Source organism: Panthera tigris, chromosome B2 (assembly GCF_018350195.1).
Source record: "Panthera tigris isolate Pti1 chromosome B2, P.tigris_Pti1_mat1.1, whole genome shotgun sequence".
In the NCBI taxonomy this organism is placed as follows: domain Eukaryota; kingdom Metazoa; phylum Chordata; class Mammalia; order Carnivora; family Felidae; genus Panthera; species Panthera tigris.
In genome coordinates, this window is record NC_056664.1 from 70,081,866 (window position 1) to 70,153,954 (window position 72,089).

The 72,089-nt window shown below is 36.0% G+C and overlaps 1 pseudogene; it reads left to right on the plus strand.

Moving 5' to 3' along the window:
* Positions 1–6,471: 6,471 nt before the first annotated feature.
* On the plus strand, positions 6,472–41,684 carry LOC107180365 (annotated as a pseudogene).
* Positions 41,685–72,089: the final 30,405 nt, after the last annotated feature.

Sequence of the window (72,089 nt, forward strand, 5' to 3'; positions counted from 1 at the left end):
CCTTTCAAATCACTATCTTTATATCCTTTGGATAAATACCTAGTAGTGCAATTGCTGGGTCATAGGGTAGTTCTATTATTAACTGTTTGAAGAATCTCTATACTATTTTTCAGAGTGGCTACATCACTTTGCATTCCCACCAACAGAGTAAGAGGGTTCCCCTTTCTCTGCATCCTCATCAACATCTGTTGTTTCCTGGGTTGTTAATTTTAGCCATTCTGACCTGTGTGACGTGGTATCTCATTGTGATTTTGATTTGCATTTTCCTATGATGAGTGATGTTGAGCATCTTTTAATGTATCTGCTTTCCATCTGGATGTCTTCCTTGGAAAAGTGTCTATTCATGTCTTTTTCCCATTTCTTAACTGATTTTTTTTTTTTTTTTTGGGTGGTGGGTTTGATAAGTTCTTTATAGATTTTGGATACCAGCCCTTTACCCAATATGTCATTTGCAAATATCTTCTTCCATTCTGTCGGTTGCCATTTAGTTTTGTTGATTGTTTCCTTTGCTGTGCAGAAGCTTTTTATCTTGATGAAATCCCAATAATTCATTTTTGCTTTTGTTTCTCTTGCCTCCAAAGGCATACCTAGTAAGAGGTTGCTGCAGCAGAGATCAAAAAGGTTGCTGCCTATGTTCTCTTCCAGGATTTTGATGGATTCCTGTCTCACATTCAGGTCTTTCATCAATTTTGAATTTATATTGTATATAGTGTAAGAAGGTGGTCCAGTTTCATTATTCCACATGTTGCTGTCCAATTTTCCCAGCACTATTTGTTGAAGGGACTGTCTTTTTTCTGTTGGATACTCTTTCCTGCTTTGTTGAAGATGAGTTGACCACATAGTTGTGGATCCACTTCTGGGTTTTCTATTCTTTTCCACTGTCCCATCTATGTGTCTATTTTTGTGCCAGTACCATACTGTCTTGATGACTACAGCTTCTAATACAGCTTAATACAGCTTAAAGTCTGGAATTGTGATGCATCCAGCTTTGGTTTTCTTTTTCAACATTACTTTGTCTATATGGAGTCTTTTCTGTTTCCATAAAAATTTTAGAATTGTTTTTTCTAGCTCTGTGAAAAATGTTCATGCTATTTTGATAGGGATTGCATTGAACGTGTAGACTGCTTTGGGTAGTAGAGACATTGCAACAGTATTTGTTCTTCCAATGGGATATTTGTTATTCCATGGAATATTTTTCCATTTCTCTGTGTCTTCCTCAATTTCTTTCATAAGTGTTCTACAGTTTTCAGAGTACAAATCTTTTACCTCTTTGGTAGGTTTATTCCTAGTTATCTTATGGTTTTTGGTGTAATTGTAAATGGGATCGGTTCCTTGATTTCTCTTTCTGCTGCTTCATTATTGGTGTATAAGAATGCATCCAATTTCTGTGCATTGATTTTATCTCCTGCGACCTTGCTAAATTCATGTATCACCTCTAGCAGTTTTTTGGTAGAGTCTTTTGGGTTTCCCACATAAAGTATCATGTCGTCTGCAAAGAGTTTGACTTCTTCCTTGCCACGTTGGATGCCTTTTATTTCTTTTTGTTGTCTGATTACTCAGGCTAGGACTTCCAGTGCTATGTTGAACAACAATGGTAAGAGTGGACATCTCTATCATATTCCCCACCTTAGGGGAATTCATATTCCCCACCTTAGTTTTTCCCAGTTGAGGATAATATTAGCTGTGGGTCTTTTATATATGACCTTTATGATGTTGAAGTATGTTCCATCTATCCCTACTTCTTTGAGGGTTTTTATTCAAGAATGAATGCTGTATTTTGTCAAATGCTTTTTTTTTTTGCATTTATTGAGAGGATCATATGGTTCTTATCCTTTCTTGTACTAACATGGTATGTCATGTTATTTATTTGCAGATATTGAACCACCTCTGCAGCCCAGGAGTAAATCCCACTTGGTCACAGTGAAGAGAAAGTTTTCTCAAAGAAGTATATTAGAAGCTATTTCCATTTCAATAGCATACCTACCCTTCACATGTCATGAAATCCCACTGCTTTTTGAACACAGACCCACACCTCTACTTAGCCGCTAAGGCCAGGACCCTGTCGTTGACTCTGCAGGTGTGTGGCTATGTGTCCCTGGGAGTCTTACTATTCACGCATCTATACAGAGACTTCATATTCTCAAGGACATTGGCCCATTTGCTCTTAGTCCATAAATAATTATCTCCTATCATCCCACCATCACTTTCCCTCACTGTAACGCTCCTATCCTCTCATTTTTCTCCTACGAGCATCAATACCTTGTCACTTGTAACTCAGTTCAAATTTTCTCTCATTACATTCTCACCTAATTTTCTCCATAATTTTTCCCCCTTTCACCCTTACTAACAGCCTCCATCCTCAGAGAATCAGTATCCCTTCATCTCTTTTGGTAAATGGTTCTTTTTTCTAAAGAGTTTTTACTTCTCTTTATTTCTTTAAGTGCACTGAACTTAAAACCTAATGATGGATCGCTCCATAGCCCTCTCCCCAGATGATTACTTCTTCCATTGTCCCCGTTCAGTAAGCCAATATTACCACTATAGACCATTTAATCTATTGTCTGCTATTCTCCTAAATTTCTGGTCATCACTTTATATATGTATTGTCCTGAAGACCCATTTGCACCTTCTCAGCTCATGAGCATCTCTGAAGAATGCTCTGCCATCAACACAGTGATTTCAACAGCTGTATCAGTAATTCCCAAGACTCTTTCACTCTCTTAGACATCATATCTTCTAGATATCAGAGATACCTACATAAGTTGGCAGTTACTTCTGCTATTCTTATATTTAAATATATTTTGGCCAAGCTGGGAAGTTTCAGTTGTGCATTTGTTTTCTGTTGCTGCTGTGACAAATGACCACAAACTTAATGGCTTAAACAACTGGAACTTATTCTCTTGCAGTTCTGGAGGCCATAAGTCTAAAATGGCCTCATGAGTCTAAAACCAAGGTATCAATCAATACCTTGATTCCTTTCAGATCACTTAGCTAGGGCTACATAACACCACTTGCTGCTTCTGTCACCACATTGCCTTCTCTTCTTCTATCACCAAAACTAGTTTTGCCTGTGTTTTATAAGGACACTTGTGGGTGGCTCAGTCAGTTAAGTGTCTGACTTTGGCTCAGGTTGTGATCTCACAGTTCGTGAGTTTGCGCCCCATATCAGGCTCTGAGCTAACAGCCCAGAGCCTGGAGCCTACTTCAGATTCTGTTTCTCCCTCTCTCTTTCTCTGTACTTCCCCCACTTGTGCTCTGTCTCTCTCTCAAAAATAAGTAAACATTAAAAAAAAGGACACTTGTGATTATAGGAATGGCCCACCCAGATAATCCAATATAATCTCCCTTTCTCAAAGTGCTTAACATAATCACATCTACAAAATCAATCTTGCCATACAAAGTAACCATTCATATGTTCTGAGGATTAAGATGTGGATATTTTGGGGAGTCAATTATTCAGCCTGCCACAGGCTAAATGCCCCCAAGCACAACATGGTATTCATAGGAATCATCAGGAAACATCTTCTGTGTCAATGGCAGTAAAACAGCACAGCTAGGAAGGCAGTTTCCAAATGATGTTGGCATAGTAGGACATTGTGAGGTACTAAAGGGACAAAAAGGGGGGGGGGCCCTGGGTGGTTCAGTCTGTTAAACGTCCAACTTTGGCTCAGGTCATGATCTCATGCTTTGTGATTTCAAGCCCCACATCTGGCTCTCTGCTGTCAGCACAGAGCCTGCTTCGGGTCCTCTGCCCTCCTCTCTCCGTCCCTCCTGCACTCACTCTCTCTCTCTCTCTCTCAAAAATAAATAAACATTAAAAAAATAAAAAATAAAGGGACAAAAAGTAGCCAATGTCAGTGGCAGGAATATTTAGCAATGTGTCTGTCCATCCATATCATGATTATTCTGTATGATCTGGGTGTCCTGGTAAACATAGGATTAACAACTTTATTTTCACCCATTCTTTTTGTCCTGATGTACCATTATGGTCAATTTCTCATACTGTCTTTCCTGTATTTCCTGTATTTCTTTTCTTTACCTGAAATATCTTCCTTTTTGATCTTCTACCTATTCCAGTACTATCCAAATTCTTGACACTTCCTTGAATCTTTCTCTACTGTTTCACTCACGTGATCTGATTTCTTTCTTCTCTAAATTTCTTAGCCTCTGGAATCACAACCACATAGTTTAACATTTCTTACCAGTTTTGATTCTTGATTATATATATATAATCATATAGATCATATATCATATAACTATATTATATATATCTCAGTTGGGTATTTCTTTATTTCTACAGAACCAAGTAGAATGTTGTACAGAGAAGAGGGACACTCAATAAATACTGCATCATTCATTGATAGATTCAAATTGCTCATGAGATTAATCGGAGAAGTATACAAACATATAAAATTCCAAATCCATTACACTATTGTGGTTAATTAGGCCAATTGTACATAATAATAAGGTAAGATAATATTATGTGGGCTATAAATAATAATAATAGCAATAATGAGAATATAAATGTTTTTTAAAAAGATTTCTGGTTTTAATGAAGGAGTTCAATAAAGAGGCATTTTAGAAATGCTGTTGTTAATATCCATCTTTTCACATAGCAGCTATAACCATCAGAAATGTTTCTTATAGGTTTGGGACTCAAAAAACTGCTTTATGAAAAGAAGTTCATTACAGAGGTGAGACAACAATGCCATGTGACACCCTAAGCCATATGGTTCAGGAAGATTTCCTCCCCATAGCACTGACTAAATGCTTAGTATTGCTCTTATAAAAGCAGTTCTCTTTCTAGACCATGCAGAGATTAGGTTCTATACTGAACCATGAAATTTGATTTTTTTTATTCTAATATGTATAAAGATAAACTTTAGGCTCTTCTGGGTATGGGTTTCATTTGTTCAGGATTATAATTTCTCCATGATATGGCATCATGTATATATACGGCCCTATAGAAACATAACTTGAAAATAACTTCAAAAGATGATTAATGAAAAAACATTATTCAACTTTTTAAAAATGCAGAGGAAAAATTTGTTTCAATAACAACCAAATGGTAGTGAATTCCAAATATGAATTTTGTAATACATCAAATCGACTTTCATTATTTCTTCTAAGTACATAAAAGCCATTCCACAGAGAGCTTTGTTCTTGTATTATGTATTACAGCAAATAAAAAAAGAATTATTGTCATCTATGTCTCTTACCTACAAATAATCACTTATACTTAACTTTACCATTTATCTTAGACATGTGAATAATAATCTTTTCTAAACTTAGTAGAACTAATCTGTGATCCTTTCTAAAAAAATAACTATAAAAGCTTGCATGAGTGTTTCCACCTGATATGTTTGTCTCAAATTCAATTTTTGTTTAACTATTTAAATTTTTTTCATCATATAGATTTTGAGAAAGGAAATTTGGAATTTTAGCTATTACTGAAGGACCCTTTGCATCTTTGATTCTAAAATGAGGTAATTCTTTAAATGAAATATATAAATTATAAACTGATGGAAAATACACAGATAGCAATACAGAGGTGTCAATAAATACAAAGAAATAGCAAAGACTGTAAAAGTGAACCAAAGAAAAATATTTTGAAATCAAATAGCTATAAAATACAGGCATGGAATATAGAAACATAATTTGGATACTTATCTTAGTTCTCCACTCCATTGTGTCTCACAAATTTAGGGCAGGAAAACTCTCAAACCTAAGAAAATAAAAAGAAGTCCTAAAAATTGCATTCACAATCTTTTAAAATATAAGTAGAAGAAATTGTACACAGTATAATGCATTTCAAAATAGAAATTATGATACAGATAGCTAAAAGTGCTAAACAGAGGAAAAGAGAACTTCTTAAAATCAAAAGCTAATTCCTCAGTATCTAAGTTTATGTGCAGTAATGTAGCTTGCTAGGATTTTTCAAGTTAATTAAAAAGACATTTTTAGGTGTTTTCACTTAAATTAGCTAATAATTTTAGTGAATTGACAAACAATTTGGCAAATTAGCTAATAATTTATGTATTTTTATGTTAACCCCCAAACAACATCTTGTTGGAATATATCCAATTGTAACTCAGTCCTGGTATAATTGCCATCTTGCCTAACCAGTTACTTGTAAACTACCAAAGCCAATCCTGACAATTGAACATATATCAGAATATTTCCAGTTATAAAAGCAGATGGATTTTAACAATTTAAACTTCCTTCTAATATGAATTCTAAAAAGTAAACAAATGTAGCCTATTGACTTCCAGATAAAGGTTCCTGAATAAAAACATGCATTATTTTTATTTCCTCCTAAAACTTGATTAAAACTTCAGTGAAAGTCTCTTAAGCTGTTTGAGGAATATGGTGGCAGATCCAGCAGAGCTCTGGGCACCCTGCTCCTATTTCTGACTCCCTGCTGTTTGCTTCTGCTGAGGAGCAAGTTGGTTAGGAAGCCATGCTGCAGCCATGGCTTTTAAAGACACTGGGAAGGCACCCACGGAACCAAAGGTGGCGATTCACCAAATTAGAATTACTCTAACTAGCCACAGTGTAAACCTTTTGGAGAAGGTACGTGCTGACTTGATCAGAGATGCAAGGGAAAAGAATCCCAAAGTGAAAGGACCTGTGATTCTGAGAATCACTGCAAGAAAAACTGCTTGTGGTGAAGGTTCTAAGACTTGGGATCATTTTCACTGATTTGCAGTCCTTCTGACATTATTAAACAGATTACTTCCATCACTATTGAGCCAGGAGTTGAGGTTGAAGTCACCATTGCAGATGCAGAAAACATCCTTTTTAATAAATTGATTATCAGTTGTTAAAAAAATGTAATGAAAGTCTAAGATATAAACCCATTAAAGCAGAATGAGAGAAGAAAACAGCAACTATTTTAAAAGGTGGAAGGTAAGCAGAAAAATGGTAACTAAGAGCACATTGAGAAAGGTTAATCTTAAACCTATAGTATAAAAAGTTCAAGGTAGCCTGGGTAGCTCAGACTGTTAAGTGTCCAACTTCAGTTCAGGTCATGATCTTGCAGTTTGTGAGTTCAAGCCATGTATCGGGCACTGTGCTGACAGCTCAGAGCCTGGAACCTGCTTCAGATTCTGTGTCTCTGTCTCTCTCTACTCCTCCCCCATTCATGGTCTGTCTTTCTCTCTATCTCTCTCAAAAATAAATAAACATTAAAAAGAACAGTTGAAAATGCAATCTCTTGAACTCTTGATTTAAAATAAATACCTAAATACCTGAAGAATTGGCAGAATAATATTTTTGGAAATGGATTCAATGAGCACTAAAAGCATGAGAATTTGTTGAAAATTTACTCATACATTAAGACTTAGATCTCCCTCTTTGTTCCAAAGTCTGTAGGTTTCTGTTTCTCTCTTACATTAGCAGAGAATTACAAGTATATTTTTGACAGCTTTATTGAGATATAATTCACATATCATAAAATGTAATTCAATGATTTGTAATATATTCATAGAGCTGTGCAATTGTCATCACAATTGACTTTTAATTACCCCAAAAAGAAACTCCATACCCATTAGCTATCACCCTCCAGTCCCCTTCTTTCCAGCTCTAAGAAATTATTAATAAAATTAAATTTTAAATTAATTAAGATTAATCAGAATTTTATCACACACTCCATAACTTGCTCTAATTTTATATATGAGCTTTCAACCAAAGATTACCATTTTAAGAAGGCTAATAAAATCAAAGAAAAACCAACCCAATAGAAAAGTAGCAATTTGGATTAAAAGAAAAAATAACTACATAAGGAGAAAAAAACTTAAAAAAATAATAAACCTTAACTATCATTAATGTCCTGAGAGAAATAAGTTACTGCATCCAAGAGCCATCATAGGATGATATAAAAAATAAAGAAAAAAACACTCAGAAGACAAAAAGTAAAAGCTCTCAGGTTTTCAAAAAGAAGAGTAGACATGAAAAACTCAGTGGGCAGTTTGGAAGAAGGAATTGAAAAAATTTCGTACACAGTATGCCAAAAAGACAAGAAAATGGAAAATAGGAGAGTAAAGTAAAAAATATAGTAGAAGGCCTTCATTATACTCAATATCCAATTAAAGACGTTCCAGAAAGAAATAAAAGAAAAAAATAGAGTGAAAAAAAATCAAATAAATTATTTAAGAGATTTTCAAAGTACTTAAAGACCTGAGTGCCCACTTTGAGAGAGTCAAGAAAGTACCCGGTGAAAGTATAAAAATAGACTCAAAGGCATGCCATCATGAAATTTAATAATGCTGGAAACAAAGACATCCTTCAAGATTAAAAAAATTAAAAAAGAGCAAGGACAGGCTTCTAGAGGCAATATGAAGGCAGTGAAAAGAGACTTAGTAAATTTTTTATAATCTCCTCAAATCCCCTCACACAGAAAATGCTAAAAGTACAATTAAGGCACTTGAAGAAAATTAAAATGGCCAATGATATCTTCAATAAAACTAGGTAATAAGGAACGCTCCTGAGTATTCAGGTGAAGCCAAAATACCAGTAATAACATAGGTCTTCCAACTCCAACAGCTAGCTATACAGTGTTAGTGGTAAAAAGAAAATAAGTGGAAGGATGTGTAAGTAGTCACCAATAAATACTTAACCCCAAAAGGAGAGGACCACAGACTGAATGTAACCCTATGTGAGTAAATTTGAGGACAACTAATAAATTTTAAAGAAGTCCCTCTAGGCTTCAAATAAGAGGTTAGTGCACAAAGACTCCAGGACACCAACTAATGGAGAAACAAGAAATTCAAATAATGTAGAAGAGACCAAATCACTAGTGGAATACAAAAATGTCTAATAAACCTTCCCTTGTAGAAGGAAAGGTCCACTCTGAAGTAAAACTACAGAAACAGAAATCACATTGGGAAGGGGGAGAACACTGGGGATCCCAGGGAGAGATAAAGCTCAGATACTCTGTGGCAGAAGAAATCAGTAGTGCATAGAGTACTGTAATAGCAAAGAAGAATGTTAACGATGAGATCACCACAAAAAGCAAGGCTAGTAGAGCTCTAGACAGTACAGAAGTAGAGGCAGAAAACCTACCTGAATCATATTGGGCCAGCCCTGAAAGATGTGTAAGTGGCTAAAACATGTAGACAGATGATAGGCAGACAGATGATAGATAGATAGATAGATAGATAGATAGATAGATAGATAGAAAATAGATAGATAGATAGATAGATGATAGATAGATAGATAGATAGATAGATAGATAGATAGATAGATGATAGATATAGAGATTAGATAGATAGCAAAGCTCTTGAGCTTTGGGGCAAGAGCTACCATAGCCCAGCCATACTCCCATATAGAAACGTCCTACTAATAATCCAGGAAATGCTATTGCATTCAAACATATGAAACAAGATTATAATCAAATAAGATTATCAAAGCTCTGAAAGAAGAGTGTAAGTCAAAATTAGAACATCTCAGATTAAATGACTAGACAAATATATATATTTTTTAAAAGGTTAACAGAAGTCATGGATAAATAAAAAGAAAGTGAAAAAAATTAAAGACAAAATGTGAAGAAATACAAGAATATATAAATTCAAAGCAAAGTAGGAAAAATAGAGGAAAGAAGAGGGAAAAAGGGACTATAATGAAACAGAAATAAAGATACAAAGGATTTTCAAGTGAAAGATATAAAAGACATTCAAAGAAAACTTAGGTGTAGTTGAAATACCTAAAGAAGGAAAACATAACAATTGAAAAAAATAAAAATTTAAAGCACAATACAAAGCATTTTTTCTTCTGAAAAACAACAACAACCACATTGTTTCTACATATTGAATTGGGTACACTAAGTACTTGGAAAGTAAACCCAAGAGTAGTCAACAATCATATCTAGTAAAGTTACTTTGTACTTTAAAGATATGGAGTAAAACATTCACACAGAAACATTAAGTGACCAATAAGGGGAAAATATGTTAGATTGGTCCCATATTTTTCAACAACATTTTATAACCTCAGAAAATAGAGCATATCTACAAATTGTACTCAATCTCACACTTTCCCTCTCCTCAAATACTTCCCTTATGCCCAGAGTTCAAGATAGGTGATCAGCAAAATCTTCACTATCATTAACTTTCTGAAAGTTCCCTCTACCTTTATGCTCCAGTGGAAATCTGACTAGTCTCTGATACTACTGTTTTTCTTTAGTCCCTCTTAAGGGGAGCCTATTTTCTCTCCTTGTCCTTTATGATATAGAAATGGGTGTCCTCCTTTGCCTCATTGATACTTCCAGACCATTAAATTTCTTTCCTACTAAACCTCCAGGCTCCTTTGAAGCTCATTCCATCAGTCTATACCATCATATAGTGGGCTAAATACTGGTCCCCCAAAATATCCAGGTCTTAATTCCTAGAACCTGTGAATGTTATCTTATATGGCAAAGATTTGATTAAGTTAAGGGTCTTGATATGGGGAGAGTATCCTGGATTATCCAGGTCAAGTACATCCTAAATATAATAAATGGCCTTATAAGAGGAAGGCAAAGAGAGATTTGACAAAAGAAGAGGAGAGGGTTGGTAGGACCATAGAAGCAGAGAGTTGAGTGATGTGCTTTAAAGATGGAAAAGGAAACAAGCCAAGGAATGAAGGAAGCCACAGAAAGCCTAAAAGACTAGAAAATAGATCTTTTTGTTCAAAGCCTCCAAAAGGAACCAGCCTTGTTGACACCTTGACATTAGCCCAGTGTAAGTGATTTTAGAATTCTGACTTCCAGAACTGCAATTTTGTGCTAATTCTTTACAGAAGGATTATGAAACTAATATACCCCATTTAGATGCAGATATCTACAGATGTCTAGGCCATTCAATCTCACCTCATTCCTCGAAGATTACAGTACCTGCTTACCCCTTACACTAATATCTTACCCCCTAAACTATTTTAGCAAATAACTCATCATTCCCTGTCATTATCAGGAACAGGACCTCTCACCATCTAATCTCAATATCTAGGACTTTATTGACCAACCACTACCTTCTGTCTTTCCATCTCATTCCTTGCACCCTCCTCAACAATCCTTTGATCGCCATAACTTTCAATTAATTTACTTTATCATTTTTTCACTTCTCTTGCTTGTCTCATGTTTTCTATTTCTCCTGAGGTTTCAAGATCATTGATCATAATCACATACACTCTCAATTCCCTTGCCATATTCTCTCTCTACCATTCCTCTTGGTGAAATTCCTAACCCAGTTAAGTCAATCTCTGACCAGTCTACAGTCTGGCATATGAGCAGCTGGAGAATGAATGAATGAATGAATGAATGAATGAATGAATAAATCTGGAGAATAGATGCTTTGCTGACTGTTCTCAATTAAATGTATGCCCACTATCCTCAAGTGGGCCTTTAAGGTTGGTTGGAATTCTACTTACATTTTACTTTAATCACTCATTTTCCTACAGGTATATTTCAACACACTAAAATGAGAATCCTCTCAGGACAGAAGATTTGTCTATTTTTCTTACCAATGTATGCACAGAAATTAAAATAGTGCCTGGTACAAAATAGGCATACTTATAAGTTGTTGAATTAATAAATTAATTTTATATCTCTTTTCTTTATACTTAAATTCCAACAGTTATTCTACCTTCCTAATTTTCAGGTTGTGATTTTGCTTATTTTACCAAGAAAATCAAAGCACTCAGAAAAGAAGACCAACACCAATATAATTATATTAATTTTTACAAATCATTTTTTTACAAAATTGCAAGGACAATGTAATAGGGAAAGGAATCTCTTAAATACATGGTGCTGGAAAAATTGAACATGTATATGGAAAGAAAAGGGGGAGAAGGAGAAAGAAAGAAAGAAAGAAAGAAAGAAAGAAAGAAAGAAAGAAAGAAAGAAAGAAAGAAAGAAAAGGAAAAAAGAAATTCTACTTATACCTCACACCTAAAGAAATTAACACAAAATAAATCATATATCTAATGAAAACATGAGACAAAACACTTACAGAAGAAAATATAGGAGAAAAGTATTTTGATATTGGACTAGGCAAAGATTTCTTAGGTATAGCACCAAAAAAAATCCATGAAGAAAAATGAATGAATAAATTGGACTTTATCAAAATTTAAAACCTTTGCTTTGTGAAAATTCTGTTAGAAGAAGGAAAAGACAAGCCACAGACTAGAGGAAATATTTTCAAATCATGAAATATTTGATTTTGATTTGAATCTAAAATATATAAAGAAATGTTTAAAACTCAACAATAAGAAGACATTTTTTAAATGAGCAAAAAAAGTTAAACAGACGCTTCACCAGAGAAGACATACAGATGGCAACTAAACATTTTAAATATGTTTATCATCATCAAATATTATCAAAATACAAATTAAAACACAATGAGAAATCCCTGCATACCTTTTAGAATGACTAAATTTTGGACAATATTGAGTGCTGTGAGGATATGGAGTAGCTGAATTGCTCTTACATTTTGATTTTACCTTGGAAAACAATTTGGCAGTTTCTTTCTTCCTTCCTTCCTTCCTTCCTTCCTTCCTTCCTTCCTTCCTTCCTTCCTTCCTTCCTTTCTTTTTTAAGAGATAGAAATTTATTGAATACACTGCAAGGGAAAGGTGGGTAGGACAGCAAAGGAGAGACTATCTGCCATGAGGTGGTGATGAGGGGCCATACTCACTGGGCAGAGTGAAGGAGTATGGGGAGGTATGGAATTTTCCTTTTTTTTTTTTTTTTTTTTGAGAGAAAGAGTGAAAGAGAGAGAGAGCAAGCATGTGCATATGGGGAAGGGGTAGAGGAAGAGGGGGAAAAGAACCTTAAGCAGGCTCCATGCTTAACACAGAGCCTGATTTGGGGCTCAATCCCATGACCCTGAAATCACGACCTGGGCTGAAATCAAAAGTCAGACATAACCAACTGAGCAACTCAGATACCCAGGTGAACCTGGCAGTTTCTTAATAAATTAAATATACACCTAGCAGAAGGCTCAGTAATCCCATGCCTAGATATTTATCCAAAAGAAATGAAAACTTGTGAACACACAAAAATCTGCATATAGCTGTTTATAGCAACTTTGTTTACAACAATCTAGATATACTTCAGCCAGTGAAAGAATAAACAAACAGTAGTACATTGGCATAATGAAACACTAGTCAGCAATGAAAAGCAACAATATATTGATAACATGGTACAGCATGGATGAATCTCCCATGCATTTTTCTAAGTGTAAAGAGTTGGACCAAAAAAACTACAAACCAGGATTCCATTTTTATGACATCTTGGAAAAGACAATACTATAGGAATGGAGAACAGACCAGTGGCAACCAGGGATCATAGGGGGGCTGAAGAGGTAACTAGAAAGGAGTGGTACAACAGAATTTTTGAGTGCATCAGGATGGTCATGACAGATGTAAAACCTATTCATTTGTTAAAGACTTAGAACTGTGCATCAGAGGAGTGAACTTTAGTGTATGTGAATTTAAAAATAATACGAAAAAACTATTACTTCACATCTCCATCACCGAATCCAATTACTTATCCACACTTATATCCATATTAATACTCTTCCTTGTCTGATACTAAAATGGATAATCCCTTTTTTCCTGTTTTACTTGTTGAGTAGAGACAACTCATCCCAACTTCTCTTGCCCTTAGGCTGAGATATATAGCATTGGCTCCCCTGGTTCTCAGAACTTCAGACTTGAACTGAATTATACCACTGGCTTTCCTGGTTCTCTAGCTTATAGACACAAGATTGTGGGATTTCTCAGTCTCTGTGATGACAGTAAAAAATGACTAAATTTTAGAAAATAGGGTGCAAAGGAGAGACATCAAAAACATGCCCAAACAGGCATCCCAAACTTATATGCCACTCAATTATAACAACAATTTGGCATTCATCCATGGACAAAAGTGTCTTTGTGGGAGCTGTGGGATCCAGCACCATATACCAAGGGACTCAGGAAGAGTCTAACTAACCCAGACATTGGGTAATAAGCAAACAGATCTCATTCCAGGCTGTGGACCCTGCAGAAACCAGTAAACAAGCTCTGTCCCCTACCAGCCATGATCTGAGAGCCCCTGGAGAACACTGTCTTAGACAAACACCCATCAATGAGAGAGTCTTTGTGAAAATTTAAGAACCAGGGAAGAAGTTCCAGCACACATTATGTGTGTGTGCGTGTGTGTGTGTGTGTGTGTGTGTGTGTGTGTGCTCATATATATATGAGTTTGGTGATACATTGGAGAGGATAAGAGGAACAGTTTGGTTTTACTGACATCACCCCTCCCCCAAGGCAGAAGAGCTCAGTGCCAAGAGAGACCTTCTTGGTTTCTGATTTCACCTGCAGGGTAAAGTGAAAATATGCAAATGAGTATCTGGCTTCCTGAGCTGTGAAGGATGCTGCCAAGGAGGCCCATTTTCTCTCACTGGATCCAGAGTACTAAGTCGTGAGCTGGACAATTAAGGGGCAGGTAGAGGCTGGGAGAGTGACAGATAGGACTCTCAGAGGGCATTAAAGGGAACCAGATCCTACCAACTATATCTATGGACTCCATTAAGAAGCTTGCCCACAAGTCACTGGGGATGCCTTACCCACAGATCCCAACTGGCCAATGGGCACTCCCAGCATTCTACATGCCTCACCAACACACCCTTCCACCCTGTGGCTGGCTCCCTGTGCATGCTCCCAATGTGACAAGCGTGAGCATTGGCTAGTGCACAAGAAAAAAAGCTGGCCTAAATCTGTAGGCTAGGGAGAGTACACACTTGAGCTTTGATACCACGCTTGGGAAAGCCAAAGGAAGGCTGTTAGCATTCAGTCTGGTGCGTTGCATGACTGAGAGAAGGCAAACAAACTCAAGAATTCTTTTACAGCAGTACTGTTTTCAGAACTTGTCTTATCCAACCTATGAGCACTATTTCACACAGTTTATCACTATCCCTTCAAATACTCTCTTTAATTTGCTTCTAGGACAAATGGCTCTCTTTTCCTACGAGTTACTTATTCCCAGTTACTTCCTGGTTATTTAATCCCTTGTTACTTATTCCTAGTTTACTGGCTTGTCCATTTATTCATTATTCAACAAATATCTGTGTACCTTCCCTGAATACCAGACACCATTCTAGATGCTGAAAATACAACAATAAACAAAACAAACAAAAATAAATGATTTTAGGGAGCTTACATTCTAATGACATAACTGACAGGGAAAGAATTCAAAATGATTTCATGCTAAACCAAGTAGATAGTTTAAGGACTTCATCCATGGTTTGATTCCTTACTTCCTCAGTATCTGCTCAAATATCTCTTGATCACATCATCACAGAAGGCATCTCTGATATGGGTATTTGACATTGCACAATGGTGTCCCACCTCATTCCCCCCTTCCCAATTAATTTTTCTCTCAAAGGGCTTATCATTATCTGATAAACAATACATTTTATTTATTTATATCCTATCTCTTCTCATTGGAATATAAGCATGAGGAGGCCAAGACCCTTATCTCTTATTCATTCCTCTCCCCAGAATACAGCACAGAGTAGAAGGACATAAATTATCCAGTGAATTCGTAATCCCGAGGGACAGCCAATATCATATCATTTTATCGATGAGAAAACCTGAGGCTCTGGGAATTTATACAACTGATCAAAGTCACACAGTATGCATTGGCAAAACCCAGAAGCCTAGTAAAGAAAGTTTCCTCCCTTTTTCCAATTTGGCTTGGGCCAGTTCTGCAAAATTGTCATTGCTAAACAGAAGAGAAAATATCATGTGAATAACTGCCTTTATGTTTCTTTTTTAATATAAAAAAAATCAGAAGATATTGAAAGAGCTGAAAATATTTTCAAATATTAACAGCCTTTGACCCATTCAGTGTTTATGTTGAGTGTCTAAAATGAAATTCATACAAAGGAAGAGCTGTGCATGCCAACTTGTCTCATTTTTTTCCCTTCCCTTTCTCCGCAGGCCTTGTAGCTTGAGTCACTTCATTGGAAGAGTACAAATATTTCACCAACCTGTTTGGTATGGATAATGAATAAGCAACCCATGTGAGATATTCAGAAGTTGAAATTGGGAGGAAATTACTTTGGAAGGGAGATGAGTCCAAGGACTACATCAGCAAACTGTGAGAATGCATAGAGATGGGAGTAATGTTGAAAATACAAGCCAACATTCATGCCTGAAAACTGCCCTGGAAATAAGTGCTATTATTATCCCACTGAGATGCTGTGCTGAAAAACACAGACCAATACTTAGAGCTAAAATTGTAAAAATGTCTAGATTGTATCAATAAGACCACTTTCATAGTTTTGATTCTATGCCATTAGAGATTTTTGTTAAAAGTTTAGGTCTCAAATTTATCCAAAAGTACTTTTAATTCCCCAATATTTGCTCCTTCATTTCAGTTTAACTATGGGGACTGATGGGACCGTCCCAGCCCTCTCACTGTGCCAGCCCACACTGGCCTGTCTCAGCTGGATAAATCCCCTTGGATAGTGAAGGGCTAGAGAAATAATAGGAACATGTTAGATATCGTTTAGTCCTACTATAGCATAGGCTCTGAATCGTTCCCACACAAAAAAAATGTTTATACACCTGAAGAAAATAACTAGTGAACTCTAAGACTAAGCCATCAAGCTAGAGAAAGAATAGAAGAAATAAATATAGCCTCATTAGTGGCTGAAGTATAAGCTCTGTGACTGATCTAACTTCCAGAGAGCTCTGGATAACCAGCCTGGTCCTATTCTGCCACTTTTAGGTTTAGGAGCTTACCTGGACCAGGATTACTCAGCTTGGGGAGGACAAGGGTGATAAATGAGAGATGTGTTCATGCGTGAGTGTTCTGCTTTCTGTTTTACTCAGCAGTCACCTTGTATGATCCTGAGGTCTGTGAGATAAAAATACTTAGCTCAGATGAGGTGGTCCTCTCAACACACAGCCAGACTACATTAGGCATAGTCTACAGACATGCCCCTGCTTCATATGTATATGTATAATGCTAACTTGGGGAGTGGGTTCCGCAGTTGTGCTTCCTGAGGTTCCAACAGGTTCCTGCTGACTCAGACATTGACATCCACAAATGTCTACCCTGCTATTTATGGAAGCTAACACCTCCATAAATGTCCTGAGGACTCTTGCTGACTTCACCAGCTTCCCTCTGTATTATTGGGAAAAGGAAATCTAATTTGATTCACCCAACTGGTGTGTTTGTCTTTCTGCCAGTGCAAATCTGCTGTGGCAACCAACAGTTGTCAATACAAAGTTTGTGGTTGGATTTCAGCATTTTGCATTGGGGCTTCAGCTCACAGGAAAAGAAAAGCCCTGGGGCGCCTGGGTGGCTCAGTTGGTTAAGCGTTTGAATTCGGCTCACATCCTGATCTCGCAGCTTGTGATTTCAAGCCCCACGTCAGGCTCTGTGCTGACAGCTCGGAGCCTGGAGCCTGCTTCAGATTCTGTGTCTCCCTCTCTCTCTCTGCCCCTCCCCCGCTCACACACACTCTCTCTCTCTCTCTCTCTCAAAAAATAAATAAACATTAAAAAAAATTTTTTTAAAGAAGAAAAGCCCTGTTTTAATATCTTCTACACAAACACACATATTCAATAAAAGATAACTTTATACACACATACATGTATGTATATATGAAATACATACATATTTTATATGCACATATGTAATCATATACCATAATACATTCAAAGAGGTTTCTAATTGCTTTTTGAGTGGGAATGGAATTATAGAAGGAAAGAATTATAGGCTTGAGTAGTTTATCAAAGATTTTTCCTATGTAAATATATATGGTTTGAAGGAATTCAACCTTTATAATAAAAATATTTTGCCAAACATTTTAGTTCTAGGTTTTCATATGTTTACACTAATCTAGGAAGGCAATAAACAGCAAATGTGCCACTGAAGGCAGCAGGTTGGGTGATGCCCTAACACTGTCTCTTAGAAATTTTACGTGAAATTGAGGCAAGAGCTGACTCCTCAAACCACTAATTTCAGATGTAAGCTTTCTTTACTCCACATCTCACAAAATATTCAAGCTAGTTTTGCCAGAAAAAAAACAGAAATCTAAACATGTGTATGAAAAAAAGAAAGATAAAATTCTTAGAAAACATATTGTAGTCTCACACTAAGCCCTAAGATGCACAAAGCTATTTAAGATAATTGACTTCAAGAATTAATCAACAAATGGGAGTTTGAGTGATAAAAGATGATTGTTTGCAATGAAAGGAATTCTCTTATCCATGAATGCAGTCAAACAACACCGATCTTTGTCATTCATCCAGCTCTAGGTCATAGATGTGTCCCAGGATAAAACTCCCTCAGCATAGGTGCAGCCTACAAACCATGGTGAAAGAGAAATGAAATCACCAATCCTGCACAGTAAGCCTGAAAAGAAAAGCCAGTTTCTCCCTGTTTTGTTCCCAGGAAGCATGGGACACCACAGGAACAGAAAGAAAGACAGGACAACTGTCAAGTTTATACAGGCACATTTGTGGCACCTTATGGCCACTGTTCCAACCAGAACAGCCACTTACACTACATACCTTATGTATAAGGCATTCCTTCAGGCTCTACACTCCATACTTTGCTTTGCATTTCTACTTTCTGAAGGTGTCTCCCCTTTCTACCCAGTGCCTTCAATCTGGAATCATCTCATCTGCATGACCACATCACAAGAAATGTCTGATGGAGACTTTGGATGGTCTCAGTTCCTTCTTTAGGAGAGACTCCCTCCACATCACTACCATGATTCCCTGCACTGCAGCCTGAAAGGAAGTGATACATCATTACACATCCAATCAACTTCCCCAAGTCCCATCTGAGAAGTGGGATCTGATGAGTTATTGCGTTTGAAGATCTCCACTTTAATTTTCCTTTAAATACAATGTTTTTCTCAAGAAAAAAAGATTATGAGAAGAGTAGGTGGTATTTAAGAAAGCTTAATATTCTAACAGTATATTTCAAACATCAATGCTTGTTCTTACTACCCACTATTTGCATCTTTGTGTTCATCTTTGTCTTTCACAGTGTGTGTGTGGCTGTATGGGTGCATACACACTCTTGTTATTTCCTATATTTTCATTCTCCTTGTCCCTTTCTCTTTTACCCATGACCTGCTGAGCACTGTAGTCAGCTAATTCCAGGGTTAATGGATTCATTTTCCACACTCACAAAGACTACGCTTCCTGACATCTGGTAACACACCACTTCCTAGGGATGAGATAAGAAATCCAATACTCCTGAATTGAATGAATCTTACATAGGCCAGCATCTTTATTAAAGGAATCATCCTCTTCATCTGGGGGGTCTTACAGAAAAGTATTTAAAAATTTAGAAGCAAATTAGAATCTTAGAAATAAAATTATTCTCAAACATCCATTAAATTATCAAAGAAGAAACTAGTCATCTTGCCAGATATATCAAGTAATATTTTTAGTCACTAACGGAACTAAAGATTATTTGTTGAAAGAATTATGATTTATAAATGTCATTATTATATTATACTAGTTTAAAAGTCAACTAATTACTCCAAAAGGATGGCAAAGTCTAGATAGTATAGCAGCAGCATGTTCTCTCTTTTTTTTTAGCAGCATGTTTTCTTAAATAAAACAAAGACTATTAGTTTTGACACTCTTTCTGCTAGAGTACTAGTTAATGCAGCATTTGTATAACAGTGAAGATACACTACCAAAAATATACATATATGTATGGTGTGTGTGTGTGTGTCTGTATGTGTGTGTGTGTAGTTATTGTTGACTGTTTGAATTTTACTAATAAAAACACTACTGGAAATAGCCTGCTTTTGGCTTGACTTATATTAGAAAAAGTGATATACAAGAATCCCCTGTCCTTCTTTCTATGTAAATGTATACATATACAAATATACATTTTTATGTTGGTTTTTTTTCCCTCTTAAATCTTTATAAAGCCTTTCCTTCTATGTGCCAGGTACTTGCATATACAATAATCCCAATGAAATCCTATGAAGCAGGCTTTATTATTCCTATTTTAATTGATGAGAATGATGAAACTTGGAATATGTAGAAAACTTGCCAAAGGTCTCACATCAGGTGAGTGGTAGAATAGGGCCCCAAATTCATGTCTTCTGAATCCAAATCCTTATTTTTTTCCACCATGTATGTTATCTAATCATATACATGTAGGTATTTTATTTTGTGAAATGAAAAAGGAAGAGAAAATGGTCTCTGGAAAATCCAAACATAGGGGTCTTTCCTTTCTTCTTCTGTGTCCCTAACTCCCCTTTTCTGGCCATATCATCTTGGCACTGCAGGATATTAACAATGTCCAGGAAAATTCAGGGAAGAAGAAGGTGAGAAATGAGGATTCTCCTATATTATTAAATACATTCACGATTACTCCATTTGACTGGCAGATACAAAGAGGCTTCTCTGTGACATCCATCACACTGCCTATGACTGCCCCATGCTTGGTCTCAATGACAAATGCTTGAAGTTAGTCATCTGTTTGCCTCTCCCTTTCCTTTGAAGACATTGATCAAGCTGTGTTGGCAGAGCCATGATGAAATATCAGGCTCTGGGAAATGCTGACCTGGCTTTGAATCTACCATTATTTGAGCATAAGTCTTGAGGGACATCTGTCATTTTTCTCTGGCATTAACTGTCTTCTTCAGTTTGAGGCCATATGTGTTTTAGTCAGAGTGGTAGATTCTATGAATGTGTATCATGAAGTTCATGACTGGCATTGTGCTATTATTGTTGTATGCTAACAATAATATCATTTAAATAACCAAAGGTCACAGAACCATAACATTGTAGGACTTTGGAGATAGAAGTTTATTCATGCTCTGTTACCTAAACAATGAAACAGAACTCTTTTAAACTTCTCAATATGTTATAACATCTTCCACTAAATAGAAAGAATCACAAAGATTATTCCACATATAATAGTTTGAGTTTCAAATACTTTTTAAAGTAATATTTTTCTAAACTCTTAATAGTTGTTGGTATACTAAATAGTTGTTAATAAAATAACTATTTTCTCTCTTTTATAGGAGCAAGTACATGGAGAACTGAGTCCCACGCCATTAAGCCAAAACATTTAGAATGTAGAAAAATTTACAGTGGACTCATAAAAAAGAGAGAGCTTTAATAAATTATATACACTAAAAAGAAAAATGCCAGAAGTCACCTGGATGCTAGATCTGTGTAGACTCTCCTCAACTCTCAAATGTTCAACTCTAATTTGTTTCAAGTAAAATCTTAAAATGTGAAAATCCTATTAGAAATACTACTTAGGAAATAAAAATATTGCTTAGGGTCAAAGAGTAGATTGAAAAAGGCAGTTACCCATAAAACGGCAGAGTTATTATACTTACATACTCAGGAGAGTCCCAGATGCTAGAACTTTAGGGCAGTTAGGAAGAAAGGAAAGAAAATGTCCTTGCTTTTATATTTGGGGTACAGAGCCATTCTTAGTAAAGTAATAAAATAATAATAATAATGTTAAATTAATTAATCAAAAAACGTAGCCAGTAAGTAGTATTTCTCCCAGTGACCTTCTTCATGTATCTCTCTAACCACTTTCCTGTTGTTCAGTGCCATCATGTTCCTCTCACACAAGTCAGCTCCCAAACTATTTAATGATGACAACTTAAGTAATAATCTGGCTCTAAATATACATTAAATTTTGTGAATAAAGAACTTGTGGCTGCTTGTCAATCCAGCAAAATGTAACTTATTCTAACCACTACTTTGACTGAGGCTATATTTCTCCTAAGTGCAATGAGAAGACTCATTCATTATACAATAGCTAAAAGTTCAGATACTGTCATCTTCTCTAAATATGTATTTAACATTTCTATGACTTAGGTTTAGAGGAATAGATGAAATAAAATGTTGACATGTGTCTTACCACTTAATCATTCTGGGGCACCTGGGTGGCTCAGTCAGTTAAGCATCTGACTCTTGATTTCAGCTCAGGTCATAATCTCACAGTTCCTGGGATGGAGCCCCACAACAGGCTCTAAACTGACAGTGTGGAGCCTACTTGGTATTCTCTCTCCCTCTCTCTCTTCCCCCTCCCCTGCTCATGCTCTCTCTCTCAAAATAAAAAAATAAACATTAAAAATAGTTCTAAAATTATTTCCTATCATAATTATAATGAACTTTATTTTTTTATTTTTTAATTTTATTCTTGAGAGAGAGAGAGAGAAAGCATGAGTGGGGAGGGGCAGAGCAAGAGAGGGATACAGAATTTGAAGCAGAAGCAGTGTCCAGACTCTGAGCTGCGAGCACAGAGCCTGATGCGGGGCTCAAACTCACGAGCCATGAGATCATGACCTGAGCCGAAGTCAGACGCTTAACCAACTGAGCCCCCCGGACACCCCATTATAATGAACTCTAAAGGACATTACTGAAGAGTCTTAAGTCAAGTAGTGACAACATCCAGTGATATTTTTTTAAAAAACTGTATAAAGAATTAAACAATGGTCAAATAACAATGTGCTATTAAATTTCATTTAGAAGAAAACAATATGCTAGCATATTCAAGAAAAGAATAAGAAAGAGAACAACAATGAGATGATATTTGTCTTATATGGCATTAAAATTATTCTAAAATTTTAAAATGGATAACATACTCAAATGCATATTCTCTACTTTTTGTTCTGAAACAAATTATACTTGTTTATGTATAATTACATTTCAATATATAACTACCTCACTCTTTTGCATAGTATATAATTCAATTAATTACCTTTTACAATAAATTTCACTTAAAAATATTAAAAAGTAGTAAGCATACAGGGGCGCCTGGGTGGCTTAGTTGGTTGAGCAACCGACTTCGGCTCAGGTCATGATCTCATGGTTTATGAGATTGAGCCCCGCATCGGGCTCTGTGCTGACAGCTCAGAGCCTGGAGCCTGCTTTGGATCCCGTGTCTCCTTCTCTCTCTGCCCCTCCCCTATTCATGCTCTGTCTCTCTCTGTCTCAGAAATAAATAAACATTAAAAAAAATTTAAAAAAATTAAAAAGTAGTAAGCATACAATAGTTATTATACTATTGTGCTAGATATAAAAACTAAAGAACAGAATTTTGTGTCTGGTATGGTAACATGACTCCTGTCCAAATCAACCCTCTGGTTCACACTAAAAATTGTAAACTCTGGGCAAACTCTAAAAAAAACAACTACTTAAGGGTTTCAAAAAATAAACAAAAGCAGGCATACAATGGAAGGTAGTAGAATTGAGAAATAACCAGAATCTCCCTCCTCGGTGTCTTTGTGGCTTTTCCCTGAAGGTAGAAGGGACAGTGCAGGCAATTAAATAAGGGGAAGAATAGTGACATATTTGTCGATTGGGAAAACAAAATAAAGACATTCTCAGAAAAAACGAAAGAAGAAGGAAGATTTGTCTCCAGCAGACCTGCACAAGAAATGCACTACTGTCGACCAAAATTCCAACATAGGAGGCTCCTGAATTTCTCTCGTCACATAGATGCACTGAATATACTGCTTTACATGGAGCGATTCCCTCTGAAAGAAATCCAGAAACTAGTCGAGTGACTCCTATATATCAGATGACTCAGAAAATACCCATGTCAAAACTGGTAGAAAAGGCTGGGAAACACTCTCCATTAAAAACCTCACCCTTGGTATGGCACCAAACAATCGGGAGAGAGCCCCCAACTACCACCTTCTTCCTAAGGAGCAAAGGGTTTACACCACACCTGTAGTGCTCCAACTTTTAACACTACCACTGTCAAGATGAATTACCAAATTGCCCAGTTCTGAAAACCAATAGGGCTTGTGTTCATGAGTTGCACAAGGCTATAGCAAACAAGGAAGTAATATTAAACAGGTGATTGAAGACTTGAGCTGAATATATATACCCCCAGGCTCAGCACAGAGACAGAAAGCAAAAATATCTATCTTAAGTCCTTCCCTGGAAAGAGTTTGACTGTATATTTCACAAGCTACTGCCTGATATGACTTCTATTGAGCATACATCTTGGTGCTGACTGGAAGCATACCCAGAGTCTTAAAGAGCCAACGGACATTTCTTCTACCCCTGGCTTGCTCCAACAACAAAAACAAGTCATCAACATCTCCCTGGAAGGAATTTGTCCACACCCTAGCACCTCAGCTTTCATGGTTGTCTTCCTGGGAATGGGCCCCCAAATCACCTGGCTCTGATACATAATGGGACTTGAATTTATGAGTCCCACAGAACTATAAAAGAAAAAAAAACAGTTTTTAAATGGGCAAAAGAGCACCCCTCATCAGTTATAAATGTAGGCTCAGTGCAGAGGAATAAGGCAAAAATGCCCATCTTCCATACTTTCTCAGCTATTGCTTGAGGGTCTGGCTTCCAATAAGTCTGTATCTAGGTGCTGACTATAATCCCCTCTTTGCACACTGATGGGTATTGGCATAACTTCAAGTACTGGGAGCCACTAAAAACAAAGTGGCTTGGACAATCACAAAGGTTTGAGAAGTAACAAGGATCTTGGGTTAGGCTGATAGACAAGGTTTATCTCCTACAAGAGACCAGTCTCTAAAGACAGGGATAAATGGTTGTTTTACCCAATGCACAGAAACCAATACAGAGAGTCAGTGGAAATGAAGAAAAAGTGAATAGGTTCCAAACAAAAGAATAAAGTAAATCTCCAAGTATCTATCTTAATAAAAATGTAAATAAGTTATTTATCCAATAGAGAGTTCAAAATAAGTCATAAAGATGCTTACCAAGCATCAGTTAAGACCTCACAAAACAAATTAGCAAATATTTTTAATCGAATAATAGTGAAAATATAGTATGTCAATTTGTGGGATGAAGCTAAAGAAGTATATAAAATGCTTGTTTAAAAAAAGCGTCTAAGACAATGTCCAATGGTTTTACTTTCAGAATCTATGAGTAAAATATATCCAAAGTAAGTAGAAGAAAGGGAACAATAAAGATTTAAAAAATAAATTACTAAAATAGAAAACAGACAATACAGAAAATTGACAAAACCTAAATCTATATTTTTGCAAATATCAACAAATTGATCAACCATTAGCTTGACTGCTAAAGAGAGAGAACTTTTTGTTTAAAAAAATTAGAGAACACTGCCCAACTCATTTTGTATGGACAAACTGTAACACCAAACCTAATGAAGACTTCAATAGACCAATATCTCTTCTGAACACAGATGCAAATATCCTTCAGTAAATATTAACAAACCCAATCCATCAATATGTACAAATACATACAACAAAACCATGTAAGGTTTATGTCACAAATGCAAAGTTGTCTTAACATTCAAAAATTAATCAGCATAGTCCACCATATTAACAGACTAAGATAAATAATATAATCATTTCAATGGATGAAATTTGACAAATTCAATACCTAATCATAATAAAACTCTCAAAAAAAAAAAAAACTAAGAATAGCAGGAAACGTCCTCATTTTGATAGATAGCATATAAAACATCTAAAACTAACATAATATGGTCAAAGATAAACTTTGCCTCTTGTGTTAATGTCCTGGAAATTTTAACAAAGAAGAAAGCAAAGCAAAGAATAGAAAAGGAAAGGAAAGGAAAAGAAAAGGCACAAGGAACAGAAAAGAAAAAAAAAATAGTGTCCCTAAGTCCCTATGATTGCATATGTACACAAAATACAAAAACTATGCAAAAAATAATTACTAAAATTAATAAGTTAGATTTGGAAGGGTGCAAGATAATGTTAATATACAAAAAATCAATTGTAAAAATCAGCAGTAAAAAAATCAACAGTAAAAAAATGGCAATCAACTTCATTTGCAATAACATCTAAATCATGAAATACCTAGAAATAAACCTAACCAAAGGAGGCCAAAACTCCTATGGTGAAAACTTTAAAACATTATTGAGAAAAATTAAAGATTTAAATAAATGAAGAGATACACCATGTTCATGGATTAAAAGACTCAGTATATGTCAATTCTTCTCAAATTAATTTATAGATTTGATGTATTCCCAATAAAATATTTCAGCAGCATTTTGTAGAAATTAACAATCTGAGTTTTAAAATTTGTATGTAAATGAATAATTCTTAGCCAATTAATCTTTCAAAAGAAGGAAAAGTTGGAACTCTTGGCCTACATGATTTCAAGCCACAGATATCAAGATAGTTTGGTATTAGTGAGTGAGTAGACATAAAGATCAATGGAATATAATATAGAATTGAGAAATAAGGTCAAATGATTTTCTACAAAGGTAACAAGATAATTCAATGGTAAAAGGAAATGCTATTTGTTTTCCTCCAATATCTACTGATCCTTGGTTGGTGGTACATACTTATGAATGAAGGAGCATGTTGATTGGCATGAGTAACTTGTCTCCTGCACTTGTAATATTCTAGCTCTCCAACAGACCTCCCTCTAAATGAGGAGATGAATGCTGTCTCTGTGTTATCTAAGTTGAGCATGCTTATACAAGAACATGGGGGAAGCAGACAGGCAAGCTATAGACCAATATCTATGAGTCCTAAAACAAAGAGAACTTCACTCGGGGTGGGCATGGAGAGCAATTTTAACTGTTTCCCTGATGACAAGATGTCCTTTCACTTCTACCTCTCTGTCTGACCAAAGCATTCACTCTAAATGTTCTCTTCAGACACATTAATTCATTTAGGGAGAACTCCAAGGGATAGGAGTGCAGACACACAAGCAATCTTTTAAGTTGATAATTCAACCATACACAACATTTGCCTTTGTGTGTGTTGACTCTTAGCTTGTAATATCCCTGGACTTGTTTCTCCGCAACAGTTTTCCCATTTGTTTTGGGCTATGTGTGGGTTCGGCTTTTGGTTTTGTCCAGCAAAGCCAGGACAGCAGAAAGGATTGCCCAAGACTTTACAAGTCAAGAGAGGTGAGAGGGAGGCTAAGGGAAATCTCTCCGAGTTGCTCTCAAGCGTCCATATTTATTAGGCATACATTATAGGGAAAACATTGTGCAATATGTCAGTGACTATGTGCCAGAAAGAACTTACAGAAAGTATAGAAAGCTTGCAAAAAAAACCAAGACTACAAAAGAGCAGATGCCAAAGCAGGGTAGAGAACAGGATAAGATATTCCACAGATAACATGGTCTAAGGAATTCATGAGCACAGGCAGGACCAAATGCCTAAATACACATTAGCTAGATACTGGTCAGCTATTTTCAGCATGGTGAGAAAGCGATGTAATGCATTCCCTATAATCTCCTTAACCAGGACATAGCTATTTGATTTCCCACACTTTTTCTCTTCTCTTGTTTCTCTGAGATCCCAATGCCATCTGCTTTCTTATTTTCAGTAATTCCTACAAATATCTTGATTTTATTTTTTCTTTTACACCAGACTGTGATAGGTTATTTTTTTAAAATAAATTTTCTGTAAGTTTAAAGATTTTAGGTTAGGAGGGATGCACACATATCAGCTCAGACTACCATTATCACTTGATACAATAATTTAATGAGTAATTTTCAAGGTTTATAAGATGTAGTGGAATGTGTACTTTCCTAACATTATTAGGCATAAAAACAAATGAATGTATATTTTGTACAAATTGTCACAAAAAAACAAATGAGACATACTGAGCATGGAATTTTATAACACATATAAATACATTTTAAACATTCACGCTCTTTAAATATAAGTATTAATATACACTTTAAATATTCCTTCATTGGAATCTATGCAAAAAGGAAAAAAAAACAGACCCTGAGCAAGGCTATTTATTCAAGCATTTTTATGAATGCAAAAAAAAAGAAAAAACAACAACACATACATCCAAGGTATCTAGCATAAGAACAATAATTAAATAATGTGTGGCACATCTACACGTTAAAATAGTAGACAGAAATAAAAATTTAAAAATTAGAAATAGTTATGTGAGAATCTTCATAATATAACTGACAAAAATATGAAATGTTACACAGTACGTGTCAGTTTTTTCATATATTTAATTATGTATACAAACTCTTAAAGGACCTGAAGGAAATACATTAAAATGTAACTGGTGCCTAGTTGTTGAATTACTTTAACTTAATGACTGGATATTATTGTCTTCTATAAAACTTAAAAAAATTATTTTCCAAGTTTCTAACATTAGCACATATTATTATAATCAGAAAAAAAAAAAGCATGAAAAAATCCCCCTTTAAAAGGTGAGTTTATTTTTAAAAGATTTTTAATAATTGGCCAAACAAATCCATTCTCCAAGCTTCCAGTTAATCAAAGTCTGTGCTCTATTTATTGTTTTAGTTATAATGAAAGCCATTCAGTCCCTCATGGCCAAAATTTTATTTTCAAAGTAATTTCTGGTTCATTCTATTTTGCCATGATGATGCTTATTATTACCTCTGCATAGGGACTCCTTCAAAATTTTTTTCATGCTATTGCAAAGGATGAATACAAAGAAACTCCACAAATGGAGATTAACAATAACTGAGACCTCTGCATAAAATAATTTTACACCCTAGTTTTTACTAATGAGCTTTTGAACACTTAAAACGGAAGGCCTTAGAATTGCAGTCCTTTGTGGCTTCTCCTGTCTGTCATGAATGATTAAGTGCCTTATTAAGACAATTAAATTTGAACCTCTAACTAATCATTTTTTCTGTGACACAATATCTTATTAGACATCCCCCAAACCCTGTGGGGCTTTTTTTCTTCAAAGTTTCAACTAAACTATAATAATGAAAATCAAGAAGCCATGGTAATTAATTATCAGGCACCAGCTCATTTGAAGCACCATCTCTTTCCTTCTTCCTCCCACCCTCTCTCTCTCTCTCTCTAATGTCAGAATCTGAATGTAGACAAAGAGCTGTAGTAAGAACTTAATTTTCTCTGCTTTTAAGATGATTAAATTAAACTTGATATTATTTCTGGATAAAGAAAATCCCTCCTCATCCATGTCTTGTCTCTGGCTAACTTCCTGTCTAAGGGACCTCAGAGTAAATGTCATTCCCAGGAGAAGTTTTCATAAGCTCCAATTTGTTATCACAATCACACTGACATAGTCATTTTTTTATGTGAAAAATGATGGTCTTCCTCAAACTGTTGGTTCTATGAAACAAGGAACCCTACTTACTTTGCATCCCATTGAACTTCTAGTACCTAGCTCAGTGTCTGACACATGGCAAGTGCATAATAAAAATGCTATGAATGGGTTAATCATAATTCATCATTTTCATCTTATCACAGTTTAGTCAAATATGGGGAAACTTATTTTAAAAATTTTATTCAATCTTTAGCTTTTGGAGTTTTTAAAAAATTTATTTAATTCTATATGCAAGACAGAGTAACATAATTGGAAAAGCACTGGATTAGTGTTTAGAGGCATATCTGCATGTGCTTGTTGTCACTTCTTAGTCACATGATTTTGGCTAGTCATTTAAACTTTCTGAGCCAAAATTTCCTAAGCTACAAATTGAAAATAATACTTCCCTGCATGTTTCACACAGTTATTGAAAGGATCAAGAGAGAATTAATTTGAAATTACCAGCTCTAAAATACTAAGACTGTCCTTCTAATAGTTATTATATATGGAGTCTCTTTATTTTTATTCATTATCTCTCAACATATGTACAAAAAAATTCTTTCAGGTGAAAATTAAAACCATTATAGTAGCCTATTATAGCCCACTTCATTATTACATCACTGAATAAACCACTAATCTATAATCTAGATAAAAGAATTGATTACAACAAAACCATAATATGACATAGAGTTTAGACTAAATTTTGAGCAATGCTTCCCAAGCCAGAACAAGAAGTTCCATTGTGCTTTTATATGGAGAAGTTTCGAAGGATAGCAAAACTGAGCCTTACTATAAAAAAAGTGTTCTCTCTCTTTCTTTTCTCCTAACCTCTTACCCCTCTCTCTTATCTCAGAGATTTCAGAATTAAACTTATAGTGGTAAAATCATCAAGTATGAGTTCTGGCCATCATAGAGATAACCTACAACTAACATCATACTCATAATGAAATGTTCTTCTAAGATCAGGAACAATAAAAGGGTGCCCACTCTAAGCACTCCTATTCAGCATAGTACTGGAAGTAATAGCCAGAACAATCAAGCAAAAAAAAAAAAAAAAACAAATAAAAGTCTCCCAAATCAAAAAGGAAGGAGTAAAACTGTCTTTCTATGCAGATTATATGATCTTCTACAGAGAAACCGTTAAAGACTCCATCAGAAAACTGTTAGAACTAATAAACAAATTCAGTAAAGTTGCAGGACACAAAATCAACATACAAATATCAGTTGCATATCCATACACTAAAAATGAACTATCTGAAAAATAAATCAGGAAAACATTCCCATTTACAATAGCATCAAACAGAATAAAATAGGAATAAATTTAATGAAAAAGATGAAAGATCTATACACTGCAAACTATAAGATACTGATGAAAGCAACTGAAAAAGACATAAATAAAGGGAAAGATATCTTTTGTTCATTGATCAGAGATATTAGTATTATTTAAATGACCATACTGCTGAAAGCCATTTATAGGTTCAATAAAGTCCCTATCACAATTCCAAGCAGTTTTTACAGAATAACAAAAAAAATCCCAAAATTTGTATGGAACCACAAAAGACCTTGAATAGCCAAAATAATCTTGAGAAAGGAAAAAGAAAACTGGAGTCATCATATATCCTGATTTCAAATTATACTACAAAGCTACATTAATCAAAACAGTATGGGTATTGGCATAAAAACATAGACCAATAAAATAGAATTAAGAGTCTAGAAACAAATCCACACATATATGGTCAACTAATTTTTGATCAGGGTACCAAGAGCATTTAATGGGGAAAAGATAAGCTCTTCAAAAAATGATGTTGGGGAGGAGGAGCCAAGATGGCAGAACAGCATGGAAGTTTTTTTGTGTCTCACATCCATGAAATACAGCCAGATCAACACTAAACCATCCTACAAACCTAGAAAACTGATTTGAGGATTAATGCAACAATCTGCACAACCTGAACCACAGAACTCAGTAGGAATTCACCCCAAAAGAAATAGCAGGAAAAAAACAACAGCCAGGGATTTAACCAACACAGATACAAGCAAGATGTCCAAACCAGAATTTAGAATCATGATAATAAGAATACTAGCTGGAGTCAAAAATAGATTAGAACCCCTTTCTGCAGAGATAAAAGAAGTAAAAGCTAGTCAGGATGAAACAAAAACTGTTGGAACTGAGCTGCAATCTTGAATGGATGCCACAACAGCAAGAATGGATGAGGCAGAGCAGAGAATCAGCGATATAGAGAACAAATTTACGGAGAATAATGAAGCAGGAAAAAAGAGGGAGACTAAGGCAAAAGAGCATGATTTAAGAATTAGAGAAATCACTGACTCATTAAAAAGGAACAACATCAGAATCACAGGGGTCCCAGAAGATGAAGAGAGAGAAAAAGGAGTAGAGGGTTATATGAACAAATCATAGTGGAAAACATTCCTAACCTGGGAAAAGACACAGACATCAAAATCCAGGAAGCACAGAGGATTCCCATTAGATTCAACAGAAACTGACCATCAACAAAGCATATCATAGTCAAATTCACAAATACTCAGGCAAGGAATCATGAAAGCAGCAAGGGGAAAAACTCCTTAACCTACAAGGGAAGACAGATCAGGTTTGTAGCAGACCTATCCACAGAAACTTGGCAGGCCAGTAATGAGTGGCAGGATACATTCAATGTGCTTAATCAGACAAATATGCAGCTAAGAATTCTTTACACAGCAAGGCTGTCGTTCAAAATAGAAGGAGAGATAAAAAATTTCCCAGACAAATAAAACTTAAAGGAGTTTGTGACCACTAAACAAGCCCTGAAAGAAATTTTAAGGGGGACTCTCTGAGGGGAGAAAAGATGAAAATATACATACATACATACATACATACCAAAAGCAACAAAGATTAGAAAGGACCAGAGAACACCACCAGAAACTCCAACTCTACAAGCAACATAATGGCAATAAATTAATATCTTTCAGTCCTCACTGTAAATGTCAATGGACTAAATGCTCCAATCAAAAGACATAGGGTAACAGATAAGAAAACAAGATGCATCTATATATAGTTTAAAGAGACCTACTTTGGACCTAAAGACACCTTCAGATTGAAAGTAAGGGGATGGAGAACTATCCATCATGCTAATGGTCAACAAAAGAAAGCCAGAGTAGCCATACTTATATAAGACGATCTAGATTATAAAATAAAGACTGTAACAAGAGATGAAGAAGGGCATTATATCATAATTAAGGGGTATATCCACCAAGAAGACCTAACAATTGTAAACATTTATGCTCCAAATGTGAGAGCACCCAAACATATAAATTAATTAATCACAAACATAAAAAACTCACTGATAATAATGACATTAGAGTAGCAGACTTCAACACCCCACTTAAAACAATGGACACATCGTCTAATCAGAAAATCAACAAGGAAACAATGGCTTTGAATGACACACTGGAGATGGACTTAACATATATTCAGAACATTTCATCCTAAAGCAGCAGAATACACATTCTTCTCCAGTGAACATGGAATGTTCTCCAGAATAGACCACATACTGGGACACAAATCAGCCCTCAACAAGTACAAAAGGATCAAGATCATACCACACATATTTCAAACCACAACACTATGAAACTCGAAATAAATCACAAGAAAAAACTTGGAAAGGTAGCAAACACTTGGAGACTAAAGAACATCCTACTAAAGAATGAATGCGCTAACAAGGAAGTTAAAGAGGAAATTAAAAAGTACATGGAAGCCAATTAAAATGATAACACCACAGCCCAAAACCTCTGGGATGCAATAAAGGCAGTCATAAGAGGAAAGTATATAGCAATCCAGGCCTTCCTAAAGAAGGAAGAAAGGTCTCAGATACACAACCCAACCTTACACCTTAAAGAGCTGGAAAAAGACAGCAAATAAAACCCAAAAACAGAAGAAGACAGGAAATAATAAAGGTTAGAGAAGAAATTAATGCTATCAAAACCAAAAAGACCCAAAAAAAATAGTAGAACAGATCAATGAAACCAGAAGCTGGTTCTCTGAAAGAATTAACAAAATTGATAAACTACTAACCAGTTTGATCAAAAGGAAAAAGGAAAGGACACAAATAAATAAAAACAAGAATGTAAGAGGAGAGACCACAACCAACACGGCAGAAATAAAAATGATAATAAGAGAATATTATGAGCAAATATATGTCAATAAAATGGGCAATCTGGAAGAAATGGACAAATTCCTAGAAACATATAAACCATCAAAACTGAAACAGGAAGAAATAGAAAATTTTAACAGACCCATAACCAGTAAAGAAATCGAATTAGTAATCAAAAATCTCCCAAAAAACAAGAGTCCAAAGCCAGATGGCTTTCCAGGGGAATTCTACCAAACATTTAAAGAAGAGTTAACACCTATTCTCTTGAAGGTGTTCCAAAAAATACAAATGGAAGGAAAAGTTCCAAACTCTTTCTATGAAGCCAGCATTATTCAAAACCAAAGATCCCACTAAAAAGGAGAGTGATAGACCAATTTCCCTGATGAACATGGATGCAAAAATCCTTAACAAGATACTAGCCAACCGATTCAACAATACATTTAAAAAATTATTCACCAGGACCAAGTGGGATTTATAACTGGGATGCAGGGCTGGTTCAATATCCACAAAACAATTAACGTGATTCATCACATCAATAAAAGAAAGGACAACAACCATATAATCCTCTCAATAGATGCAGAGAAAGCATTTGACAAAATGCAGTATCCTTTCTTGATAAAAACCCTCAAGAAAGTAAGGATAGAAGGATCATACCTAGAGATCACAAAAGCCATATATGGAACACAACCCAACCTTACACCATACATGGGTCGTTCGACCCAATGCTAATATCATCCTTAATGGGGAAAAATGGAGAGCTTTCTCCCTAAGATCCGGAACAAGACAGGGCTTGGCTCTTGTCCTGTTATTCAACATAGTATTGGAAGTCTTAGCTTCAGCAATCAGACAACACAAAGAAATGAAAGGCATCCAAATCATCCAGGAGGAGGTCAAACTTTCACTCTTCGCAGATGACATGATACTCTATATGGAAAACCCAAAAGATTCCACCAAAAAACTACTAGAACTGATTCATGAATTCAGCAAAGTTGCAGGATATAAAATCAATGCAGAGAAATTGGTTGCATTCCTATACACCAACAATGAAGCAAGAGAAAGAGAAATCAAGGAATGGATCCCATTTACAATTGCACCAAAAGCCATAAAATACCTAGGAATAAACTTAACCAGAGGTGAAAAATCTATACACTGAAAACTGTAGAAAGCTTATGAAAGAAACTGAAGAAGACACACACAAAAAAAATGGAGAAAGATTCCATGCTCTTGGATAGGAAGAAGAAATGTTGTTAAAATGTCAATACTACCCAATGCAATCTACATATTCAATGCAATATCTATCAAAATATCACCAGCATTCTTCACAGAGCTAGAACAAGCAATCCTAAAATTTGTATGGAACCAGAAAAGACCCCAAATAGCCAAAGCAATCTTGAAAAAGGAAACCAAAGCAGGAGGCATCACAATCCCAGACTTCAAGCTGTATTACAAAGTGTAAACATCAAGACAGTATGGTACTGAAACAAAACCAGACCCTCAGATCAATGGAACAGAATAGAAAACCCAGAAATGGACCCATAAACGTATGGCCAACTAATCTTTGACAAAGCAGGAAAGAATATCCAGTGGAATAACAACAGTCTCTTCAGCAAGTGGTGCTGGGAAAACTGGACAGTGACATGCAGAAAAAAATGAACCTGGACCACTTTCTTACACCATACACAAAAATAAACTCAAATAGAGGACAGGAAGCCATAAAATCTTGAGGAAAAAGCAGGTAAAAACCTCTTTGATCTTGGCCACAGCAAGTTCTTACTCAACACGTCTCCAGAAGCAAGGGAAACAAAAGCAAAATTGCACTATTGGGACGTCATCAAAATAAAAAGCTTCTGCACAGTGAAGGAAACAATCAGCAAAACTAAAAGGCAACTGACAGAATGGGAGCAGATATTTGCAAATGACATATTAGATAAAGGGTCAGTATCCAAAATCTATGAAGAACTTATTAAACTCAACACCCAAAAAACAAATAATCCAGTGAAGAAATGGGCAAAGATATAAATAGACACTTCTCCAAAGAAGACATCCAACATAGGAAAAAAATGCTTGACATCACTCATCATTAGGGAAATACAAATGAAAACCACAATGATATACCAGGTTACACCTGTCAGAATGGCTAACGTTAACAAAGCAGGTAACAACAGATGTTGGCAAGGATACAGAGAAAGATGATCTCTTTTTCACTGCTGGTGGGAATGCAAACTAGTGCAGCCACTCTGGAAAACAATATGGAGGTTCCTCAAAAAATTAAAAATAGAACTACCTATGGCCCAGAAATTGTGCTACTAGGTATTTATCCAAGGGATACAGGTATGCTGTTTCTAAGGGCCACATGCACCCCAGTGTTTATAACAGCACTGTCAACAATAGCCAAAGTATAGAAAGAGCCCAAATGTCCATAGATGGATGAATGGATAAACAAGATGTGGTGTGTATGCATATATATATATATATATATATATATATATATATATATATACACACACACACATATATATACACACACACATATATATGTATATATATATATATATATACATATATATATATATACATATATATATATGTATATATATATATATAATGGAGTACTACTCAGCAACCTAAAAGAATGAAATCTTGCCATTTGCAACTACATGGATGGAACCAGAGGCTATCATGCTAAGTGAAATTAGTCAGAGAAAGACAAATATATGACTTCACTCATACGAGGATTTCAAGACACTTAACAGATGAACAGAAGAGAAGGGAAACAAAAATAATATAAACACAAGGAGGGGGAAAAACATGAGACTCTTAAATATAGAGAACAAACAGAGGGTTACTGGAAGGATTGTTGGAAGGGGGATGGGCTAAATGGGTAAGGGGCATTAAGGAATCTACTCCTAGAATCATTGTTGCACTATTTGCTAACTAACTTGAATATAAATTTTAAAAATTTTTTTAAAAATGACAAAGCCAGGGCGGGGGAAAAAAAGTGATGTTTGAAAAATTAGATATTCACATGCAAAAAGGAAAACTATATCTTTATCTTACACCAATCGCAAAAAATAACTCAAAATAGATTAAAGACTTAAGTGTACGACCTGAAACCATAAAACTCCTAGAAGAAAATGTAGAAGAAAATCTCCTTGACATTGTTCTTGGTCACGAAGTATTGGATAAGACAGCAAAAGCACAAGCAACAAAAGCAGAAATAAATAAGAGGGATTACATCAAACTAAAAAGTTTCTGAACAGCGAAAGAACCATCAAAAAAAATGAAAAGGAAATCTATAGAATGAGGGGAAATATTTTTAAATCATATATCCAATAAAGGGGTAATATCCAATAAATAAATAAAAACTCTTACAACTCAATTGCAAAATCATAATAATAAGCTCAACTAAAACCAGGAAAATTATCTAAACATTTTTCTTTTTTTTTCTTTTTTTAATTGAAGTATATTTCACATACAATGTTATATTAGTTTCAGGGGAACAACATAGTTAATTGAATAATTCTATACATTACATTATATTCATCATAAGAGTTACCACCCGTCACCATACAACATTATTACAATATTATTGATTATATTCCCTATGTTGTACTTCCATTTCTGTAACTTTTTATTTTATAACCAGAAGTTTGTACCTCTTAATCCCCTTCACTTATTTCACCCATCCCCCCAATCCCTTCTGGAAATCACCAGTTTGTTCTCTGTATATATGATTCTGTTTCCGCTTTGTTTTGCTTTTAGATTGCACATATGAATGAAATCACATGATATATATCTTTCCCTGACTTAATTCATTTAGCATAATACCCTTTAGGTCTATCCATGTTTTCACAAATGGAAAAATCTCTATCTTTTTTTCTTACAGCTGAGTGATATTCCTATTCGTGTGTGTGTGCGCGCGTGTGTGCGCATGTGCTACATCTTCTTTATTTACTACTCATCTATCGATAGATATTTACGTTGCTTCCATAACTTGTCTACTGTAATAAGACTGCAATAAATATAAGGATGCATATATCTTTTCAAATTAGTGTTTTCACTTACTTTGGGTAAATACCCACAGTAGAATTACTGGATTGTATGGTATTTCTATTTAATTTTTTCAGGAAACTCTATAATGTTTTCCACAGTGGTTGCATCAATTTACCAACAGTTTATCAACCCACCAATTGGCGCACCAATTTCCAAAAATAGTGTACAAGGATTTCCTTTTTTCCACATCTTCACCAACACTTGTTATTTCTTGTCTTTTTGATACTAGTAATTCTGACAGGTATAAGGTAGAATCTCACTGTGGTTTTGATTTGCATTGTCCTGTAAAAGATATTGATCATCTTTTCATGTGGCTTCTTTGGAAAAATGTCTATTTAGGTCCTCTGTCCATTTTTAATTGGAATATTTGTGGGGGTTTTTTTTGGTATTTTGTTGTATGTGTTCTTTATATAATTTGGACATTAACACTTTATTGGATATATCATTTGAAAATATCTTCTCTCATTCAGTAGGTTCTAGTTTTTCATGTTGCTGATGGTTTCCTTCACTGTACAAAAGTTTTATTTTATTTTCATGGGTCCCAATAGTTTGTTTTTGTTTTTGTTTCATTTTATTGAGGACACATATCTAGAAAAATAGTGGTAAGTTTGATGTCTAAGGGATTGTCTATGTTTTCTTTTAGGAGTTTTATGGTTTCAGGTCTCACATTTAGGTCTTTAATCCACTTTGAGTTTTGTTTGTGTGTATGGTATAAGAAAGTAGTCCAGTTTCATTCTTCAGTATGTAGCTGTCCAGTTTCCCCAACACTCTTTTTTGAATAAACTGCTTTTTCCCATTTTATATTTTTGCCTCATTTATTATAGATTAATTGACTATACAAGTAGGGGTATTTTGGGAGTCCTCTCTCCTATTCTACTGATCTATGTGTCTATTTTTTGCTAGTACCATAGTATTTTAATTACTATAGCTTTGTAATATATATTGAAATCTCAGATTGTGGTATCTCCAGCTCTGTTCTTTATTTTCAAAATTGCTTTGGCTGCTGGAGGTCTTTTGTGGTTTCATATAAATTATTTGTTCCAGTTCTGTGAAAAATTGGCATTTTGATAGGTATTGCATTGAATTTGTAGATTGCTTAGGGAACAATTTACATGCTTTCTATTTCATTTTCTTCTCTGACTGCTGAGGCTAGGATTTCCAGCAAGAGTAGATGTTCTTGTCTGGTTTCTGATATTAGAGAAAAAGCTCTCTTTTCACCATTGAGTATGATGTTATTAGCTTTGGGTTTTTGATATATGGCTTTAATCATGCTGAGGTATGTACCCTCAAACCACTTTGTTGAGAGTTTTAATCATGAACAGATGTTGAATTTTGTCAACTGCTTTTTCTGTATCTATTGAGATGATCATGGCTTTTATCCTTCATTTTGTTAATGTGATGTATCATGTTGATTGATTTGTGGACTGAACTATCCTTGCACCCTTGGAATAAATTCCACTTTATCATGGTGAATGATCTTTTTAATGTATTGCTCAAATCAGTTTTTTAATATGTTGTTGAGTATTGTTGCATCCATATTCATCAGAGATGTTGGCCTGTATTTTTTTTTGTAAAATGAATTTGTAAAATTTCATTTTTTGTAAAATGAATTTGGAAGCTGTTCTTCCTTTTCTGTTTTTTGGAATAGTTTGAAAAGAATAGGTATTAACTCTTCTTTAAATGTTTGGTAGAATTCACTGTGAAGCCATCTGCTCCAGGACTTTTGTTTGTTGGCAGTTTTTTTGATTACTGATTCAATTTTGTCATTAGCAATCATTCTGTTCAGATTTTCTATTTCTTATTTCTTGGTTCAGTTTTGGGAGATTTTATATTTCTAGAAATATATAGATTTCTTTGAGGTTGTCCAATTTGTTGGTATATAATTTCTCATAGTAGTCTCTTATAAACCTGGTATTTCAGTGGTGTCAGTTTTTACTTCTCTTTCATTTCTAAGGTTATTTGAGTCCTCTTTTTTCTTGATGAGTCTGGATAAAGGTTATCAATTTTGTATCTTTTCAAAGAAGCAGCTCATGGTTTCATTGATCTTTTCTATTGTTTTATAAGTGTCTATTTCATCTATTTATGCTCTGATCCTTATTTCCTTCCTTCTACTAACTTTGGGCTTTATTTGTTCTTCTTTTTCTAGTTCCTTTAGGTGTAAAGTTAGATTATTTATCTGAGATTTTTGTTTCTTGATGTATTGCTATAAGTTTCCCTCATAGACTGCTTTTGCTGTGTCCCAAAGATTTTGGACCATTGTGTTTACATTTTCATTATCTCCATGTATGTTTTTTTCTCTTGATTTATTCATTAACCCAGTGGGTGTTTAGTAGCATATTTTTCAGCCTTCACCATGTTTTTGTTTCTCTAGTTTTTCTTGTGTTTGCTTTCTAACTTCATGCAATTATGGTCCAGAAAGATACTTGATAAGATTCCAGTTTTCTTACATTTACTAAGACTTCTTTTGTGGCCTAACTTGTGATTGATCCTGGAGAATGTTCCATGTGTGCTTGGAAAGAATTTATATTCTGTTATTCTTAGATGGAATGTTCTGCATACATCTGTTAAGTCCATATGGTCTAATGTATCATTCGAAGCCACTGTTTCCTTATTTATTTTTGTCTAGATTGTCTATCCATTGATGTAAGTGGGTTGTTAAAATCACCTACTATTCTGTCAATTTCTCCCTTTATGTCTGTTAATATTTTCTTTATGTATTTAAGTACTCCTCTGTTGGGTGCATAGATATTTACAATTGCTACATCTTCTTATTGAATTGATCCCTTTATCATTATGTAATGCCCTTATTTGTCTCTTGCTATAGTCTTTGTTTTAAAGTATATTTTGTCTGATACAAGTATTACTACCTCAGTTTTTTTTTAACTTTCATTTGCATGGAATATCTTTTTCCATCCCTTCACTTTCAGTCTGCATGTCTCTTTAAGTCTGAAGTGAGTCTCTTGAAGGCAGCATAAAGATGGGTCTTTTTTTTTTACTCCATTCAGTCATCTATGTCTTTTGATTGGAGCATTTAAATGATTTATATCAAAAGTAATTGTTAATAGGAGCACCTGGGTGGCTCAGTTGGTTAGGCGACTGACTTTGGCTCAGGTCATGATCTCATGGTTTGTGAGTTCGAGACCCACATTGGGCTCTGCGCTGACAGCTCAGAGCCTGGAGCCTGCTTCAGATTCTGTGTCCCCCCCCCCCCGCCCCTCCCCTGCTCATGGTCTGTGTCTCTCTGTCTCTCAATAATAAATAAACATTAAACAATTTTAAAAAAAAGAAGTAATTGTTAATAGGTATGTACTTGTTATTTTGTTAATTGTTTTCTGGTTGTTTTTGTAGTTCTCTGTTTCTTTCTTCTTCTCTTGCCTTTTTCCCTTGTGATTGATGACTTTCTTTAGTGTTATGCTTTGATTTCTTTCTCTTTATTTTTTATTCATCTGTTATGTTTTTGGTTTGTGATTACCATGAGGTTCATATATAATATCCTAGATATATAGCAGTCTATATGAAGTTGATGGTTGCTTAAGTTTGATCACATTGTAAAAGAACGACATCTTTACTGCCAACCTCCATATTTTATGTATCTGTCATATTTTACAACATTTTATTTTGTGAATTTCTTAACTAATTTTTTAGATATAATTGATTTAACTATGTTCATCTTTTAACCTTTAAACTTTTTTTATAAGTGATTAATTTACTACCTGTACTGTTTGTTTTTACTCATGTATTGTTTTTCCTTTCAAAATTTTCTTCTATTCAAAATTTTCTTCTAATTATAACTCTTTCTTTATCACTTAAGGAAGTTTCTTTAACATTTTTTGTAAGGCTGGTTTAATGGTGATGACTTTCTTTGGATTTTCTGTCTGGGAAACTCCAGCTCTCCTTCAATTCCAAATGATAACCTTACCAGATAGAATGTTCTTGGCTGTACTTTTTTTTCCTTTCAGCACTTTAAATATATCATGTCACTCCCTTCTGGCCTGCAAAGTTTCTGCTGGAAAATCAGCTGATAGTTTTATGGGGTTTCCCTTGTACATAACTAGTTGTTTCTCTCTTGATTCTTTTAAGATTTTCTCTTTTTTTTTCTGACATTTTGTCTTTATTGTTAATCTTTGACATTTTAACTGTTCTGTGTCTTGGTGTGGGCCTTCTTAGGTTCATCTTGTTTGGGATTCTCTGTGCTTTCTGAACTCAGATGTCTGCTTCCTTCCTCAGGTTAGAGAAGTTTTTAGCTATTATTTCTTCAAATAAGTTTTCCACCCCTTTCTCTCTCTCTTCTCCTTCTGAGACCCCCTATAATATAAATGTTAGCATGCTTGATGTTTTCCCAGAGATATCTTAACCTATCCTAATTCTGTTTTAATTCTTTTTTTCTTTTCGTGGTTCAGATTGAAATCTTTCCACTATCCTGTCTTCCAGATTGCTGATCCAGTCTTCTGCATCTTCTAATCTGTGGTTGATTTTCTCTAGTGTATTTTCATTTCAGTTATTGTATTCTTCAACTCTGCTTGGCTCTTTTTTATATTTTCTATATCCTTGTTCAAGTTCTCATTGAGTACATCTAGTATTCTCTCAAGTCAAGTGAGTATCTTTATGATCATTACTTTGAAGTCTTTATTAAGTAGGTTGCTTATCTCTGTTTCATTTAGTTCTTTTCCCTGAGGTGTTATCTTGCATATGTACATATACATATATTTATATTTATATATACATATGTATTTATATACTATAATATATTCAAAGAGGTTTCTAATTGCTTTTAGAGTGGGAATAATTGTATAGAAGGAAAATACTATAGGATTGGATAGTTTATTAACAACATTTTTAAAAATTTAAATGGTTTGAAGGAATTTAACCCAATCTTACAATAAAAGGGACAACTGGAGCTGAAGTGGGTGCATGCCTGAAGTGTTACAGGATCCTCTGTGCCTTTGTCTCCTTGGTGAGATGTCTGGAGCTATAGTGGGCTCTGACCAGGGGTGTCCTAGTATATGCCACACTGGTGCCACTTAGTGGTGCCTCCTTCAGAGGGATGTCTGGGGCTGGCAGGTCAAGGGGCCCAGAGCTTACTGGGCTGGCTAGGTTGCCCAGATGGTACTCCCATCTGCACTGTCAAGGTACAGGGGGAACATAAACAGTGGCACTCAGCAGCCTCTCTGAACTCACACTAACTCTAGTCCTTCAGTATCATCCCTCCCCCCCACCGTAGCATACAGCATCAGGAGTGGGGTTCCTATCATTACTGTGTCTCTATCTCTCTGCCATTCTCTATGTGGCCCCTCTATCCTTTATTGTTTAGAATCTGTTCATTCAGCCCTCAGTTCTTTTTTTCAGGAGTAATTGTTCTATATGTAGGTGTAGATTTGGTATATTTGTGGAAGAGGTGAGTTCAGGGTCTTCCTATGTCACTATATTGAACCTTCTTCTAAATAGACATTTTTCCAAAGAAGACACAAAGGTGGCCAACACATACATGAAAAGTTGCTCAACATCACTAATCACAAAAAAATTACAAATCAAAACCATGATGAGATGTCACCTCACACCTGTTAGGGTGAATATTATCCAAGAGATGGACAGAGAGTGAGAGAGAGAATAAGTGGCAGTATAGATGTGGAAAAGGGGAATATTTGTGCACTACTAATAAGGAAGTAATTGGTACAGCCACTATGGAAGACAATATAGAAGCTCCTCAAAAAATTAAAATCAGAACTATCATATTATCCAGCATTTATGCTGCTGGGTTTATATCCAAAGGCAATTAAATCAGGATCTTTTTTTTTTATGAAATTGTGAAATTGGTTTCCATACAACACCCAGTGCTCATCCTAAAAGGTGCCCTCCTCAATACCCATCACCCAACCTCCCCTTCCTCCCACCCCTCCTCAACCCTCAGTTTGTTCTCAGTTTTCAAGAGTCTCTTATGCTTTGGCTCTCTCCCTCTCTAATCTCTTCTTTTTTTTCTTACCCTCCCCCATGGACTTCTGTTAAGTTTCTCAGGATCCACATAAGAGTGAAAACATATGGTATCTGTCTTTCTCTGTATGACTTATTTCACTTAGCATAACACTCTGCATCCACATCGCTACAAAAGGCCATATTTCATTCTTTCTCATTGCCAGGTAGTATTCCATTGTGTATATAAACCACAATTTCTTTACCCATTCATCAGTTGATGGACACTTAGGCTCTTTCCATAATTTGGCTATTGTTGAGAGTGCTCCTATAAACATTGGGGTACAAGTGCCCCTATGCATCAGTACTCCTGTATCCCTTGGGTAAATTCCTAGCAGTGCTACTGCAGGGTCATACGGTAGGTCTATTTTTAATTTTTTGAGGAACCTCCACACTGCTTTCCAGAGCGACTGCACCAGTTTGCATTCCCACCAACAGTGCAAGAGGGTTCCCGTTTCTCCACATCCTCTCCAGCATCTATAGTCTCCTGATTTGTTCATTTTAGCCACTCTGACTGGAGTGAGGTGATATCTGAGTGTGGTTTTGATTTGTATTTCCCTGATGAGGAGTGATGTTGAGCATCTTTTCATGTGCCTCTTGGCCATCTGGATGTCTTCTTTAGAGAAGTGTCTATTCATGTTTACTGCCCATTTCTTCACTGGGTTCTTTGTTATTCGGGTGTGGAGTTTGGTGAGCTCTTTATAGATTTTGGATACTAGCCCTTTGTCCGATATGTCATTTGCAAATATCTTTTCCTATTCCGTTGGTTGCCTTATAGTTTTGTTGATTGTTTCCTCTGCTGTGCAGAAGCTTTTTATATTCAGGAGGTCCCAATAGTTCATTTTTGCTTTTAATTCCCTTGCCTTTTGGGATGTGTCAAGTAAGAAATTGCTGCAGCTGAGGTCAGAGAGGTCTTTTCCTGCTTTCTCCTCTAGGGTTTTGATGGTTTCCTGTCTCACATTCAGGTCCTTTATCCATTTTGAGTTTGTTTTTGTGAATGGTGTAAGAAAGTGGTCTAGTTTCATTCTTCTGCATGTTGCTGTCCAGTTCTCCCAGCAGCATTTGTTAAAGAGACTGTATTTTTTCCATTGGATATTCTTTCCTGCTTTGTCAAAGATTAGTTGGCCATACTTTTGTGGGTCTAGTTCTGGGGTTTCTATTCTATTCCATTGGTCTGTGTCTGTTTTTGTGCCAATACCATTCTGTCTTGATGATTACAGCTTTGTAGTAGAGGCCAAAGTCTGGGATTGTGATGACTCCTGCTTTGGTCTTCTTCTTCAAAATTACTTTGGCTATTCATGGCCTTTTGTGGTTCCATATGAATTTTAGAATTGCTTGTTCTAGCTTCGAGAAGAATGCTGGTGCAATTTTGATTGGGATTGCATTGAATGTGTAGATAGCTTTGGGTAGTATTGACATTTAACAATATTTATTATTCCAATCCATGAGCACGGAATGTTTTTCCATTTCTTTGTATCTTCTTCAATTTCCTTCATAAGCTTTCTATAGTTTTCAGCATACAGATCTTTTACATCTTTGGTTAGGTTTACTCCTAGGTATTTTATGCTTCTTGGTGCAATTGTGAATGGGATCAGTTTCTTTATTTGTCTTTCTGTTGCTTCATTATTAGTGTATAAGAATGCAATTCATTTCTGTACATTGATTTTGTATCCTGCGATTTTGCTGAATTCATGTATTAGTTCTAGCAGACTTTTGGTGGAGTCTATAGGATTTTCCATGTATAATATCATGTCATCTGCAAAAGGTGAAAGCTTAACTTAATATTTGCCAATTTTGATGCCTTTGATTTCCTTTTGTTGTCTGATTGCTGATGCTAGCACTTCCAACACTATGTTAAACAACAGCGGTGAGAGTGGACATCCCTGTCGTGTTCCTGATCTCAGGGAGAAAGTTCTCAGTTTTTCATCATTAAGGATAATATTAGCTGTGGGCTCTTCATAAATGCCTTTTATGATGTTTAAGTATGTTCCTTCTATCCCGGCTTTCTCGAGGGTTTTTATTAAGAAAGGATGGTGAATTTTGTCAAATGCTTTTTCTGCATCGATTGACAGGATCATATGGTTCTTTTCTTTTCTTTTATTAATGTGATGTATCACATTGATATGCGAATGTTGAACCATCCCTGCATCCCAGGAATGAGTCCCACCTGATCATGGTGAATAATTCTTTTTATATGCTGTTGAATTCGATTTGCTAGTATCTTATTGAGAATTTTTGCATCCATATTCACCAGGGATATTGGCCTGTAGTTCTCTTTTTTTACTGGGTCTCTGTCTGGTTTAGGAATCAAAGTAATACTGGCTTCATAGAATGAGTCTGGAAGTTTTCCTTCCCTTTCTATTTCTTGGAACAGCTTGAGAAGGATAGGTATTATCTCTGCTTTAAATGTCTGGTAGAATTCCCCTGGGAAGCCATCTGGTCCTGGACTCTTATTTGTTGGGAGATTTTTGATGACTGATTCAATTTCTTCACTGGTTATGGATCTGTTCAAGCTTTCTATTTCTTCCTGTTCGAGTTTTGGAAGTGTGTGGGTGTTTAGGAATTTGTCCATTTCTTCCAGGTTTCCCAGTTTGTTGGCATATAATTTTTCATAGTATTCCCTGATAATTGCTTGTATTTCTGAGGGATTGGTTGTTATAATTCCATTTTCATTCATGATTTTATCTATTTGGGTCATCTCCCTTTTCTTTTTGAGAAGCCTGGCTACAGGTTTATCAATTTTGTTTATTTATTCAAAAAACCAACTCTTGGTTTCATTGATCTGCTCTACAGTTTTTTTTAGATTCTATATGTTTATTTATGCTCTGATCTTTATTATTTCTCTTCTTATGCTGGATATGGGGTCTTTGCTGTTCTGCTTCTATTTGATTTAGGTATGCTGTTAGATTTTGTATTTGGGATTTGTCTTGTTTCTTGAGATAGGCCTGGATTGCAATGTATTTTCCTCTCAGGACTGCCTTCACTGCATCCCAAGGCATTTGGATTGTTGTCTTTTCATTTTCATTTGTTCCCATATATTTTTTAATTTCTTCTCTAATTGCCTGGTTGACCCATTCATTGTTTAGGAGGGTGTTCTTTAACCTCCATGCTTTTGGAGGTTTTCCAGACTTTTTCCTGTGGTTGATTTCAAGCTTTATAGCATTGTGGTCTGAAAGTATGCATGGTATGATTTCAATTCTTGTATACTTAAGAAGGGCTGTTTTGTGACCCAATATGTGATCTATCTTGGAGAAAGTTCCATGTGCACTCGAGAAGAAAGTATATCCTGTTGGTTTGGGATGCAGAGTTCTAAATATATCTGTCAAGTCCATCTGATCCAATGTATCATTCAGGGCCCTTGTTTCTTTATTGACTGTGTGTCTAGGTGATCTATCCATTGTTGTAAGTGGAGTATTAAAGTCCCCTGCAATTACCACATTCTTATCAATAAGGTTGCTTATGTTTGTTATTAATTGTTTTATATATTTGGGGGTTCCTGTATTCAGTGCATAGACATTTATAATTGTTAGCTCTTTCTGATGGATAGACCCTCTAATTATTATATAGTGCCTTTCTTCATCTCTTGTTACAACCTTTAATTTAAAGTCTAGTTTGTCTGATATAAGTATGGCTACTCCAGCTTTCTTTTGATTTCCAGTAGCATGATAGATGGTTCCCCATCCCCTCACTTTCAATCTGAAGGTGTCCTCAGGTCTAAAATGAGTCTCTTGTAGACACAAATAGATGGGTCTTGTTTTTTTATCCATTCTGATACCCAATGTCTTTTGGTTGGAGCATTTAGTCCATTTACATTCAGTGTTATTATAGAAAGATATGGGTTTAGAGTCATTGTGATGTCTGTAGGTGTCATGCTTGTAGCGATTTCTCTGGTACTTTGTCTCACAGGATCCCCCTTAGGATCTTTTGTAGGGCTGGTGATGAATTCCTTCAGTTTTTGTTTGTTTGGAAAGACCTTTCTCTCTCCTTCTATTCTAAATGACAGACTTGCTGGATAAAGCATTCTTGGCTGCATATTTTTTCTGTTCATCACATTGAAGACTTCCTGCCATTCCTTTCTGGCCTGCCAAGTTTCAGTAGATAGATCCATCACTAGTCTTATCGGTCTTCCTTTATATGTTAGAGCATGTTTATCCCTAGCTGTTTTCAGAATCTTCTCTTTATCCTTGTATTTTGCCAGTTTTGCCATGATACATGGTGCAGAAAGTTGATTCAAGTTACGTCTGAAGGGAGTTCTCTGTGCCTCTTGGATTTCAATGCCTCTTTCCTTCCCCAGATCAGGCAAGTTCTCAGCTATGATTTGTTCAATAGAACTTCAGCCCCTTTCTCTCTCTCTTCCTCCTCTGGAATCTCAATTATGCATATATTATTGCGTTTTATCGCATCACTTAGTTCTCTAATTCTCCCCTCATACTCCTGGATTTTTTTTATCTCTCTTCTTCTCAGCTTCCTCTTTTTCCATAAATTTTCTAATTCTAATTCTAATTCCATAATCTTCTAAATCACCTATTCTCTCCTCTGCCTCTTCAATCCGAACTGTGGTCGCTTCCATTTTATTTTGCAGCTCATTTATAGCATTTTTTTAGCCCCCCCCCCGTTTCTTAGTTCTTTGATCTCTGTAACAATAGATTCTCTGCTGTCCTCTATACTTTTTTCAAGCACAGCAATTAATTTTATGAGTATTATTTTAAATTCATTTTCTGTTATATTGTTTAAATCGTTTTTGATCAGTTCATAAGCTGTCGCTACTTCCTGGAGTTTCTTTTGAGGAGAATTTTTCCGTTTTGTCATTTTGGATAGTCCCTGGAGTGGTGCAGAACTGCAGGGCTCTTCCTCTGTGCTGTCTGGAGTAACTTGCATTGGTGGGTGGGGCCACAGTCAGACCTGATGTCTGCCTCCAGCCCTGTACTGGGGCCATAGTCAGACTGGTGTGTACCTTATCTTCCCCTCCCCCAGAGGCAGGACTCACTGTGGAGTGGTGTGGCCCCTGTCTGGGTTACCTGCACACTGCCAGGCTTGTGGTGCTGCTTTGATGGGACCCTGGCGTATTAGCCGGGTTGGATCCACAAGGTGCACAGGGGCAGGAGGGGCAGACTCATCTTGTTTGCCTTCAGTGATCCACTTTGTGAGGGGCCCTGCACCACCGGGAGGGAGGCAGACCTGTCGGAGGGATGGATCCCCAGAAACACAGTGTTGGGTGTTTTTACCTGGTGAAAGCAAGTTCCATGTGGGAACTGGTTCCCTTTGGGATTTTGGCTGGGGTGTGGGTGAGGGAGATGGCGCTTCTCAGCGCCTTGTTCCCCACCAAGCTGAGCTTTGTCCTCCGGGGCTCAACAACTCTCCCTCCCATTGTCCTCTAACCCTCCCACTCTCCAAGCAGAGCTGTTGACTTATAACATTCCAGAAATTCAGCCCTGCTGGCTGTCAGAACACACTCCATCTGGCCCCTCTGCTTTTGCAAGCCAGACTCGGGGGCTCTGCCTTGCAGGCCCCTCCACTGCCCTGGCTCCCTCCCGCCAGTCCGTGTAGTGCACACTGCCTCTCCGCCCTTCCTACCCTCTTCCACTTGGCTCTGCTTGTCTACGCTTGGCTCCGGAGAGTCCATTCTGCTAGTCTTCTGGTGGTTTTCTGGGTATTTAGGCAGGTGTAAGTGATCAGCAGGACGCGGTGAGCCCAGTGTCCTCCTATGCCGCCATCTCCCCCCCCCACTCTAAATCAGGATCCTAAGGAGATATCTGCACCCCCATGATCACAGCAACATAATTCACAATAACCAAGACATGGAAGGAGCCAAGATGTCTATCAATGGATGAGGAAAATGTAGGGGCATCTGGGTGGCTCAGTTGATTAAGTGTCCAACCCTTGATTTCAGCTTAGGTCATGATCTCATGGTCATAAGATGAAGCCCCATATTGGGCTTCATGCTGGATGTAGGGCCTACTTGTCTCTCTCTCCCTCTGCCACTCCCCCGCTCCTCCTCTCTCTCTCTCTCTCTTTCAAGAAAGAAAGAAAAGAAAAGAAGAAAAGAAAAGAAAATGTGGTGCATATATACTATAGAATAGTAGTCAGCCATAAAAAGGAAATCTTGCCATTTGCAACAACATAGATGAACCCTGAGGGCATTGTGCTAAGTGAAATAAGTCATATAAAGATAAGTACTATATGATCTCACTTATATGTGGAATCTAAAATACCAAACTTACAGAAATAGAGAATAGGTAGGTTGTTGCAAGGGGCAGATGGGTAGAAGTGGGAGAAACAGGTGAAGGTGGTAAAATAGTACAAAGCTTCAGGTTATAAGATGAATACATTCTGAAAATTTAATGCACAGCTTGGTGACTATATTTAACAATACTGTATTGTATAGTTGATATTTGCTAAGAGTAAACCTTAAAAGTTCTTACCATACACACACACACACACACAAAATGGGTGGTAGCTAACCTTATTGTGGTAATAATTTTGCAATATATATGTATATCAAATCACTGTATACATGTTAATCTTACACAATGTTATATGTCAATTATATCTCAGTAAAACTGGAAAAAAACGTTAAATGTCAGCACATTGAGAATGAATCTATCTTTCAGGAAGTAGACCTCAGCCACTTAATAGGGAGAGAATGATGTGTAAAATTATAATTCCATTACATAAATAGAAATATGGATGTCCTACCTTCTTTTTTTAGTATATGTGCTGCCGAAGCGAGCACATGTCCTACCTTCTTAAACACTCACATCAGCATAATCAGTTCTTTCCACAAAGGTATCCCCTCAAGGAAAGTCTAAGTTTAATGGGCTAGCTCTTTGGCGAGAACATAATCACAATAAAAGTAAGTTATATATAATTCAAATAATTGCCTAAAGCATGGATCTTCACAATAAAGCCATTGGACAATAGCTTTGTGTTTAGAATGGACATAGCCAAAGTTTTCTCCCCTGGGTCAACTTTTCCTGGCTTTATTGCTGAATAACAACCTCACTGACTATTATTTTTCTTTTAGAATTATTTATGTATTCAGCCAAGTCTTGCTCTGACCCTGCCAGCAAATCTAATTTTTTTCATATGACTACCATTGATTTTGTAATTTAATTCTCAAAGAACAATCTCATTACCCCTATTTACCAGTTCTCAGGGGTATATTACAGTTGCCCCCAGGGACCACCTTCAATAAAAACAAGAAAGAACACATTAGCTGAATATGAGCTGAGTTATCTATTGTTCAAAAGACATTGAATTATTAAGCCAGAACTCAAATATGGGGAAAAAATTTTAAGTGATGTCTGGCCAAAATTATATTAAAACAAGACTAGTGAAGATCTCAACAGATTTTTTTAATATGACCTGTTCTGACAAATGATATAAACAGATCTTATGGAACATGGAATAGCTTTTCATCTAAGGCATACATATGTGTAATGAAGTAACAAAATAAATGAAAATTCAATTTCCTACAGCTTATTAATTTATGTTGAGATTGTTCCATTTATTATTCACTATTAGTCTTTTTCATTGATGTTTGACTTCATTCATAAAGCATGACCTTTGATAAGCTAATTATCATTGATTTTAATAACAATAGAAAAAATACTAAAAAACATACTTGGATTATCAATTATCTAATGAATAAGGCTTTTGATAGAGTCACAAACTTTATAAAAAACAATATAGACAATAGTACAACTCAAATATTTACAAATTTAATGCCTGGGATAAGATGTCAAAAAGAAGTTCTAGGAGCACATAATTCAAGAAATAAGTTTTCATTTTGTTATGAATTTTCATAGATTATATTGTCTTAATTGAAGTTAGGATGAGAGGCATTACAATGTCACTTTAATGTAATTTGGGTTATTGCCATGGAAAGGAGATTAGATGTCTATATTACAACTCTCTGTTTTAGAAAAATGTGCTCACGTTTTTAATAGATGTCTCAAAAAAAATAGTACGATCTTTCTTCAGTAAAATATAAAAAGAAGAGAAAAGCCACAATGACACAGAAGAAAGGGATCTTTTTTACCTCTATGCTAGGTTATATAGAATTTTAGTGACATTTTTATAATTATCACACTCATTATAATAGCAGCATATGTCCTAGATGATTGCCATCAGCATACTTGTCTTTGAGATATTTTAATTCAAGCCTATTTCACTATTTATTTAGGCCCAGACTCATCCCACAACAGATTTATGTTTGGCTTTTATGACATTTTGGATCTGTAAAAAGAAAATATGCAGACATCCAACATTTTATACCTTAAGGGAAAGTTACTTTGTAATATCTTTTTAGCATCATTTTTTACCCAAGTGAAGTCAAAACTTTCACACATTCAAATCTATAAACTTTTGGGGGGAAGAAGGGGAGTTGGAGGTATTTATTAAATATAAATTCCTAGTCCTTAGATGTTACATCCTTGAAATCAATCATGTTTCTGATCCTGATTAACCCCATGACCTCTCAGCTTCTAATAATGGAATATAACCTCATTTTGCTAGTCATCCAAGTTGGCAGCATCACGGATTAAAAAGTCACATAGTTATGGAATTCAAATAATTTATGGGACTAAAAGGTACAGGATAGGGAATATGGTCAATGGTGTTATAAAAGTGTTATACTGGGTGCTTCAGTTGGTTAAGCGTCTGACTTTGGATCAAGTCATGATCTCTTGGTCTGTGAGTTTGAGTCTGGCAATGATGGGCTCTCTGCTATCAGCTCAGAGACCACTTTTGATCCTCTGTCCTCCTCTCTTTGCCTCTCCCTGACTCACACATGCTCTCTCTCTCTCGCTACCCCCACCTCTCAGAAATGAATAAACATTTTTTAAAAAAGTGTTGCATGATGACAGATGAGAGCTACTCTTGTGGTAAACACAGCATAACATAGTTGTTGAATCACTATGTTGTATACCTGAAATTAATGTAACATTGTGTATCAACTATACTCAAAGAAAAAAAAGTCACATAGATAAACCTCACATTAGCTTCTCTTTGAGATCCTTGCTTGTATTATTTCAATTAAACCTTTTTAAATGTTTGTCTCTTGTCTCTGTGCTATAATTTAGGACATAAAATAAAAAAATATATATTCTTTAGCTTCAAGGAGATCAAAGTCTATGGGGAAAAACAGATGCTCATCTATTCAAATGACTAATACAAGAGATGATGATGATGATAAACATCATTGGCTGAACACATACTCTGACCTAGACACTCCTCTATGAGTTTTGCATTTATTACCTATCCAATGAAGTAGATGTTAATAATTTTATTTTTACAGATAAAGAAACTAAGGGAACTTAAGTGGTTTGCCAGAGGCTATACAGCAAGTAAGTCTGATCCTTGAGCATATTTTATTTTTCATTACTAAACTGAATACCTCTCTAATAGAAGCACCATAAAATGCATAAACAAAATGCCATGGCATTTGGATAGGGTGGTGATGTCACTGATGAGAATAAGGGTGGAGAATCTTCATGGAAGAACTAATCATTAACCTACATTTGGAATAATGTATAGTGGTGTTTCACAGGAAAAGTCTAGGAGCAATACTATGAAAGGAAACTCAAGAGCAAATGTTCAACTGAAGAAAAATGCAAGGCATATTAAAGACTAATTATAGTATGGTTGTTGGAGTGTTTAAAAGGAGAGTCTAAGACAAAGGATATAGTGGGTGGGGAAATGAGCCTAAAAGGGAAAGTCATAGAAAATTAGTTTAAGGTCTTGAATAAAATGTTGGGAAATTTTTGCTTTATTTGGTAAGCAATGGGAAGTATTTAAGACTTATATTTGTAAGTAAGATGTCTCTGTGTGTGTATGTAAGGGGTCAGAAATAATGGATTGAAGAGGGAAAACTTCAGAAACAAGGAGATGAATTAGGAAGCTAATGCAATAGTACAAAACAAGTGGTCTTTAAAAGCAGAAGAAAGGAAGTGCATGTGAGAGATACTTCAGGGAGGACTCAAGTAACCTCAGTGAGAGATTGGATAGGGAAGGCGAGAAAAGTCCAGAGGTATTCTGTTTTCTGTCCTACACTCTCTTGGGAACCACCCACCCAGAGTATGTAGGAAGAACTGGCTTGGGAGGTGGGAGCATGAAAATCAAGAAAACAATGGATTTGTGTTGGGTGCATTGAGTTTGCATTATTAGCAGGATATCCAGAAGGAGATGTTTAGTGGCACTTGGACATTGGAAGGACCATGTCTGATGTGGTATGATCTCGAGACTAGATAACTCCCAGAGAATGAGCACAGAACCAGAAAAAAAATCACCAACTCTTGCAGAATGCTTACATCTTAAGAGGTGATGCAGAAAGAGAGGCTAAGTTGAAGCAAGTAGTCAGAAACAAGAACCAAGTCAACAGAGTACATCATCACATAAATCAAGGAAATACTTTTGGGAAGTGTAAAATCAACAGGGTTTAATGCTGTAGAAAGATTCCATGTGAGCATAATGGGGGGGAAAGCAAATTATGAGGAAATGTTCTTACTGTGTCATAACAGAAATAGTGAAAAGCATAGTTTGAGTAGGGTTTTAAGGACTGAAGACAAGCTAGAAAGTCCGTGAGATGTGAGGAAACAATGAGTTAAACTCACTTGAGTACTCCTTCCCACAGAAATATTCTCAAATAGCACCAGTCTATTGGTCCATTCCTAGGTTTATCTGTCTTCCTACAAGGTCCAGTCACTATAACTGTTTGCAGTCATGCTTGAAATTTTTACCCTCTCAGCTGGTCCCCAGAGTCCCCGACCAAATCTTATTCTTGCTTATCTGAAATTCTGGGAAGATTGTTTTCTCTACTTCAGCTTCTATACTATCTGAAATAAGTGGAGAAAACTATTTTACAATACAAGTGGATCCTTTATAAGTTTATTTTTTAACAAAAACTGAGTCATAAGTACTATTAAAAATCTGTTTACTTATCCCTAGCTGAATGAAAAACAACATATCGACAAACTAATTACCATCTTCCTGATTTTAAAAACACTTCTAAGTTCCAGTTTCCTCATTCTAAGCAGGGCATAGTAACCATTTTTCTAAAGGTGATTGTCAATGTTAGACTAGATATATATAAATTGCTATTACTAGTTCCTAACACATAATAGTTACTCAATAAAGAGTAGTTGTAATTAATACTATAAATATTAGGTAGATCATTCACTGCAGTGTATGTCCCAAAGCATTTTATTCACTTAACATACTCCTCCCTTGTTTTCATATGAAGATTTACTGGCAATGTCCATTCATTAAATATTTATTGAGCACCTACTATATTCCAGGCAATGCTAAGTATAAAGTATAAACAAAATAGACAAGTGTCATAATCTCAGGGAGTTTACTCTCTAGAGGTGCTGGTGAATATGAAACTAAAGAAATACTGAGAACAAAATAATTTTAGGTAGTAGGAGACATTATGAAGAAAATAATCAGGTTGGTAGAATAAAAACGACAGTTGGGGGAGGGAGTAAATGATTATGAATAGATAAGAGCCATAAATATAAACTTCTTCAAATTGGTGCCTCCAGACTTTAAATTTTTTCTCAATTTCCTGCTGCTCTTCCAATCTTCCTCCTCTATAAGAATAAGGTTTTTATCATTCTTTGTTCAACATCAATCCTTGTTGAGTTTATTTTATATCTTTTCACCGACTTTTCCTTATAATCTCATATATTTACTTTCTTTTAACAATATTTTTTTCAATGAGCCTATAATTATAATGTTATGGAAATTATTGTGTACTATCCTGTAGTAAATCTATAAAGTTGAAATTCAGTACCTCTTTTCTCTCATAATGTATCAATTATATTTAAAGGATTTTGCAATCTAAACCAATAATAAAGTTGACCACTTGAAAGATATATTAGTGGGGCACTTGGGTGGTTAAGTCAGTTGAGTGTCCCACTCTTGAGTCATGATCCTGTGGTTTGTGGGATTAGCCCCACTCTGTCACCACAGAGCCTGCTTGGGATTCTCTCTCTCCCTGTCTCCATCCCTCCCATGTTTTCTCTCTCTCTCTCTCCCTCAAATTAATAAATAAGCTTCAAAAATAAAGACATATTAGCAATGGAAACAGGAAATTCTGCACTAGTAACAAATGCAATGAATAAAATAGGGAAAAATTGGAAAGAGAACTTCTGAAAGATACCAACTTTGAGGAATTTGAAAGGCAGACAAAAATAGCAGACCTAAACCATATGCAGTCAAAAATCAAAATGTTTTAAATAGTACACAACCAATGGGAAATTAAACATTCAAGCGGGTTGATCTCTTCATTCATACATTGGTACACAACATACAGCCTCATGCCACATCTTACATCATACATAAATGATCCATACATAAACCCAACCTGTGAAAGAAAAAAATGCATAAAATTCTCTCTAATAATATAATAAAAAATGTACAGAATCTTGGACAATCACAACTACTAGCTCAGTTTTAACTTTGTGTGCATATTCACAAATGCCCAATAGATATTTTTCATCTTTCCTTCTACTAGTGTGTGCTTTCTTGTGCACTGCATACTTAGACTCAGAAAAGTAAATACAAAAACTGCCATCTTATCCAGGTGGAAAAACAGAAGAAAAATAGAGTATAATTGAATAAATTTTCTCAACAGAATAACATTCACCACTGTTTATTAATCTCTTTAATAGCCTTTCCCTGAAGAAGGAAAAGAAGCAAGACTTTCCAGAGCACTCCAAGTAACTTTAGCTGCTGGCTCAGAGAGATTAACTCACATAAATCTCTCAAGCTTTGTTTCTTTAAGAATAATGGTACTCACTGTGTAATTTGGCTCAAAATCCACCATCTTGCAAGTGTAATTTCCTTGCAGTCTTAAGTGAAGGCAAAATTTAGCTAAGCATTAACTGTGGTGTGCAGAACACATAGAGACCTAAAAACATACTTTAGTTGTTAAACTAGAGGGAAGATGACAGGAAAAGACAGACAAGGAATACCAGGAGAGATGGGAAAGGAAGAGAGTAGAAAGACGTCAGAATTCTTCCAGCTGACACCAAGGAATCAAACATGGCTCTGTCCCTTCCATGGAGCTGTGGCTAAAGCAGGCAAATTCTGACAGGCAAAATTGTCTCTCAAATATCTAATTTTTTAATAAAATATTTTGAGACAGGGAGAGAGCATGAGCATGTGTGCACACACATGCAAAAGTGGGGAAGGGGCGGAAAGAGAAGAACAGAATCTTTTTTTTTTTTTTTAATTTTTTTTTAAACATTTATTTATTTTTGAGACAGAGAATGAATGGGGGAGGGACAGAGAGAGAGGGAGACACAGACTCGGAAGCAGGCTCCAGGCTCTGAGCCATCAGCCCAGAGCCCCACGCGGGGCTTGAACTCACGGACCGCAAGATCGTGACCTGAGCCGAAGTCGGTCACCCAACCTACTGAGCCACCCAGGCACCCCCAGAAGAACAGAATCTTAAGCAGGCTCCACGCTCAGTGTGGAGCCCCAGGCAGGACTTAATCTCACCACGGTGAGATCATGACCTGAGCGGAAATCAAGAGTCAGATGTTTAACCTATTGAGACACCCAGGCACCTTTCAAATGCCTAACTTTTTAAGTGTATTTAACATTAATTCTCATATACTCTATTATATCAACAGAGACAGATAATACACATCATAATATTATTATAGGGACAACAATTAGTCAACAGAATCTTTGCTTCAGTTTCTGGTAGTACCAATCAATTTCTCCCATTTTGTCCTTTTCATCAAAGTACTGGTTAAAAAAAAAACAGTGAAATAAAATAAATGGTTTCATCTAAGTGATAGTTCCCTAATGGAAAGATTATTGATAAAAATATAATATCTGATACAGTATGCTAAAAAATTTATTTTACTATTTCATTCAATATGAACTATAGAATAATGCATACATATAAAAACAAGCTAAACATAGATTTGAGTGGTAAAATATGATAAAATAACTGTCAATTTCTAAATTATTTCTCTGGTATGCAGTAAAGTTGTCTGTTATAAGAAATTTTCTTCAACTGCTCCTCAGTATATCTGTAACTAAATTGTACTCATGGTTCTGAAAGGATGATGCAGAAATTCTAATAAAAGCATAAAATATTTTGATAGCTTTCAGGAAGTTTTGCAAGCTAAGACTTCAAACTTTCCCATGAAGCTTTAATTCCATTTCTATCTGTCCAAGGGAAAACATATTGTTCTAATTTTCATTCTGCTTCTTAAAGTTCTCAATTTGCTTTCCTTATATTCTTCATTAATTCCTGTGTTCTCTCCTGAATTTCTCCCCCTAGCCACGCTACTCTTGGGATTATCTCTTTATCACTGTCAATAACCACAGGACTCATTAAAAGATAAGATGCCAAAAGTTATTTTGGACAAAGGGTATTTTTATCTCATTAAGATTTGTAAACATCTACAGATTCCAGGTTACAGAATTCAAAATGTACCAATTTCAAGTTAAGAAAGAAAAAGAGAAAGGAAAGAATGAGAAAATGTAGGCAGGCAGGCAGTAAGAAAGGATTTCACTTCAAGAATTGGACTTCCTTCCCCTGGTTCCAGGTTGTCATTTCTTTTTGTATCCTCTCATGTTCCTGAAGCTTATTCTGTAGGAACTCATATATATGTATGCTAAATCATCACATTACATACCTTTTTAAAAATCACGTGGTACAACCTAAAAATACATCATTTTTGTTAATCATACTTTAATAAGGCTGGGGGGGGTGGGAAGAGCATAGAAATCAAGAATGATTTTTTTTTGCATCTTGAAATATATTCTACACAAATATTTGAATGATAGTTTGCTGGGTTATATAATTTTAAGTTGAGAACTATGTTTCTTCTACATTTTAAGCTATCTTTCCATAATATTCTAACTTCAGTGTTAGTGTTACTTTCCACAATTCTAATGCCATTCCAATTCTAGAATCTTTGTAGGTAAAATTGTTTTGTTTTCATTTTAATTCTCTCTTTGGAAAGTTTTGAAATCCTCTCTTTTTCTGAAAGATCATAAAAATGTGCTTTGATGTGAATATTGTTTTGCTGGGTTCTTGCTGGCTCCTTGTCACCTGGAGTCCTTTGTAGTTCAGTTGTGGAAATATTTTTGTGTTCTTTCTTGAGCAATTTCTTAATGTCTGCTTTCTCTACTCTCTATTTATGCATTATCTATAATGCTGAAACTCTTAGATTGATCATCCAATTTTCTTACCTTTCTTCTATTTTCCATTTCTTTATCTTTTGATTCTATTTTCCTAGGGATTTTCTAAACATCTATTGGATTTTTCTAAATGATTTTATTTTCATTTATAGGAAGTTTTTCTGATTCTGTTTCTTTACATAAGCATCATACTTTAGCTTTTTTGTTTGTTTGTAAGGGATGCGCTCCTTATCATTCTGAGGATTTCAATTGTAACAGCTGCTTTTGTTTAAGTGTCTGCTAATCCCCCCTGAATTGTCTCTGTTTTTATTTTTAATTTTATTAAAAAAATTTTTTTTCACACCAATGTGTTGCTGTTTCTTGTGTATAGAAGTCCAGAGCTTTGCAGATTCAGTTTTCCCTGAACATTAATAGCTAGCCTCTTACTTAGAGGAGAGTCACTTGATCTCCAGGGAGGGAAGGAAATCTGAGGGTACAACTGCACCTACGTAGGTTTTTCTCCATTCTAAGAAAGCACTACTAACTTAAGGAGTCATGGAACACCTTGAGAGTGAGTTTTGTAAGCTGCACTGGTCTTCTGTAAATAGCAGATTCACACACGAAATCCATAAAATGCTTTTTTGATATCTGTCTTGGTTCTTTCTTGGTGTTTATGCACATGCATCATTCTCCCCTTGATCACTAGATTCCAGTCACTTTCACCTTCTTTTAGTGCTCATTACACTTCAAGTTCTGTCCTATGCTTATTTTAGGATGAAGATAATAATTCTGTATATAGACTATACACTAAGGAGATAGACTTAAGGAAGGAGAAACAACCAAAAATTTATGACCAAATGGACAGAACCTCATGGCTTAAGGAACCATAAAATTTCATAAAGTATCTATTCTAGTAATTTAAAGTAAATCAATTCTTTGTTGACTGTTACACCAATCTACCATAGGAAATTATATAAGTACAAGAGTATACTCAGACAGGGTTGCTGCATAAAGGCATATTGATTGATTGGATGTTTTTTAAAAGGATACATCCATAGAATTCCTTTAAATAACTGTACCAAACACTATAAAGAATTGGCTAAAGCAATGTTCACAAACTAGAATATTGAGAAAAACTAAGAACGTAAACTAAATCCAGATTTTTTATAGACCTGGATCTTTGCACCATAATATGTCTGTGACAATAGTAAAGTGTTTCCATGATAAAAATATTTTTATGTTATTGTGACTTGGGGTGATTATCCTGCCCAAGTTCCCTTTTCTGAGCGTTGCTGCTACCTACTCCTGGAGACATGTTTGTAATTCAGATCCCTGTTCTATGGCTGTAGCCCATTGGATAGTTTATATAAAAGCTAACAATGAAAAGTCTGGGCTGGGGTAATGAGAGTTTTTCTCCCAGGAGTTTGGAATTGGACCAAAGAGCAGAAAGGTCAGTCAATGGAGGTTGGTTCTTTGTCTCCTGATATTGACTCCTAGGTAAAGGATCCCACTCTGATGAAGCCATGATAGAGGTATATAAGTAGAGCACAGAAGACCACTTTTTAGGAAGAAAAGGACAATAAGAGATGCCTAGAAACAGTCATGTGTATTACTTGCAAGAGGCACATGCTAAGAAAATCTGCCTAGGTCCTGGTGAATTTTCAGTTCTAGTTTCCAACATGATGCCATCACTACCTTTCTAACCTTGAATCCATAGGGAAATCCCATATCCTTCTAACTGAGTTCTTTTTTATAAAAACAAAATAAATTATTTTATACAAAGGCATTATTATTATTCTACTGATTCCAAGACATGCCTGACAACTGTCATATAAATATTATAATTAGTGTTGAATGGAATACCAGGGTCACATTGCAAATTAGGTGTCCTTTTACACTTAATAAAATATAAAATCTGAAGTTAACCTTTATTTGGTAAATTATATATTTTATATCTTGAATTCATGGTCAAAATCTATGGGATAAACTAAGGAACTGTGTTTTGATTTGATAAATGGGAATGACAACCTGACCTTTTAAAATGCTGAATAAATTCAGTGGAATTTAGTAATGTGGGAGAACCAAATATATTTGTTTTTCATGTGTTTCTTCATTTTTTCTTTCACGTCCACAATTTATTTTGATGCAAATGGGAGTTATACCTCTCCAAGGACTAAAAGGAAATCTAAGAGTACATCTCTCTCTTAGAAAACATCTGGTCTGGTGAGTCCCCTTGAGCTTTGCCTTTGGAGTGGGGAAGCTTTCTAAAGATTAATTACTGAGTGTGGGAAATTCTGTCATGGTGTGAGTGTGTCTATGGGCATGTGTTTAAGCTGACACATATAATATAAATTAAAGTATTTATAAGATAAATTTAAGAGCCTGCATGGAAATTAAATTACTAACTCAAAATGTAGCTTGAAGAAGTAATTATCAATCCAGTATGCATTTGTGCTTAGAAATGTTTAGTGTATTGTAGATGGGCTGCCAGGATGTTATATTACAACAGGCAGAAGTAGAGAATGATTCATATGAACACTTGTGCTTCAAGGAATAAACATATTAGCATAAAGTAGCACAACATAGAGTTAAAGGGCTATCTAGTAATTGACTATGTATAACATAAGTTCACTGAACCACATAATAACAACAATAATAATGATAATATATATAACATGCTATTGTGCTAAAAATCTCTTTAATATACTTTAATATTGCTTTATTAGAATTTCCCAACAACTCTGTGAAGTTCATATTCACTGTAACTTACTAAAGAAGCACCTGAAGTTCAGAGATGCTAGGTAACTTGCTTAAGGTAACATGGCTTGGAAATGGAAGAGCCTGAATTCAATCCCAAAATTATTATATCAAAATCTGTTGTTTCTTTACTATCTAATACTGCCATCTAAAGTAAAATATTTTTTTAAGCTAGCAAGGATGCAAATCACTTTAATACTGCTTTTTATATTTTTTCAGAATGAAGTCACTATCTGCAACATGGCTCCATAACTAAACCACCAACATACCATAAAGTATGAGATTTTGTGCACTACTCCCTGCACTGCCCAGATGAAGACCTGTTCTACATGTCCAAAGGCAGTGCTATCTTTCAGGTTTCTTCCAGAGTCAGTAGCAGTGTAAGGCATGAGGTCAGCTCCAGGGAGGTTGGTCACTGACAACCTGGATTAATAAACAGGAAAGCTACAATAAGCTGTATCCACAGCATGGTCAGGGAGGCCCACAGACCATTAAAAGGCCATAGCAAGAGTAATATGAATGCTTAAAGAACACTTTGAAAATAAATACTCAATGCACAAACCCGTGAATTATTCTCATCATACTTGCCATGCCTTTTTACTGTTTGAAAAGACACACACAAAAAAACAGGTTCTAAAAACTGGAAGGCGTGGGGAGATCCAACATGGCAGAGAAGTAGGGGGACCCAAAGTTCCTTTGTGACTCAAACATAGCAGTGTTAACGCCAGAGGACTTGGAATTCCAAGAGTCCAGGCTGCAGAGTGACAGAGGGGGGGCCCACGGGGACAACCTGGCGGGCCATAGGTGCATGATTGTAAACTGTGAGAGATAAAATGGGTGGCACAGGCATGGAGGGGAGGGAGCCCCTTCTGTGGAGAGACAAAAGGAGATAAAGGCTGTGGAAGTGTAGGATTGTATTTGGACAAGAGAAAAACCATGGACCGGAGATAGGAAAAAAAACAAAACAAAACAGAGAAACATCCAATTTCTAACTGTGGAGCTTTCTCCAGATTGGGGTCAGCTGACAAGTTCATACACCTGGGAAGGAAGGGAGCCAGCCCGGGCTTGGTAATTAGCTCAAAGGCAGAGTCCACAGTGGGAGAAAGCAATCTCCTCCATCAAGTGCTGTGGGAAGAAGGTATATAGCTGTTCCAAGGACAAGATCCTACCTGCACCTGCCAACCAGAGGCCCTTTATCAGCAAGGCAGAGTGGCACTTCTCCGGAACCAGGGTTCATGGAGCAAGATCCTTTAGGATGTCAGGGTTTGAATCCCAGACGAGTGCCAGGGAGCCACAGGAGTTGGCAGAAGGGGACAAACCGCCTTGTTTGCGCCCTCAGCACTCAGCCTAAACAAAGTGGATTGGGACACCCGGTCAGGGGAGGAGAGACTGGGGTGTCGCTATTTTTCTCCCCATCACCAACAATGGGGGGCTTCAGGGAACGTACAAGGGGAAACAGTGGAGGCGGAACCACCTATACCAAGCCACAACACTTCGTGCCTGGTAACTGCATCTGCAGAGCAAGATTGATGCTGACCAACCAGATGGCCCCTCCTCCAGACCAGCACTGCCACTGGTTCCAAGGCACCCAGTGGTTTTTGCACTTTCTGATTTAATTCTAGGACAAGTCTTAGCGTGTGTGTGTGTATACATGCACACACACACACACACACATTTTCTCCTTATTTCTTCCCTTCTCTAGTCTGGTTATTCTGGTTGTTCATTTGTTTAAGGAGACATATTTAATCTATTCTCTTTACACCTGTTCTATATCTCCTTCTTTATTTTCCTCTCTCTCTCTGGATTAAGCTGTATAGTTTCTCTGACTGGTCAATTTTTTTCCCCTGCCTCTGTCATTTCTCTCTTTGTATGGGATAAGGCCTCTTCCACCACCACTGCCCAGCCCGCTTTTTAAAAGAAAAATTTTTCCCAGGGTTGCTTCAATGAACAAATCAAAGCACACCTTGTGGAGGGTCCAAGCCATCACTACGAGTAGGGAGATAAAGCAACCAGAGTCACAACAACAGAGCAAGTAACACTCCAAAAACACTTCCTGAAGGGCCAGGCCCTGGAGAATGTATGAACTCTCTTTAATATAGTAGTTCTCACTGGTGCAGGACACATAACAAGCTTTTAAAACACCTAAGGGGCAGAAAACTAGCCAAAATGATGAAACAGAAGAATTCTCCTAAAAAGAAATTCCAGGAAGAAATGACAGCTAAAGAATTGCTCAAAACAGATATAAACAATATATCTGATCAAAACTTTAGAAGAGTAGTCATAAGATTAATCTCTTGGCATGAAAAAAACATAGAAGACAGCAGTGAGTCTATTGCTGCAGAGATCAAGGAACTAGAAAATAGTCATAATGAATTAAGAAATGATGTAAATGAGGTGCAAAATAAACTAGATGCAGTGACAGCGAGGATTGAAGATGCAAGGGGGGAAATAAGTGAAATAGGAGAAAAATTATGGGAAAAGATGAAGCTGAGAAAAAAGAGGGATAAAAAAATTCTAGACCACAAGGGGAGAATTAGAGAACTAAGTGATTCAATGAAATGTAATAATATCCGTATCATAGGAGTTCCAGAAGAAGAAAGAAAGGGACTGAAGGTGTACTTGAACAAATCATAGATGAGAACTTCCCCAAACTGGGGAAGGAAGCAGATATTGAATTCCAGGAGGCACAGAGAACTCCCTTCAGATGTAACAGGAATCGATCTTCTGCATGACATGTCATAATGAAATGGCAAAATACAAAGATAAAGAGAGAATTCTGAAAGCAGCTAAGGACAAATGGGCCTTAACCTACAAGGATAGATACATAAGGGTAGTAGCAGACCTGTACACTGAAATTTGGCAGGCCAGAAGGGAGTGGCGGGAAATATTCAAAGTGCTGAATAGAAAAAATATGCAGCCATGAATCCTTTATCCAGCAAGCCTGTCATTCAGAGGAGAAGGAGAGAGAAAGGTTTTCCCAAAGAAAAACTGAAGGAGTTCATCATCACTAAACTAGCCCTGCAAGAGATCCTAAGGGGAACTCTGGGTGTGGAATGTTGCAAAGACTACAAAGGACCAGAGATATCACCACAAGCATGAGACCTACAGATAACACAATGACACTAAATCTATATCCTTCAATAATAACGCTGAATGTAAATGGGCTAAATGCTCCAATCAAAAGACACAGCGTATCAGAATGGATTAAAAAAGAGAGACCCATCTATTTGCTATCTACAAGAGACCTATTTTAGACCTTATGACATCTTCAGATTGAAAGTGAGGGGATGGAGAACCACCTATCATGATACTGGAAGTCAAAAGAAATCTGGAATAGCCATACTTAGAGAAACTAGATATTAAACTAACGGCTGTAACAAGAGATGAAGAAGGTATTATATCATAATTACAGGGTCTATCCATCAAGAAGAGCTAACAATTATAAATGTTTAGGCACCTAATTTGAAAGTACCCAAATATGTAAATCAACTAATCACAAACATAATCAATCGTATTGACAACAATATGGTAATTGCAGGTGACTTTAATATTCCACTTACAACAATGGACAGATCATCCAGGCAGAAAATCAATAAAGAAACAGAAACCCTGAATGACACTCTGGACCATTTGGACTTGATAGATATATTCAGAACTGTTTATCCAAAAGCAGCAGAATACACATTCTTCTCATGTGCACATGGGACATTCTCCAAGATAGATCACATACTGGGTCACAAAACAGCCCTCAATAAATATAAAAGAACTGAGATCATACCATGCATATATTTAGATCACAATGCTTAAAACTTGAAATCAATGAGAGGAAAAAGTTTGGAAAACCTCCAAATGCATGGAGGTTAAAGAACATCCCACTAAAGAATGAATGGGTCAATCAGACAATTAAAGAAAACATTTAAAATATATGGAAACAAATGAAAATGAAAACACAACAGTCCAAACCCTTTGGGATGCAGCAAAGGCAGTCCTAAGAGGAAAATACATTGCAATCCAGGCCTATCTCAAGAAAAAGAAAAATCCCAAATACAAGAAATAACAGCACACCTAAAGAAACTAGAAGCAAAACAGCAAAGAAACCCCAAGAGCAGCAGAAGAAGAGAAATAATAAAGATTAGAGCAGAAAGAAACAACATAGAATTAAAAAAAAAAACAGTAGAATAGATCAATGAAACTAAGAGCTGGTTTTTTGAAAAAATAAACAAAATTGATAAACCCCTAGCCAGACTTCTCAAAGAGAAGAGAGAACCCAAATAGATAAAATCATGAATTAAATTGGACACACCACAACCAACCCCTCAGAAATACAAACAATTATCAGAGAATACTATGAAAAATTATATGCCAACCAACTGGAAAAACCTGGAAATGGACAAATTTCCTAGATACCCACACACTACCAAAATTCAAAGAAGAAGAAATAGAAAATTTGAACAGACCCATAACTAGTGAAGAAATTGAATCAGTTATCAAAAATCTCCCAACAAATATGAGTCCTGGGCCAGATGGCTTCCCTGGGGAGTCCTACCAGATATTTAAAGTAGAGTTAATACCCATCCTTCTCAAGTTGTTCCAAAAAATAGAAACAGAAGGAAAGCTTCCAGACTCATTCTATGAAGCCAGAATTTTCTTGATTCCCAAACCAGACAGAGACCCCACAAAAAAGGAGAATTACATGCCAATATTCCCGATGAACATGGATGCAAAAATTCTCAACAAGATACTAGCAAATCAGATTCAACAGTACATTAAAATAATTATTCACCATGATCGAGTGAGATTCATTCCTGGGCTGCAGGACTGGTTCAATATTTGCAAATCAATCAATGTGACACATCACATTAATAAAAGAAAGGATAAGAACCATATGATCCTGTCAATAGATGCAGAAAAAGAATTTGACAAAATGTAGCATTCTTTCTTAATAAAAACCCTCAAGAAAGTTGGGATAGAAGGAACATACCTAAACATCATAAAAGCCATATATGAAAAGTCCACTGCTAATATCATCCTCAAGGGGAAAAACTGAGAGCTTTCCCCCTGAGATCAGGAACACAACAGGGATGTCCACTCTCGCCACTGCTGTTTAACATAGTGTTGGAAGTCCTAGCCTCAGCAATTAGACAACAAAAGGAAATCAAAGGCATCAAAATTGGCAAAGAAGAAGTCAAACTTTCACTTTTGCAGATGACATGATACTCTACATGGAAAACCTAAAAGACTCTACCAAAAAGCTGCTAGAACTGATACGTGAATTCAGAAAAGTCGCAGGGTACAAAATCAATGTACAGAAATCAGTTGCATTTCTATACACCAATAATGAAGCAACAGAGAGAGAAATCAGGAAATCAATCCCATTTACAATTACACCAAGAACGATAAAATACCTAGGAATAAACCTAAACAAAGATGTAAAAGATCTGTAGGCTGAAAATTATAGAAACCTTAAGGAAATTGAAGAAGACACAAAGATATGGAAAAATATTCCATGCTCATGGATTGGAAGGATAAATATTGTTAAAAATGTCAATACTACCCGAAGCAATCTACACATTCAATGCAATCCCAATCAAAATTGCACCGACATTCTTCTCAAAGCTAGCACAATCCTAAAACTTGTATAGAATCATGAAAGAACCCGAATAGCCAAAGTAATGTTGAAAAAGAAGACCAAAGAGAGAGGCATCACAATCCCAGACTTTAGCCTCTCCTACAAAGCTGTAATCATCAAGACAGCATGGTATTGGCACAAAAACAGACATATAGATCAATGGAATAGAATAGAGAACCCAGAACTGGATCCATAAATGTATGGCCAACTAATCCTTGATAAAGCAGGAAAGAGTATACATTAGCAAATGTGCTGGGAGAAATGGACAGCAACATACAGAAGAATGAAACTAGACCACTTTCTTACACCATACACAAAAATAAACTCAAAATGGATGAAGGAATGTGAGAGGGAAACCATCAAAACCCTAAGGGAGAAAACAGGTAACAAACTCTATGACCTCAGCTGCAGCAATTTCTTGCTTGACATATCTCCAAAGGCAAGGGATTTAAAGGACAAATGAACTACTGGAGCCTCATCAAGATAAAAATCTTCCGCACTGCAAAAGAAACAATCAACAAAACTAAAAGTCAACCAACAGATTGGGGAAAGATATCTGCAAATGGAATATTGGATAAAGAGTTAGTACCCAAAATCTATAAAGAACTTATCAAACTCAACACCTGAAAAACAAATAATCCAGTGAAAAAATGGACAGAAGACATGAATACATACTTTTCCAAAGAAGACATCCAGATGGCTAACAGCCACATGAAAAGATACTCAACATCACTCCTCATCAGAGAAATATAAATCAAAACCACATTGAGATACCACTTTACACCAGTCAGAGTGGCTACAATTAACAACTCCAGAAACAACAGATGCTGGTGAGGATGTGGAGAAATGGGAACCCTCCTGCACTGTTGGTGGAGGTTCCTGAAAATATTAAAAATAGAATTACCCTACAACCCAGCAATAGCACTACTAGGGATTTATCCAAAGGATACAGAAGTACTAATTCATAGGGGCACATGTACCCCAATGTTTATAGCAGCACTTTCAACAATAGCCAAATTATGGAAAGAGCTTAAATGTCCATCAACTGATGAATTGATAAAGAAGATGTGGTTTCTATATACAATGGAATACTACTTGGCAATGAGAAAGAATGAGATCCTGCCATTTGCAGCAACATGGATGGAACTGGAGGGTATTATGCAAAGTGAAATAAGTCAGTCAGAGAAAGACAGATATCATATGTTTTCACTCATATGTGGAACTTGAGAAACTTAACAGAAGACAATGGGGGAAGGGAAGGGGAAAAAAACCGAAAGAGACTGTTAAATACAGAGAACCAAACTGAGGATTGATGGGGGGGGGGGGGGTGGGGGAGAGGAGGGGCAGGGAGAAGGGAAAATGGGTGATGGACATTGAAGGGGGCACTTGTTGGGATGGGTGCTTGGTGTTGTACGTAAGCGATGAATCACGGAATCTACCCCCAAAACCAAGAGCACACTGTATATACACTCTACATTAGCCAACATGATAATAAATTATATTAAAAACAAAACAAACAAGCAAACAAAAAACACTGGAAGGCTTAAGAAAAATAGAAAAAAAAGAAAAAACAAAAACCAAAAAGACTTATGCTCTGTCTTGTGCTCAGCTCATGACCAGAGCAAACTGTCTTCCTTTCATATCCTTTTCCTGTAAAAATGAAGATAATTCATACCTCATAAAATTATTGAGAATATTTTAAAATAAAATGCACGTAAAGTGCTAAGAACCATGGGTAACAAGAAAAGAGGTTGATAACTATTGTTATTTTTATCATTTTTTTGAAGAACTAAAAATACACAGCCTAATGTTTGCATTATCATGTTTTTACCCTTCCAAGAAACTCTTGCCCAAGAAGGGAAAAGTACAAAAAAACACTTTTTTAATTTCAGAAATTTCCTCCAACTCCATATATCCAAACTTTTAACAACCCCTAATTACCTCCCTTCTTAGGACCACTCAACTTTTTTTTCAATGTATGTGCATTATTTATTCAAATGGATATTAAGTTGTTAGGACTTAAATATTTATTAAGTGTTTAGACATAACACTTAATAAATGAAACTATTCACTTTTTTTTTCTGGCCTAGGACTATCATTTTAAAAATCACCAAGATACTAGGGGCACTGAAAGTGAGCAAAGTTTAGGAGCCTTTCCTCTAACCTATTCTCTGTGCAAGGTGTGACTGTACAGAATTTAAAGAAAGATTCCCTAATTCTAGGGTGAAATTGACTTCGTACCTCTTTCCAAACTTCAACCCTACCAATATTTCTATGGGCTTCTCTCTTCCTTTGAATGTCTTCATATGAATTTCTAGATGCACAGAACTCTCCCTATCCTGAGGAAAGTTCTCATTTTAATTATTAGGAAGATTAAACTTATACACACTAAAGATGGAGCTTCCTCTCTCTCTGTCAATTTAATTCATTCATTCAACAAATAATTTATTGAATAGCAGATATGTTATAGGCATTGTTACAGGACTAGAAGTACACTGGTTAGCAATTTGATTACATTAGTAGTTCTAATGCCCTGGCAGCTCATTTGTAATTGGTTAAACCTTCCAAGCATAAATGCACACAGGAATGGTCATTATTTCTGAAGTAGGTATCTAATCCAAGTTAATAGCAGAATTTTCAGCAAAGAAATAGACACATACCACCTATTCTGCTTACATTAAATTTATGAAACTTTCAAATATGCTTTTTCAGCTTTGAGAGAAGCAAACACATGAATAACCAGTCCTACTTTCTCTAGCTTTCTTGCTTTGCTTCTTACCCATTCCAAGAGCTTTCGTAAAAATGATTAATTTCTTTCATAGAGTCTAAAGTCAGTTCTGGATCATTCAACTCTTCTACTAGAACCAAGTGATGGTCTGTCATATAAGTCCAGGTAATACTTCACCTTGTTGTAGCTCACATTTTGTTTTCCTAGGAGCCTCCTGGATACAAGTTCAAATTATCTTTAATATTATAATTTTCTGGGGCACCTGGGTGGCTCAGAAGGCTAAGCATCCAACTCTTGGTTTTGGCTCAGGTAATGATCTCATGGTTCATGAGTTCAAGCCCCATGTTGGGCTCTGTGCTGACAGCGTGGAGCCTGCTTGGGATTCTCTCTCCTCTTTCTGCCCCTCTCCCTGGCTCACACTCTTTCTGTCTCTCTTGAAATAGATAAATCAACTTTAAAAAACAGCATTATTTTCTGAATATTCTCTGAATTTTTCTTCCCTCACACACACACAAAAGAATTATTTTTTAATTTTATTTATTTATTTTGAGAGAGAGAATGAGCAGAGGAGGGGCAGAGAGAGAGGGGGCAAAGGATCCAAAGCAGGCTCCATGCCGACAGTAGAGAGCCTGATGCAGGGCTCAATCTCACGAACCGTGACATCATCAACTGAGCTTAAGTTGGGTGTCCAACCAACTGAACCACCCAGGACCCCTATGTTTTTAAGGATATAGAGAACTACATTTTGTTAATCAATAACATTCTAGTGAAGGTGTAAATAAGTTAAATTCTTGCAGGGAGGTTCCTAATTACTCTGTCTATATTCTGCTTTCCTTGTAAGAAATTCAGGTAAGTGGAGAGGAGCTTCCAAAATGATGCTTCATTTCCAAAACAAATAAACAAACAAAAAACAAATCAGAGCTTTTGTACAAGGAGCTCCTGTTTTGGGTTGACAATAGAGCAATAACTGTAGTTTGTCAAACCTCAATGAGCAAAGCAGGGCCCTGTTATATTCGTGGGACACATTCAAATGCACTGGAGTATTGTTATTATTATAATCTCAAAAGAAAAACAGAATATATTGTCTTTCTCTGACTTTTTTCACTTAGCATAATACTCTCTAGCTCCATCTATGTTGTTGCAAATGGCAAGATTTCATTCTTTTTTATGGCTGAGTAATATCCTATTGTGTGTTTATATTTATATACATATACTACATCTTCATACATTCATCAGTTGATGGAAATTTGGGGTCTTTCCATAATTTGGCTATTGTTGATAATGCTGCTATAAACATCAGGTGCATGTATTCTTTTGAATCAGTATTTTTGTATCCTTTGGATAAATATCTAGTAGTGCAATTGCTGGGTCAAGAAATAGACTCTTAACTATAGAGAACAAACTTATGGTAACTGGAGGGGAGATGGCCGGGTGATGGGTTAAACAGGTGATGGGCATTAAGAGGCACTTGTTGTGATGAGCAGGAGGGATGTATGTCAGTGATGAATCACTAAATTCTACACCTGAAACTAATTTTACACTGTATGTTAAGTATCTGGAATTTAAAGAAAAACTTGGGGGGGAAAACAGAATAAAGGGAAATACCATTCCCTGTAAAAATCTGAACAAAACTTGCTTCCTTTCACTCTTCTTTGCATATTAATTTCAGGTAAGGATAAGCGGTGCCCAAAAATAACTTTTGGCTCTCAAAGCCATGCCAAACCAAGAACAAGGTCAGTAATTTTTAGGATCCACCTTTCTTCCTCATACCAATCCGGTGGGTAGACAATAAGAGAATGATACAATGGCAGGAAAGGAAGTCGCCAAGCCAGCAACCCTTTGTGACATTTGTGACAATAAATGATTTTTTTGTTTCCTCAAGGAAACCAAGGAATAGAGCCTCAGCAAAAGGAGCAATTTTAAGTCCCATGGACCAATGTCTCCTCATTTAAGGCAGAAAGTACTCTATAAGAAATTCTGTCTGAATGAATCCCCTGAACGTTTAGGGACAAATTTGCAAAATTTGACTTTCAATTTGCTCTTCTGTCTCCTTGCCTAGCCACACACACCTCAAGCAGCACACACCGACACACCGCAAGAGGAGATGCGAGTGAGAAAAAGCCTGCTTTTCTCAATCGTTTGCAACAAAGTTTTCCCCACATGGACTCAGTGACTCTTTTCTCTTCCTCTGCCCACTTCCCATGCCCTTCCTCATGCAAACCCACACATTTATACTTTCGTATAAGTCCAAGTCACTGTGGTACTTCTTCTAGGGATTTGGAGGTTAAACTTTAACTCCAAAAATGATGTAGATGTCTGTGACTCCCCACTGAGGAGACGGTAACCATAAATGAAACAGGTAAGAGTTACTAAAATTGCCTTTCTGCTAATGACTTACAAAAACAGAGCTAAAAATATTCTTTCTGTTTTTATCCCCAGGGAACTCTATAATGTAGAAACTATTTTTGATGAATTTTCCTTACCTTCAATGTATTTTTCTGCGTCTTAGCTTCACATAAACTTGTTAATATTTGAAATATTCTTTAAAAAAGAAAAACCTGGGGGCGCCTGGGTGGATCAGTCGGTGAAGGGTTCGAATTTTGATTTTGGCTCAGGTCATGATCTCAGGGTTCACAAG